Here is a 72,089-nt window from a genome sequence, read left to right on the forward strand (position 1 = left end):
TAAACTATCAATCAACACAAATAACAATTCCCCGGCAGCGGCGCCAAAAACTTGTTGTATGTTTTCCTAGAGCAATTATAATAAACCTTTTTAACAACTCTAGGTTAACTCGCAAGTGCACGAATCGCTAAGTAGCAAAGCTTACAAATACGAGGTCGATCCCACAGGGAATTGTACTAGCGTACGATTACTAACTCAATTAAATTCGATTAAATCAACTCTAACTCACACACGCAAATGGGGGGTTTTGATTGGTTTTTGAGACTAGAAAAACTAACAGATAAATGACAAAACTTTAAAATAACAACTGAATGAATTTGGATAAAACAATAATAAAGAAACACTAGGGGTCAGAATCCACCACTAGCATACCATTCACTCTACTATGGATATTAACAATCAATAAGTAAACATGTTGACAAAGTTCGTCTACTAAAAGGTTTGGCTAGTCACTTTTAGCAATTACTCCCCTTACTGTGCATAAACTAAGAGCTTCTTGGGCCTTCCTTAGCCAGTTAACTTGCATGTTCCCTAGTTCTAAGCTAAGGCAGCTGTTACCCATGCAAGAGTCGTTACGATCTGTGAGAGTGACAAACACATAGCGCATGGCTCCAAATTAATGTACTGTATGTCATCTATGATCTCTTTTCTCATGAATATTATCTTAGGATACCCACTTGTTGCCTATTGAAACTATCATCCTTTCGAGCTTATTTAGTTTCACAACATATATCTAAATGCATGCAACCTAAGGTGATCAGTCAAAGATGCGAAACAAATAGATTCAATTTAAACAGAGATCCAAGATTTGTCAACATATAAACAATCAAAATATTAATAATCCATAGTAAAAGTGAACAGCAATGCTAGGGCTTCATCCTAGCCCTAGCCCAATATTCAGCTACACATAATTAAATTCACAAATAAATAATGCATAATTAAAACAATTAAAATAAAAGAAAGGGAAAAAGAGATCAAGCCACGAATGATGGAGTGGAGGTGCGGCTGCAAGGTGATGGCGTGATGGGCTGCTGCTCGGCCTTGGGCTCCACGGCAAAGAGGTGAAGATGCTCGGCAAGTTGGCAGCAAGGTGGTGATGCGTGGCTAGCGTTGGTGATGGTGGCTGCGGCTTCACTTGATCCTCCTTCTTCAGTTCAGCACAAAATAAAAGAAAGCACACAAGAAAAGGTGGCTGCTAGGTTCGGCCTCAAAAGAAAAGAAGAAGAATAAAAAGGAAGGGAGAGAAGGTGGCTGCGGCACAAGAAAAACAGGGAAAGAGATGGTGGCTGCTAGGGTTTGCTTAAGAAAAATAAAAGAGAGAGAAGGAGGCTAGCTAGGGTTTCTGAAAATTAAAGAGGAGAGAAGAGAACTTCAGAACAGAACCCCTTTTCTGATTTTTAGAGATATATTTATAGAGGGAAGTGGGGCTGAGATTTCTCTTTCTCTTCAATGTGGGATAAGTGCATTCCTTGCACACCAAGGCTTATAATTTTCGGCCAAGCATGGGCCTTGGGCTGATTTGGGCTCTTTTTGGGCGTAACTCCTTTTTCAGCTCGCGGAACTGATGCGCTACCTCCACTAAAATGGCCATATCTTGAGCTAGAAAACTCGGAATCGAAATCCGTAAAATTCCCTGCGAAGCTAACATCCGTAGCTTTCCAACCATATATGGCATGACATCTGATTCGATCTGTAGAAATACAGAATCACTGTCGAAATTTAGTGTCTAGTTTCCAGGGTTTTGACTTTTTTCTTCAACTAGGACTCCTTGTGATCTTTGACTGAATCTTGTGAGATTTTTCTTGAGCATGAAGGATTCCTTTCTTTTGGGCCTTGGATCAGCTGAGTGGGTGCGAATTCCTTGGGCTTGCGGACTCTTGGATAACACAACTTGGGCTTCCACCATTTGGGCTAGCAATAGGCGTATGGCCTTGGTCCTTTGGGCTAGGGTTATGTGCATGGCCCATAGTGCATGGGCTGCATGGGTGGTCCATGTCATGAGATGATGTGGCACGGTTGACCATTGACTTTGACCTTTGACTTTGACCAAAAGTCAACCTTGACCAAAAAGATTCCCCAAAAGATTCTGTCTAAGATTCTTCAAAGATTCCTTCCAGATTCCAGATCCTTCTAGAAGATTCCCTCAAGATTCTTTTTCTCATTTTTTTTCATTTTTAGCTCAAAATAGCTTCATTTAGCTTCTTTCTCCATCATTGCTTCATTTAACCTGCAAAACACTAAAACAAACTAACAAGACCTAAAACATCGAGTTCTTGCACTCTAGGTTAGGGAATTAATATCATAAAATGATGCAAATTGGACACTCAACAATAGGCTCCCTTCTTAAATAGACTCCACATAAGTATAATACATACTCTTGAGATCAGCTAGGGCTTTAATAGGGTTATAATGAAGGCTTAGGCTAGGATAGGGTATTGAAATGAAAAGGAAACACAAAGGGCTAATTTCATGGAATTGCAAGCATCAATAGAACATTCTGAGGTACACTTTGCTTCTTTGCACTTCATAGCTTACTTTGAACTCTTTTTGCTCACTTTTTTTTTTTTTTTTTTTGAAACCGTCCCATTTCTTTCCTTTGATTTCTTTTCTTTTTCTTTTCTTTGGGTACGGCATACATACTTTTCTAACACATTTTTGTACAAGCTATGCATTTTCACTTCTTTTCCACCTCAATCAACATATAAACAACTTGCAATACCATAAAAAGGGTAAAACGGATGAAAGGGGTGGTACACCCCCAAACTTAGGGTTTGGTATGGGGTAACAAAGAAAACGGCTTAAAAGGCTCAAAATGGGTAACTAAGGATAAAACATGTAATGGGTAGGCTTTCAGGCTATGGGGTACACAAACAGGGCCTAAATTCATTTCTCAAGAGTTATGCAAATACGGCATGCTTTGCGTACACAAGAAAAGAGTTCTAGCTCATTGATTCAAGATTATGCATATTCCAAGCAAATGACCAAATGAAAGACAATGAGATCAAAACAACGACTTATATGACAATGATAGAATCAGAGTGGCGCGCAACACTCAAGAATTGAAGAACATGGCTCAAAAGCTCACTTAGGTCATACAAGTCTACTCTATTATGCATATAATCATTAGTAATGCTAATCACAACCTAAATTCATATCAACAAGGCCAAATGACATAGAATTGCAAGATATGTTATGGAACACTATTAGAATGAAAAGAACACCAAATATACACACAATACTAAAACATGCTCATAACAATCATGCACACTCAAATCAATTAGTTGGGGACTCAAAACGACCTAAAACACCCAAAATGACTCAAAAACTTTTTGTTTTTAAAACGATGTCGCACACTTCAAAAGAATCACATCCATCACTAAGGTGAATGAGATCTCATGAAAACGTGCATTTTGATGTGGGTTTTGACACCCTAAGTTTAAAAACAAAAGAAAAAGTTTTTTCCTAACCTAAAAAAAAACACCTAAAAACACTAAAAACGAAAATTTTTTTTCTTTTTTCTAAAAACACTCAAAAACACTTAAAACACTCTAAACACTTGTTCTAACCTAAAAAACACTAACAAATGACAATTGCCCTTCCCCCCACACTTAAATGATACATTGCCCTCAATGTATATGAAATAAATGCAAGAATGATCAAATTAAGCGAAACGGGAAATAGCAAACATCCAAAACCAAATAAACACACCAAAATGAAAAATTGTCTTATGAAGCGAAATAAAGAAACTGTTTACTTGCGTACGCAAGTGTGGACACTCCAAGGGTAGGCGCGGCCTCCTTGGTCCTCGATGACTCCTCCTCCATTATTCGAAACAAAAACTTGGGTTGCCTCCCAATAAGCGCTTGTTTTTCTGTCTTCAGCCTGACATTGCCATCTCCTTTACTTGCGTCCTTTCCTCTTCCTCTTTTTGCCATTGCTACTCTCGGCATTCCCTAGGAACGAACTGAAGAAGCTCTCCATCTCTGACTTCTCCTCGCCATAAAAAGTGATCTCCTCGTTTTCTGGCATCTCGGAAGTGAGCAAATACACCTCTTGCTTGGTGTAGTACCGAATCGTCATGGCGCTCTCCAATGCTTTGTACTCCATGTTAGAGGTGCACAAAAATGGTCTCCCAAGAATAATAGAGACGTCGCCCGGAATTGTCGGCACATCTAGCACTATGAAATCAGAGGGAATTAGTAATTTACGACATTTAACCAAAACATCCACAAGCATACCACAAGCTTTTTGGGCTGAAGAGTTGGCGAAGCGAATGTCCACATCAAATGGTTGCAAATCAGCCTCCTTAAATCCAAGCCTCTCGAACACAACCAGCGGCATAACATTGATAGCTGAGCCATTGTCAACTAAGGCATTGGCGATCTTATGCTCCCCTATGCTGCATGGTATGACCAACGAGCCCGGATCCTTCTTCTTGCTTGGAAAAGATGCAAAGAGATAACCACAAATCTCCCTAGGAACGTTGTGACTATGCCCTTGCTCCTCAACCTTCTTCTCAATAGACTTCAATTCCCTCATGGTTGCTGGAAATTTGGTGATGTCAATGTCCGGAATGAGGGGAATCACACGTGTATCAGCTTTCTCCTCTATCATTTCTGGATCCTCCCCTTCCTCACTATCACTGATCTCAATCACTTCCTTAGTTTTGACCACTCTAACTCTCTTTCTTGCAGTAGTCCTCAAAATAGCATTTACATGCTCTTCATTCTTCGGGTTGACGATGGGCTGAATTGGCAACTTTCCCTTCTCTCTCTGACCCAAAGTAGTGGCAATCTGACCCATTTAACTCTCCAAGTGTGCAATAGCCTTCGAATTGGCTTGCATCTGCTGCTCGGTACGGTTCATGAAGGCATTGGTGCTTTGGGCAAGGGAAGTGGTGCTTTGAGCAATCTGAGCAATCTTGTCCTCCAAACTAGACCTCTCGGCATTAGGGTGCACATACGGCTTGTTGGTGCTCCCACTAGCTTGCTGTCCATTGTTGTTGCTCCACCTGAAATTGGGGTTGTTCTTCCATCCAGGGTTGTAAGTGTTGGAATATGGGTCATACGGCACCCTAGGATAGCTCCCAACCTGGTTCACTTGTTCCACGTCACCCCCTTGTCCTTGCACACTCATCATCTTCTCTTGAGCCAAAGATAACTTCTGCACCATAGTCTTGATTTCCATAATCAGTCCCTCCATGGTGTTTGGCACATCAGCCACCTCATATAACCCTCTCTTTGGTCCTCCTCTTGCACGATTGGAATCCCATTGTTGAGAACTCAAAGAAAGCGACTCAAACAATTCTGTAGCCTCATCCTCCGTTTTGGACATGAATGCACCACCACATGCCGAATCCACCTTGGCTTGGTCTCTCTCCAACAATCCCTGATAAAAACAGCAAATCACATACCAAGGAGATAGGTTATGGTGTGGGCAGCTAGTAAGTAACTCATTGAATCTGTCCCAAGTCTCATGGAATGGCTCGTCCGCCTTCTGCACAAATCCAAGGATCTCCTTCCGAATCGAATTAGTCTTGGAAATGGAATAGAACTTGTTCAAAAACTTGCTCGAAAGATCATCCCATGTCGAAATGGAACCACTGGGCAACGAATACAACCACCTCTTTGCCTTGTCCTTAAGCGCAAAAGGGAACATCCTCAAACGGTATTGATCGGCGTTCAGGCCCCTCAATTGTGCGGCTTCACAAACCCCGGAAAACTCCTTCAAGAAATGGATCGGATCCTCCCCATTCAGCCCATGGTAGCTCGGCAACAAGTGAATCTGACCACTCTTGATTTCGAAATCAGTGGCTATGGTGGCATACCGAATGCACGATGGTTGAGTGGGCAGCGAAGGCGCTGAAAAGTGGCTCAGGGGCTGCGGCACTATCTCGTTTGCTTCAGCCATGTCGACACTCTCAGTCTCTTCACTACTCGAATCTGATGCACTAGGTTGCGGGCTGACTTGTGATGCACCTAAAGCTTCGTCCTTGAGCCTCTCCAACCTAGCAACAAGTTCAGGGTTCATAAAACACACCTAATCAAGAGAAAAACACACAATCAGTAGAAAGAATGCATATAAAGGCATGACATTTATTAAAAACTAAAAATTAGCAAAAACTGAAATCTAACTAATATAACCTAATTCTAATGACTAATTACACCAATTCATTGATATTAGACACCATTCCCCGGCAACGGCGCCAAAAACTTGTTGATGTGTTTTCTTAGAACAAAATAAACAATTACCTCATTCTAAGTTTACTCGCAAGTGCACGAATCGCATCAGTAGCAAAGCGTACAAGCACGAGGTCGATCCCACAGGGAATGGTTAATATATAACAAATCAGTGCAAATAATCACTAGAATAACTAAATGGGGGGTTTTGAAAGATGGAAACACACGCACACATCACCACACGCACACACACTTTATTCTATCTTGCAATGTTAATTTTCAGTTTCAAATCAGATAAGCATGCAATAACCATCCAAGGCTAATGACAGTTAATTTGAACACAACATATTAAAGTTTGACAGCTAAAAAGGTTTGGCTAGTTACTTTCTCGCCATTGTTCTCCTAATGCATAAACTAAGAGCTTCTTGGGCCTTCCTTAGCTAGTTAACCTACATGTTCCCTAGTTCAAGCTAGGGCAGCAGTTACCCATGCAGGAGTCATTAAGTTTTATGAGAATGTCAAACATGCACAACATATAAGCTTTGACTATTTCCTTATAGAGGTCGCCCAACCCCACTACCAAGAATAATCCCTTATTCCCTTGTTACTTGTGGTTTAGTGTCTTTGACTATTTCACAGCTAAACCTAACAGATAAACTAGATGCAATTACCCTAAGGTGGCCAGTTAAAGGATGCAAACAACTAGTGATGGGGGTTCTAATAGATAGTGGAAATTTAATATGCGCAAACATCAAACTAACAGACCAAGAGACGGATAAACGATTTGTTAAAGCATACGAATCCATTAATCAACCTACAACTAACATGCAAGATAAATAACTAACCTACATAATTAAATAAAACAAATAAAAGAAACAAAACAGCAACAAATAAATGAAATCCCAATTCATGCTTGCAAAAGGAAATCAGAAACGCGAATTAAACAAACTTAAGAACATAAACTAAACAACTAATTTAAAGTGCATAAATTAAATGAAATCAGAAACATAAAGTAACTGAAACAACTAAACAATTAAATTAGATTACATCAATTAAATTGCATAAACTTAAACAATTAACTAAAATCAGAACCAAAGCTATAAAAGAAATAAAAAGACAACTAAATAAAACCAGCAAATTAATTAAATAAAATCAGTAGCACAATCCAACAATAAGAATAGAAACTAGAAGGAAAAAGAAAACAAAAATCAGAGGTGCAACAAATGGGGCCTGCGGCAAGGAGAGAGGAAGAAGGAGGCACCTAGCACAAGCAATTGGCTCACGGCAAGGTGAGCTTGGGCTTGCGGCAGCAGGTGGTACTTCCCTCTCACTTGTCACGCCACCCTCTCTCTAAACCTCTCTCTGAATTCGGCTCACCTTACAAGAAAATAAAAGTCTGAAACTAAAACCCTAAAAGAGAAAAATAAAACTAGGAGGGAGAGTGATTTCGGCTGGAGGAGGAGAGAAAAAAAGTGTTCTCAAAAGTCTGAATGGAGGGGGTTTAAATAGGAGAAGCCTTCCTTGAGAGGCAAGGAAGAGGAAGTTGCGGCTGGCTAGGGTTTGCTCTCCTAGTTCCTTGCGGCATCAGCTAGGGCTGGCTGCACCTTGGGCTTGCGGCATGGGCTGCTCCCTTTGGGCTTAAGTGGCTCACGCCTAGCCTAGCTAGGGTCCCTCCTTGGCGCATGGGCTGGTAGTCTTGGGCTTTGGGCTTGCATGTTGGGCTTCCATGTTGGGCTTCAGTTGCTTGTACAAGATGGGCTAGGGTTTCACTCCATGGGCTTCCATCTTGGGCTTGTCACCTTGGGCTTGCGCATGGCCCCTTGTCTTGCTAGGGTTTGCATGGCATGCATGCGCATGCATGGCTGCCATCTACCCCCTTGCGTGTGGCTTTTGGGCCCATGCATGTGCATGCATGGCCCACTTGGTTCGGCATCCCTAGGGCCCATGGGCCCTACACTTTTGACTTCCCATTTTGCCCCTCATTTCCATTTGAATTCAAATTCATTTCTTCCCTCCATTCATTTCCATGGATGTCCACCACCTTCTGGAAGCTTCTGGAACCTTGAAAAACATTTCCTGGTGCAACTAGGATTTCTTGAAAATGAGAGATTCCTTATCCATTTCGACTTCTCGTAATGACCATATTGCCCCTGGGGTCTCCTAGTGTCACTAGGACTCCTTTCCCTAGTTGGGTTAGGTTTCCTAGTTCAACCAGGATTTCCTGTTTGAATCAGGATTTCACATTTTTGGCTCCGCAATGATGGTTCTGGACTTGATGTTTCCTAGTGTGGCTAGGAATTTTCATTTGACTAGGATTTCTGCACTTTTCCTGGTTTGACCAGAATTTCACTCGTTTTCCTGGTTTGACCAGGAAATGTCCCAAAATGGCTCCATTTGCTTCTTTTTCTCATTTTTGCTTCATTTGACCTGAAAACACAAAAACAAGACAAGAAACACAAAATAGCGAGTTCTAATACTCTAGGTTAAGGAATTAGTATCATAAAGTGATGCAAAATGCACACTCATCAGTTAGTATCATAAAGTGATGCAAATTGCACACTCATCACACCCCCAAACTTAGATTTTGCTAGTCCTCGAGCAAAAAGAACAAAGAAAAGACTGAATACAGACTTAAAACATCCCAACACATGAATTCATGAGTACAGCTATCAATAGGATAGTCAAGCAAGGTACATATAGAATTTATTCTTCAACTTATAATAATGCTTCAATTAACATACCTTACTCCTCCATTGAACATATAGACCATCTTTGACACAAACTCAAGTGTTAGACAAACAAGACTAAATCAGTATATACAAAATAGCATCAACACCAATTCTCACAATGACATACCCTCAATAATAAAGCGTTCAGAGATTGGGTTGGCATGTGCACTCAAGTATATGTGAGAGATAATATGTAACAAATATAAAATGCTCACATATTAATCATGAAAGAAAGGCACATTGAAACAAAAGCACTGATCTCAAAAGAGGGAATTAAAATACTTGGAATAGAATCAATAACCATAGGCTTCCCTTTCATCTAAACTCCACATAATGAACCACAATTCTCCCAAGATCAAGTAGGGCTTCCATAAGGGTTGTAATAGAGGCTTAGGTTAGGATATGGTATTGAAATGAAATGGATAACAAAGGGGTTAAGACTATGGGTTTGTATAGAGAAAAAAATGAAGGTATTCCTTGCATAATTTGCACTCATGACTCGAATTTGAACACCTTTCTACTTCAATCTTTTGAAATTGTCCCTTTTTTTGTTTTGTTTTGTTTTTTTTTTTTTTTTGTTTTGTTTTGTTTCTACTTCAATCTTTAAGCACAATTCATTTTCTTTTGTATCAAGCTATGCATAGACATTTCTTTTCAACCTCCTAATTCACCAACTCAATGCAAATTCATAGGTAAGGTAAACGGGTAGAGGAGTAAAACTCCCCAAACTTAGGGTTTGGTATAGGGGTAAACAAAGAAAAGGTCATTAGGCTCAAGATGATTTACTAGGGTTATAACACAAGGTAGGCTTTAGGCTAAGGGTTAAAAACAAACAAGGCCTAATATCATTTCCTAAAATTCATGTAGTTATACCCATGCTTTGTATAGAATAAGAAAGAAGTTCTAGTTTATTGATTTACAATTGTATTCCAAGTACTTAATAAAAAAAAGAGTAATGAGATCACAACGACTTTATATGACAAGAAAAGATTAGAGTAATATTAACACTCAAGAATTGAAGTACAGAGTTCAAAAGCTCACTTAAGTCATATAAGTCTACTTTATCTAGTATATGCATCTCTAGTCATGCAAGTCATCACTTAAGTTCATGAAAACAAGGTCCAAGTTTATAGAGTTGTAAAGCATGTTATAAAGCAATACTAGAAAAAGAAGAATACACGCTATAGACACAAAGCTACACATGCTTCCTGACAGCTATACACACTCATATCAATACGTTGGGGAGTCTAAAAGAAAGGACAAAATAGTTCAAAAAAATGTCGCACAACTTCCAAAGACTCAATTCCATCACTAAGGTGTAATGAATCTTTGGACAGATTGCATTTTGATACGGGATTTAACTCCCTAAGTTTAAAACAAAAATAAAAACCTAAGAACTAACGAGGAACACACTAACTATACAAAAATAAAAATGCGTTGCATTCCCCACCCCCAAACTTAAAATAAACATTGTCTTCAATGTTAAAAAGATGTGAATATGCAATGCACAAAAGCTAAAATAAAGAACACACAACTAAATAAACAAAGATAGGGCTTTAGGACTTCCCTAGCCACGCCGCGAAATGAAGCATCATCTTGACTCCACAACTATACTTTCGTCCTTCTTCCCTTTGAACACTTGGGTTGCCTCCCAAAAAGCGCTAAGTTTCATGTCTTTAGCCATACATGCCCAACTTCACTTAAAAGTCACAGTCTCCTCTTGTAGATTGAAGTCAGTCTCGATAAAGGGCTTAAGGCGATGACCATTGACTCTAAACACTGTTCTATCTTTAGGATACTTAATCTTGATACTGCCATATGGGAATACTTGGAGAACCTCAAAACGGCCGTGCCACCTAGAACGTAGCTTGCCAGGAAAGAGACACAATCGAGTATTGTAAACCAACACTTTCATACCAATGCAAAACTCCTTTGACACCGACTTCTTATCATGATAGAGCTTTGTCCTTTCGTTGTACAACTTAGCATTCTCATACGCGAAATGTCGCATTTCTTCCAATTCATTAAGTTACAATTTCCTTTGGTCCCCAGCTGATTTCAAATCATAATTGAACTTCTATATTACTCAATAGGCCTTGTGCTCAAGCTCAACCGGTAGATGACAAGCTTTCCCATACACTAAATGTGGTTTAATAGGTCTTGAACGGTAATCCTAATATAATAATGTGCTTCCCCATGTCTTTCTTGCCAACGGGGAGCAATTTTGTGCAATTTGGACGAAATTGGACCAAGTATGCACCGAAATGACGATTTCCTGCACTCTTAACACCAAATGTGGTTGAATAGGTCTAGAACACTAATCCTAATATGAGAATGTGCTTCCTCATTTCTTTCTTGCCAACTGGGAGTAATTTGGTACAATATGGACAAAATTAGACCAAGTGTTCACCGAAATGACGTTTTCATGCGTTTTTAACACCAAATGTGGTTACGTAGGTCTAGAACACTAATCCTAACAAGAGAAAGAGCTTCTCATTATCTTTCTTGCCAACCAAGCTTGTTTTGGTGCATTTGGACGAAATATGACCAAGTATGCACCGAAATGACGTTTTCGTGCGTTCTTAACACCCAATGTGGTTCAATTGGTCAAGAACGTTAATCATAACCTAAGAAAGTGCTTCCGCATGTCTTTCTTGCCAACCGGCCACATTTTGGTATAATATGGACGAAATTGAACCAAATATGCACCAAAATGATGTTTTCGTGCGCTCTTAAAAACAAATGTGGTTCAATAGATCTAGAACACCAATTCTAATATGAGATTGTGCTTCCCCATGTCTTTCTTGCCAACCGGGCACGTTTTGGTACAATTTGGACGAAATTGGACCAAGTATGTACCGAAATTACGTTTTCGTTCGTTCTTCACACCTAATGTGGTTCAATTGGTCTAGAATGCTAATCCTAACATTAGAAAGTGCTTGTCCATGTCTTTCTTGCCTACCAGTCACGTTTTGGTGCAATTTGGACGAAATTGGACCAAATATGCACTGAAATGACATTTTCATGCGTTTTTAACACCAAATGTGGTTCAATAAGTCTGGAACACTAATCCTAACAAGAGAAAGAGCTTCCCATTATCTTTCTTGCCAACCAAGCTTTTTTTGGTGCAATTTGGACGAAATAAGACCAAGTATGCACGAAAATGACGTTTTCGTGCGTTCTTAACACCCAATGTGGTTCAATTGGTCTAGAACGCTAATCCTAACATGAGAAAGTGCTTCTGCATGTCTTTCTTGCTAACCGAGCACGTTTTGGTATAATTTGGACAAAATTGAACCAAATATGGAACGAAATGACGTTTTGTGCATTCTTAAACGAAATGACATTTCAGTGCATTCTAAACATCAAATGTGGTTCAATAGGTCTATAACACTAATCCTAACATTAGAAAGTGCTTCCCCATGTCTTTCCTGCCTACCAATCACGTTTTGTTGCAATTTGGACGAAATTGGACCAAGTACGCACCGAAATGACGTTTTCGTGCGTTTTTAACACCAAATGTGCTTCAATAGGTCTAGAACACTAATCCTAACAAGAGAAAGAGCTTCCCATTATCTTGCTTGCCAACCGGGCACGTTTTGGTGCAATATAGACGAAATAAGACCAACTACGCACTGAAATGACGATTTCGTGTGTTCTTAACAACCAATGTGGTTCAATAGGTCTAAAACGCTAATCCTAACATGAGAAAGTGCCTTTGCATGTTATTCTTGCCAACCGGGCACGTTTTGGTAGAATTTGGACGAAATTGGACCAAGTATATACCGAAATGACGTTTTCGTGCGTTGTTAATACCAAATGTGGTTCAATAGGTCTAGAATCCTAATATGAGAATGTGCTTCCCCATTTCTTTCTTACCAACCGGGAGCAATTTAGGGCAATTTGGACGAAATTGGACCAAGTATGTACCGAAATGACATTTTTGTGCATTCTTAACACCTAATGTGGTTGAATTGGACTATAACACTAATGATAAGATGAGAAAGTGCTTCCCCATGTCTTTCTTGCCAACCGGGCACGTTTTGGTACAATTTGGACGAAATTGGACCAAGTATGTACCGAAATAACGTTTTTGTGCGTTCTTAACACCAAATGTGGCTCAATTAGTCTAGAATGTTAATCCTAACATGAGAACGTGCTTCCCCATGTCTTTCTTATCAACCGGGCACGTTTTGGTGCAATATGGACGAAATTGAACCAAGTATGTACCGAAATGATGGTTTCGGGCGTTCTTAACACCAAATGTGGTTCAATAGGTCTAGAACGCTAATCTTAACATGAGAAAGTGCTTCCCCATATCTTTCTTGCCAAACAGGCACATTCTGGTACAATTTGGACGAAATTGGACCATGTATGTACTGAAATGACGTTTTCGTGCGTTCTTAACGCCCAATGTGGTTCAATTGGTCTAGAACGCTAATCCTAACATGAGAAAATGTTTCTCAATGTCCTTCTTTCCAATGGACGAAATTGGACCAAGTATGTACCGAAATGACGATTTCTTGCATTCTTAACACCAAATGTGGATCAATAGGTTTACAACACTAATCCTAACATGAGAATGGGTTTCCGCATATCTTTCTTGCCAACCTGGCACGTTTTGGTACAATTTGGTCGAAATTTGAACAAGTATGTACTGAAATAACATTTTATTGCGTTCTTAACACCAAATGTGATTCAATACGTGTAACGCCCCGAACCTCGGGCCCATAAAAATACTGAACATCAAACTTTTAAACTTGTTTTCTCTTTTCTTTTGAGCCATGCATAACAACATAATAAATAAATACGTTTAACAAATCAGAGTGTGAGCCCAAAAACATTTATATAAAATCACTGTATAAAAACAAACACATAAATCAAAATGGGTCTCACTGCCTCGTCTTCTCCTTACTGCCTCATCAGCCTGCTTAACCTGCAAAACATTAACCACACTGCACCATATCCATGGTACACCAGCTCATTCAAACAAACAACTCGGTAAGCTCACTAGAGCTCGTATGAGTGAAATGACGTAATACTAATTATCCTCAATAATATGCTCAATTCCCATACTCAAAAATAATCCACAAGAATATTCATAACATCAAAGTAAACATAATTCCTCAAATTCACATCTTAAATCCCATCAATAAATAATAATCATTCCACAAATCAAATGCTTAGTCGTCAACTAATAACATCAACCTCAAATCATTTTTGTCTTAATTAATAACCTCAATGCATAATCATCCTTAATTCCATCCTCAAGATTCAAGCCTAGACTTTACCAAGTCCTAGCAAACAATGCACACAAGAAATCAAGCAACAATTAAACTAACTAATTTCACTCACAGTCTAACCACGCAAAAAGACCGAAATGCTCTTGGACGGCAACGCGCTCGGATGTCAAATCTGGCAACATGACGGCATCGGGAATAAGATTTCCTGAGTCCGCATAACTGTTAAGACCAGACAACCAAATTAAATACAAACAGAATTTACAATGGCCGTTTAAACGACCGAAACGGGCGGCCGCCACCACACACGGTGGCTGCCCAGCCCCCAAACAACACAGAAACGCCACAAAACTCACCACCGGACCAGGAGAAGCTTCTGGAGGTTCCAAAGAGTTATAACAATGAAGAAAACCGACCAAAACGCCGCCACACAAGGCGGAGCTACAGTAGCCATGGCTGCAAAATAGGAAAATCGGATTCGAATCACAAAAGGCTCAAACTAAGTACACAGACACGAAGGAGACGTCGAGAGGATCAACATTTATACCTGGGTCAACGGCCAATTATCGCTGGAAAACCTCGAAAATCACCGGAGAAGCCGCCGGACAAAATTCTTCGATCCGCCGCAGTATGAGGTCATCGGAGCATGGGGTAACCATGGGGAGGCTCGCCGTGATGAGAGGGAGAGGATCCAAGTGGCCCGGAGTCGCGTCGTGGCCGGAAAACGCAGATCGCCGGCAGGGAGGATCGGCCCTGTTTCGCATCGTTTCTCCATCGGGGGTGGTCGCCGGAGCAAGGGAGTGGCATGGCTGAACTCGTCGGGGCCTGAGGAAGAAAACCTAAGTGGTCGCCGCCCTCAAATCCGCCGAAGGCCCGATCGGCTTGAACTGGGTTCGATTTTTGGGGGGTTTCTGGGCTAAACGGTGCACAGAGGAAGAAGGAGGGAGCAGAGGCGAGCTCGGGGAGCCTTCGTCTGCCTCCATCCGCCACCGGATGCGCGCCCATGCACCGGTGATAGGGTGGCAGTGCTGAACGGGCGAGAGAGAGAGAGAGAGAGAGAGAGAGAGAGAGAGAGAGAGAGAGAGAGAGAGAGAGAGAGAGAGAGAGAGAGAGAGAGAGAGAGAGAGTGCGTTCTAAAATCTGAAATTTTGGGTTTTTAAACCACTTTCGTAAAAATTACAAGTTTGCCCTTTACTTCAAAAGCCCGTAACTTTCAAACCATAACTCCGATTGATGCGTGCTACGTGTCTACAAATTCGTGGACTCGAAACCTATCCAACGGACCCTAAGTCAAAATCAAAAGCCCGTTTATTTTAAAAGTCAACTTTGGGTCAAGCCCAAATTAAATCAAAAATTTAAAATTTAACCAAAACCCTTTTTATTTTCCAAATAAATCCCAAAATCCTTAAAATAAATATTCAAAATATTTAAAATAATTCTTTGAAAAATACGGGGTCTTACAATAGGTCCATAATGCAAATCCTCTCTTCCCCGATCGAGATATCCTCTCTTTCGCCCAAGAAATTAAGATCGGTTGAATTATCAAAAATTTGGAGCGTGAAGTGCAATTAGATCTATTTTTTAGGGAGGGTATACAGATTAATAATATCAATTAGAATAATTTATTGTTGGCTTGGTTAGACCAATAAAATGAAGTATCCAGGCTCCGTTTAGAAAAAAAAAACAATTGGTAATAAATATATTTATGATTACTACTTATATCATATTCTATTTCTTTATATATTTATAAATTAGAAGTTGTTAATCAATCAAGTAATATGATGAATGCGTTGAATATTTGTTGGAAGACATGAAATAAATTGAAAAAATAAAAAGGAAGTCGTAGCAAAAGAACGTGGTATTGGGGCATTTGTCCTATATGTGCAAATCCAAATCAGGCGGATCTTTACTCGGAGTAGAGCATAAACCTAAAAAAATTGAAGAAGCCCATTCAGGAACAAGAAAATTACATCGCGATTTAGATTGTATCTCGATGAAACAATACATCAATGAGAAGTTAGTTAGATAAGTTTAGTAATTTTTTTTTTATAGATAAACAAAACAGGCCAAAACTCATCTTTCTTGAAAAATTGAAAGAAAAGCCCCTTTTTAATTTTTTATAAGTTAAAAAAGCCTGTTTTGAAAAAAAAAGAAAGCTAGAATCTACACATTGATTCTTTCTTTTTTTCATGATTTTTGTTGAACCGTATGCATCAAAAGGTGCATGTACGGTTTCTATGAACTACAATTCTCCCAAGATCAAGTAGGGCTTTAATAAGGGTTGTAATGGAGGCTTAGGTTAGGATAGGGTATTGAAATGAAAGGGAGAACAAAGGGCTACAAACTATGGATTTGCACAAGGAAATCAATAGAGGCATTCTTTGCAAAATTTGTACTCATAGCTCAAATTCGAACACCTTTCCACTTCCATCTTTTGAAATCGTCCCTTCCCTTTGATTTTTGATTCTTGATTTTATTTTTTTTTTTTTGAAAGGGAACGACAAACACTCTTAAGCACAATTCATTTTCCTTTTACATCAAGCTACGCATAGACATTTCTTTTCAACCTCACATTTTCACCAACTCCATGCAAATTCATAGGTAAGGTAAACGGGTAGAGGAGTGAAACTCCCCCAAACTTAGGGTTTGGTATAGGGGTGAACAAAGAAAAGGTCATTAGGCTCAAAATGTTTGACTAGGGTTATAACATAGGGTAGGCTTTAGGCTATGGGTTAAAAACAAACAAGGCCTAATATCATCTCCTAAGATTTATGTAGTTATACTCATGCTTTGTATAGAATAAGAGAGAAGTTCTAGCTCTTTAATTCACAATTATATTCCAAGTACTTAATCAAAATAGAGAATAGTGAGATCGCAACGACTTTATATGACAAGAAAATATTAGAGTAACGTTAACACTCAAGAATTGAAGTACAGGGCTCCAAAGCTCACTTAGGTCATACAAGTCTACTCTATTAAGTATATGCATCTCTAAGCATGCAAGTCATCACTTAAGCTCATGAAAACAAGGCCACAAGTCCATAGAGTTGTAAAGCATGTTACGAAACAATACTAGATAAAGAAGAATACATACTATATATACAAGCTAGACATGCTCAAAATAACCATACATAATGAAATCAATTAGTTGGGGACTCAAGACTTAAAACAAACAAAAAGACTCAAAAACACTGTTGCATGCTTCTAAAGATTCGAATCCATCACTATGGTGAATGAAATCTTAAGAACAGATGCATTTTAATGTGGGTTTGATACCCTTAATTTACAACAAAAGTAAATATTTTTTTTTTTTACACACTAAAAACGAAAAAAGCGTTGCATTCCCCACCCCCAAACTTCAAAGAAACATTGTCCTCAATGTTTAAATGAATGACAAATGTAATGCACAATGTAATGAAAAGAGGAAGGAAAAACAACAAATAAAACAAAACTACTGAACTGAGCAAAGAGAGGGTGAAAACGTACCTTGGCTGATGTGAAAATGGCTTGCCCACGCATATGTACAAAATCACCTCCTCGTCGTCATCCATCCCTTGGGTTGCCTCCCAAGAAGCGCTAAGTTTCACGTCTTCAGCCAGACCTAGTCTTGTACTAGAAATCAATTTTCTCTTGGTTCAGCTCAAAATCAGGTTCAAGGAAAGGCTTCACACGATGACCGTTAACCTTAAATGTGTTCCCATTCTTCGGATTCTTGAGTTCAACTGTACCATAGGGAAACACTCGAACCACCTCATAAGGTCCGGTCCATCTCGAACGCAACTTGCCTGGGAAGAGACGTAATCTTGTATCATATAGCAACACCTTCCCGCCAACAAAGAATTCTCTTGGACGTAGCTTCTTATCATGGTACCTCTTGGTCCTTTCCTTGTACAACTTAGCATTCTCATATGCGAAATGTCGTATTTCTTCCAGCTCACTCAGTTGCAACTTTCTTTTCTCACCAGCGGCATGAATATCAAAATTGAACTTCTTAATTGCCCAATACGCCTTATGCTCCAGCTCAACTGGTAAATGACAAGCTTTCCCATAGATCAGTCGAAATGGAGACATTCCAATGGGCGTCTTGTACGCAGTGCGATAAGCCCATAATGCATCATTAAGCTTGGTAGACCAATCCTTCCTATTGGCGAGCACCGTTCTTTCCAAAATGAACTTGATCTCACGATTTGATATTTCTACTTGCCCACTTGTCTGCGGATGATAGGGAGTAGCCACTTTATGCCTTATTCCATATTTCTTCATCACGGCCTCAAACAGCTTATTGCAAAAATGCAACCCCCCATCACTAATGATTGCTCTTGGGGTACCAAATCGTGCAAAGATATTGGTCTTAAGGAAATTCAAGACCACTCGAGCATCATTAGTCCTACAAGCGACAGCTTCCACCCACTTAGACACATAATCAACTCCCACCAGAATGTACTCGTATCCAAAAGAAGATGGAAATGGTCCCATGAAATCTATACCCCAAACATCAAAGATTTCGACTTCCAACATGAAGTTCAGTGGCATCTGATCACGAGCAGAAATATTTCCCATCTTCTGACATCTGTAACATGTGAGATAAAACTGACGACAATCATGAAAAATAGTGGGCCAAAAGAAACCTGCTTGAAGAATCTTGTAAGCGGTCTTAGTTCCTCCACCATGGCCTCCACATTCTTTGGAATGGCACATCTCGATGACATTCCTCTACTCCATTTCCGGTACACATCGTCTTATCAATTGATCTGACCCATATTTGAACAAATAAGGATCATCCCACACATATTGTCTGACATCATGCAAAAACTTCTTCCTTTGGTAGTGTGTCAGATCATTGGGCAACACTCCACTTGCTAAATAATTAGCTATGTCAGCATACCATGGAGTAGTCAAGATGGCAAAAAGCTGCTCGTCCGGGAATGACTCTCGTAACGGTAGTGTGTCCTCTTCAGATTGTTCCTCATTGACGAGTCTACTCAAATGGTCTGCTACCACATTCTCACACCCTTTCTTATCCTTGATCTCAATATCAAATTCCTGTAGCAACAGAGTCCATCTAATCAACCTTGGCTTGGCATCTTTCTTATTCAGCAGATACTTGAGAGCGGCATGATCCGTGTAGATGGTGATCTTGGACCCAATCAAATAACTTCTAAATTTCTCCAAGGCAAAGATCACAGCGAGCAACTCCTTCTCTGTAGTAGAATAGTTCAACTGTGCATCATTCAGAGTCCTGCTTGCATAATAAATCACATGTGGCAGCTTATCGACTCTCTGACCCAAAACTGCTCCAACAGCATAGTCACTTGCATCACACATGAGCTCAAACGGCAGGTTCCAATCAGGTGGCATAATGATTGGAGCAGAAGTGAGTAGCTTCTTCAACTTGTTAAATGCAATCAAGCAATCCTCATTAAACTCGAAATTCACCTCCTTTTGCAATAAGGTGCACAAAGGCCTGGAGATCTTGGAAAAATCCTTGATGAACCTCCTATAAAACCCAGCATGGCCTAGAAAACTTCTTACTTCCTTAACACTCGATGGAGGCGGAAATCTCTGTATCACATCAATCTTGGCTTTATCAACTTGTATGCCTTCCTTTGAAATCACATGACCCAATACTATCCCTTGTTGAACCATGAAGTGACATTTCTCCCAATTAAGCACTAGATTGGCTTCTTGACATCTTTTCAGAACTAAAGACAGGTTATCCAGACATGCATCAAAAGACGAACCAAAAACAGAAAAATCATCCATAAATACCTCAATGATTCGTTCCACCATGTCAGAGAAAATAGACATCATGCATCTCTGAAATGTTGCAGGCGCATTGCACAATCCGAATGGCATCCTCCTATAAGCAAATGTACCAAATGGACATGTGAACGTGGTCTTCTCTTGATCCTCGGGTGCAATAGCAATCTGATTGTACCCACTGTACCCATCCAAAAAGCAATAGTGACTATGGCCAGCCAACCTTTCCAACATCTGGTCAATAAATGGCAAAGGAAAATGATCCTTCCTTGTTGCGGTGTTAAGCTTCCGATAGTCAATACAAACACGCCAACCGGTTTGCGTCCTCTGGGGTACCATCTCATTATGCTCATTCTTCACCACAGTAATACCACTTTTCTTCGACACCACTTGAACAGGACTAACCCACTTCGAATCACTGATAGGATAAATAATACCAACATCCAACAATTTGATTACCTCATTACGCACAACTTCCTTCAGAGTTGGATTCAGTCTTCTTTGGGCATCACGAGTAGGCCTAGATTCCTCCTCAAGTAAAATTCTATGCATACATACTGTGGGTGAGATTCCTTTGATATCGGCTATGGTCCATCCCAATGCCAACTGGTTTTCCTTCAGAACTTTCAAGAGTCTTTCTTCCTCGCCTGCACTCAAATTAGCTGCAATAATCACAGGCAAAGTATCATTTTCTCCCAAAAATGCATATTTCAAATGCTCTGGTAACGGTTTCAGCTCCAACTTAGGTGCTTGCTCAATAGATGGAAGTGTCTTCTGATTAGTGGGTACTAGCATTTCAAACTGGTTAAACCACTTATTCCTGAGAGGTCGGTTGCCCTCCAAACTTGTAGGAGTTGTTTCCACGTTTTCATCCAGCTCACTAGACTCGAGTGCTCCCAAAGCAACCTCCAATGTATCTTCTGCAAGATTAGTTTCGCCCACTTCCTCAACCAATGGGTCCAAACTATCAATCCTTAGGCAATCATCCTCCTCCTTTGGATACTTCATTGCACCAAAAACATCAAACTCAACCGTTTCACCAAGTACAGACATTGTCAACTTCCCATTACTCACATCAATCTTGGTGTTCGCTGTGGCCATGAACGGTCTTCCCAATATGATCGGTAGCTCATTCCCTCTAATTGGGGTATCCTCCATTTCAAGAATGATAAAATCAGCGGGCATAATCAAATCTGCAACCCGGACCAGCACATCTTCAACCACACCTTTTGGAACCTTTACTGAACGATCTGCCAATTGAAGAGTAACACTAGTAGGTTTAAGATCTCCTATGCTCAACTGTGCGAAAACTGAATTCGGCATCAAATTAATACTTGCTCCCAAATCCAGCAATGCCTTCTCAAACTTGTGATCCCCAACCAAACATGGAATCGTAAAACTGCCAGGGTCTTTCAACTTTGGTGGCAGCTTCCTCTGCAAAACCGCACTGACTTCTTCACTCAAACACACCTGCTCATGCTCTTTGAATTTCCTCTTGTGTGTGCACAATTCCTTCAAGAACTTGGCATACTTAGGAATCTGCTGAATAGCATCAAGCAAAGGAATGTTGATTTCCACTTTCTTAAACATCTCCAAAAATTTCCTTGGCTTGCTCATCCTTACTCTGCTTCCTTTGGCGTTGAGGGAAAGGTAATGGAGCTCTTGGAATAGGGGAAGTAATCTCGGCCTTCTTGTTAGCACGCGGAGCAATGTGCTTTTCTTGCTTCTTCCTTTCCTCCTCTTCCTCATCCTTAACCTTAACTTTATCCCTCTTGTACTGTTCCACTTGTTCAGGCTCTAATATCTCAACTTCATCCTCATTACCTGGATTATCCTCTTGAGTAATGCCCACTTTGTTGTCAATCACTTTCCCACTTCTCAAAGTAGTGATTGCTTCGGCCCTATCCTGAATTAGTGCACCCTTTACCACTTTGTCCAAGGTCAAAGTCACTTGTTCCAATTGGGCCTCCAAATTCGAGATAGCTTTAGCTATGACACTCAACTGCTCCTCAGTCTTATTCATAAATGTCTTAGTATCATTAGACATCGAAGTTGTACTCTGAGCTAATGCAGCCATCATGTCCTCCAAATAAGTACTTCGCTGCTTAACTGGGGACTGTACACTCGGTCTAGCTTGAACTCTTTCAACCTCGAAACATGACTCTCCATGTGATGGCCTAGCTTCCTGATTTGCCATCAGAACCTGCATCATCTGCTTAAGCTCAGACATCTCAGCTTCCATAGCTGATTTCTTTTCCACTCTTTTACGTCTATTCCACTGCTGTGAACTCAATGCCAATGTGTCAAAGAGTGTCCATGCTTCCTCAAAAGTCTTCTTTTTCAGTGCTCCTCCACATGTCATATCCACCATATTACGATCTTGATCCAACAGACCCTCATAAAAGTACTCAATCTGCATCCATGGGGCAAAATTATGGTGCGGACACGAAGTCAGAAGCTCTTGGTACCTTTCCCAACTCTCATGAAACACTTCGTCCTCTGATTGTGTAAACCCTAAGATCTGCTTCCTCATGATGGTAGTCTTACTAACTGGGTAGAACCTCAACAAAAACCTGGATGCCAATTCTTCCCATGTTCTAATAGAAGCGACCTGCAAGGAAAATAACCAATGTTTAGCTTTATCTTTAAGAGAGAATGGAAATAACCTTAACTTTCTTTGATCATCGCTCAACCCCCTCAACTTGCCAATCTCGCATATTGCATGAAATTCCTTGATATGCACGTAGGGATCCTCTCCTTCTGACCCATGAAATGATGGAAGAAGTTTGATTGTCCCACTTGAAAGTTCAAAATCAGCTTCCACTTGAGAGTAAACAATGCACGTAGTTTGAGCTAGAAGCGTTGGAGACGAATAATCACTCAAAGGTATTCTCATTTGAGATGCATTCGGCTGCAAGGTCTCCTCGACTTCCTCTTCTGATTTCTCCTTTTCGTATGCTTCTTCAGATTCACTTCCTTTCGGCGACACAAAAGTCGACCTCATCCTTAATGGTGTCCAATTGAGTCTCGGCCTTCCCTTGTACGCACTCAACACCTTTTGGCCTTCTACGCGTGAAAGAGGAGTGATCTTTGAATTTGATTCTTCCATTGTACCTTAGAAACAAGAAAAATCAGTGAGAACCAAGAATAAAAACAGAAAATAAAACCTAACTAAAATGACTTAACTAAAGATAATTAAACTAGCAATCAACACAAATAACAATTCCCCGGCAACGGCGCCAAAAACTTGTTGTATGTTTTCCTAGAGCAAATTAAATAACCTTTTCTGAGCTCTAGGTTAACTCGCAAGTGCACGAATCGCTAAGTAGCAAATCTTACAAATACGAGGTCGATCCCACAGGGAATTGTACTAGTGTACGATTACTAACTCAATTAAATTCAATTAACTCAACTCTAACTCACACACGCAAATGGGGGGTTTTGATTGGTTTTTAAGGCTAAACTAAACAAACAGAGAAATAACAAACTTTAAAATGACAACTGAAAGATTTCGGGTAAAACAATAATAAAGAAACACTAGGGGTCAGAATCCACCACTAGCATACCATTCACTCTACTATGGATATTAACAATCAATATATAAACATGTCAACAAAGTTCGTCTACTAAAAGGTTTGGCTAGTTACTTTTAGCAATTACTCCCCTTACTGTGCATAAACTAAGAGCTTCTTGGGCCTTCCTTAGCCAGTTAACTTGCATGTTCCCTAGTGCTAAGCTAAGGCAGCTGTTACCCATGCAAGAGTCATTACGATCTGTGAGAGTGACAAACACATAGCGCATAGCTCCAAATTAATGTACCCTATGTCCTCTATGATCCCTTTTCTCATGAATATTATCTTAGGATATCCACTTGTTGCCTATTGAAACTATCATCCTTTCGAGCTTATTTAGTTTCACACATATATCTAGATGCATGCAACCTAAGGTGATCAGTCAAAGATGCGAAACAAATAGATTCAATTTAAACAGAGATCCAAGATTTGTCAACATGTAAATAATTAAAAATCAATAATCCATAGTGAGAGTAAGCAGCATCGCTAGGGCTTCATCCTAGTCCTAGCCCAATATTCAGTTACACATAATTAAATCCATAAATAAATAATGCGTAATTAAAACAATTAAAATAAAAGAAAGGGACGAAGAAATCAAGCCACAGATTACGAGGTGGAGGCGGCTCCACCCTTGGACGGTGTGGCTGCAAGGTGGCGTGATGGCTGCTGCTCGGCAAAGTGGGGGCAGCAAGAAGGTGGCGTGGCTAGGTGGTGGTGGCTGCAGCGTGACTTTCTCCTCCTTCTTCAGTTCAGCCCAAAAATAAAAGAACACAAAGATAGGTGGCTGTAGCAGAAAAATAAAGAGAAGAGAAGGAGGTGACGGGGGCTGCGGCAAGAGAAAAGAAAGAGATGGTGGCTGCTAGGGTTTGCTTCAGAAAAATAAAAGGAAGAGAGAGAAAGGACAAGGGGTGTGCGGCAAGAAAGAGGGAGGCTAGCTAGGGTTTCTGAAAATTAAAGAGCAGAGCCCCCTCCTTGAGTTATAAAGATATATTTATAGAGGAGAGTGGGGCTGAGATTTCTCTTTCTCTTCAATGCGGGATAAGTGCATTCCTTGCACACCAAGACTTATAATTTTCGGCCAAGCATGGGCCTTGGGCTGATTTGGGCTCTTTTTGGGCGTAACTCCCTTTTCAGCTCGCGGAACTGCTGCGCTACCTCCACTAAAATGGCCATATCTTGAGCTAGAAAACTCGGAATTGAAATCCATAAAATTCCCTGCGAAGCTAACATCCGTATCTTTCCAACCATATATGGCATGCTACCTGATTCATTCTGGAGAATTACAGAATTGCTGTCGAAATTGGTGCTCTATTTTCCAGGGTTTTGACTTCTTTTTTCAGCTAGGAATCCTTGGATAAAATATCGAGTTCTTGCACTCTGAGTTAGGGAGTTAGTATCTTAAAATAGTGTAAAATGAGCACTCAACATTGGTCAAGGTTGACTTTTGGTCAAAGTCAAAGGTCAAAGGTCAAAGTCAATGGTCAACTGTGCCACATCATCACATGACATGGACTACACATGCAGCCCATGCACTATGGGCCATGAGCATAACCCTAGCCCAAAGGACCAAGGCCATGCGCCTATTGCAAGCCCAATTGGAGGAAGCCCAAGTTGTGTCATTCCAAGGTCCAAGAGCCCAAGTCATACAGCCATGCGCAAGCCATGCATCCCTAAAGCCCATCACGCCACTTGCTTGTTGCAGCCAGCCCATGTTCTTCTAAAGGAAACCCTAGCCCATCATCCCTACAAAGAGAAAGCCCAAGGAATCCTAGCTGAAAAAGAAGTCAAAACCCTGGAAAATAGAGTACCAATTTCGACAGCAATTCTGTAATTTTCCAGAATGAATCAGGTAGCATGCCATATATGGTTGGAGAGATACGGATGTTAGCTTCGCAGGGAATTTTATTGATTTCGATTCCGAGTTTTCTAGCTCAAGATATAGTCATTTTAGTGGAGGTAGTGCAGCAGTTCCGCGAGCTGAAAAGAGAGTTATGCCCAAAAAGAGCCCAAATCAGCCCAAGGCCCAAGCTTGGCCGAAAATTGTAAGTCTTGGTGTGCAAGGAATGCACTTATCCCACATTGAAGAGAAAGAGAAATCTCAGCCCCACTCTCCTCTATAAATACATCTTTATAACTCAAGGAGAGGGTTCTCCTCTCTGAAATTTCGGAAACCCTAGTTGTTCTCTCTCTCTCTCTTGTAGCCGCCAATACCCTAGCCTCCTTTCTCTCTCTTTCTTTTCTCACGCAGCCTGGGAACCCTAGCAGCCCCCATTATTTCTCTTCCCTTGCCGCAGCCACCATCATCTCTCTTTCTTTATTTTTCTGTTGAACTGAAAGAGAAGGAAGGAGTCTTGTCGCTGCCACCTTGTGCCGCCGCTGCTGCCACCTTCTAAGGATGTTCTCTTTCTTTTTCTTTTGGAATTCTAGTTTTTAATTGTTTTGTTTAATTAGTTTGCTTTCCAACATGGATTGAGAATTTATTTATATTATTCTGATTTTCTTTTCTATTTTAATTATGTAGGTTTATTTATTCTATCTTGCATGTTAGTTGTAGGTTGATTAATGGATTTGCATGTTTTAACAAATCGATTATCCGTCTCTTGGTCTGTTAGTTTGATGTTTGCATGTATTAAATTTCCATTATCTATTTGAACCCGTCACTAGTTGTTTGCATCCTTTGACTGGCCACCTTAGGGTAATTTTGCATCTAGTTTATTCGTTAGGTTTAGCTGTGAAATAATCAAAGACACTAAACCACAAGTAACAAGGGAATAAGGGATTATTCTTGGTAATGGGGTTGGGCGACCTCTATAAGGAGATAGTCAAAGCTTATATGTTGTGCATGTTTGACGTTCTCACGGATCTTAATGACTCTTACATGGGTAACAGCTGCCTTAGCTTGAACTAGGGAACATGTAAGTTAACTAATTAAGGAAGGCCCAAGAAGCTCTTAGTTTATGCTTTAGGAGAACAATTGCGAGAAAGTAACTAGCCAAACCTTTTTAGCAGTCAAACTTTAATACATTGTGTTCAAATTAATTGTCATTAGCCTTGGATGGTTATTGCATGCTTATCTGATTTGAAACTAAAAACTTAACATTGCAAGATAGAATAAAGGGTGTGTGCATGTGGTGAAGTGTGCGTGCGTTTTCATCTCTTCAAACCCCCCATTTAGATATTCTATTGATTATTTGAATTGATTTGTTGTTTATTAACCATTCCCTGTGGGATCGACCTCGTGCTTGTACGCTTTGCTACTGATGCGATTCGTGCACTTGCAAGTATACTTGGAATGAAATATATGTTTATTTTGTTTTAAGAAAACATTCAACAGCCAATAGGAAGGATTGGTCTACCAAGCTTAATGATGCATTATGGGCTTATCGCACTGCTTACAAGACGCCCATTGGAATGTCTCCGTTTCGACTAATCTATGGGAAAGCTTGTCATTTACCAGTTGAGCTTGAGCATTGTTGAGTGCTCATTTTACACTACTTTATGATACTAACTCCCTAACCCAGAGTGCAAGAACTCGATATTTTGTGTGTTGTTAGTTTGTTTTTGTTCTTATAGGATAAAATGAGCAAAAAAGAGAAAAGGAGACAAAAGAACCATTTTTAGACGTTTCCTAGTCAAACTAGGAAAACGAGTGAAATCCTGGTCAAGCCAGGAAAAGTGCAGAAATCCTAGTCAAATGAGGATTCCTAGTCACACTAGGAAACATTAAGTCCAGAACCATCATTGCGGAGCCAGAAATGAGAAATCCTGATTGAAACAGGAAATCCTGGTTGAACTAGGAAAGCTAACCCAACTAGGGAAAGGAGTCCTAATGACACTAGGAGACCCCAGGGGCAATATGGTCATTACGAGAAGTCGAAATGGATAATGAATCCTTCATTTACAAGAAATCCTAGTCACACTAGGAAATGTTGGTCAAAGTCAACTTTACAAAATCAAGGTTCCAGAAGCTTCTAGAAGGTGGTGGATATCCATGGGAATAAATGGAGGGAAGAAATGAATTCGAATTCAAATGGAGATGAGGGACAAAATGGGAAGTCAAAGTGAATGGTCAGGGGTCAACTATGAAAAGTCAACAAGTCAAATGGGCCATGGGCCTATACAATGCCGAATTCTGAAGGAGCCATGCATGCATGCATGCACCAGCCCAAGAGGAAGTCCATGCGCCAGCCCAAGCCTATCAGCCATGCGCAAAACCCTATGGGGCTGGTGTGTGTCACTTAAGCCCAAGCTAAAGCCCTTGCCGCAAGCCCAATGCTCTCCTAACCCTAGCTGCTGCCGCACTTTCTTGTCCTTGCCTCCCAAGGAATCCTAGCTGAAAAAAGAAATCAAAACCTTGGAAAATAGAGCACCAATTTCGACAGCAATTCTGTACTTCTCCAGAATGAATCAGGTAGCATGTCATATATGGTTGGAAAGATACGGATGTTAGCTTCGCAGGGAATTTTACGGATTTTGATTCCGAGTTTTCTAGCTCAAGATATGGCCATTTTAGTGGAGGTAGCGCAGCAGTTCCGCGAGCTGAAAAAGGAGTTACGCCCAAAAAGAGCTCAAATCAGCCCAAGGCCCATGCTTGGCCAAAAACTATAAGCCTTGGTGTGCAAGGAATGCACTTATCCCACATTGAAGAGAAAGAGAAATCTCAGCCCCACTCTCCTCTATAAATTCATCTTTATAACTCAAGGAGGGGGCTCTCTCCTCTTTAATTTTCAGAAACCCTAGTTAGCCTCCTTCTTCCTTGCCGCACACCCCTTGTCCTTTCTCTCTCTTCTTTTTATTTTTCTGACTTAAACCCTAGCAGCCACCATCTCTTTCTTTTCTTCTCTTGCCGCAGCCCCCATCACCTCCTTCTCTTCTCTTTATTTTTCTGCTACAGCCAACTATCTTGGTTTTCTTTTATTTTTGGTCTGAACTGAAGAAGGAGGAGGAAGTCACGCCGCAGCCACCTTCTTGCTGCCACCACTTTTCCGAGCACCCTAGCAGCCTTGCCGTGGAGCCAAGCCGAGCAGCAGCCATCACGCCACCTTGCAGCCACACTGTCCAAGGGTGGAGCCGCCTCCACCTCGTCATCCGTGGCTTGATTCTTCTTCCCTTTCTTTTATTTTAATTGTTTTAATTATGCTTTTTTTATTTATGGTTTTAATTATGTGTAACTGAATATTGGGCTAGGGCTAGGATGAAGCCCTAGCGATGCTGTTTACTCTCACTATGGATTATTGATTTTTAATTATCTACATGTTGACAAATCTTGGATCTCTGTTTAAATTGAATCTATTTGTTTCGCATCTTTGACTGATCACCTTAGGTTGCATGCATCTAGATATATGTTGTGAAACTAAATAAGCTCGAAAGGATGATAGTTTCAATAGGCAACAAGTGGATATCCTAAGATAATATTCATGAGAAAAGGGATCATAGAGGACATAGGGTACATTAATTTGGAGCTATGCGCTATGTGTTTGTCACTCTCACAGATTGTAATGACTCTTGCATGGGTAACAGCTGCCTTAGCTTAGCACTAGGGAACATGCAAGTTAACTGGCTAAGGAAGGCCCAAGAAGCTCTTAGTTTATGCACAGTAAGGGGAGTAATTGCTAAAAGTAACTAGCCAAACCTTTTAGTAGACGAACTTTGTTGACATGTTTATATATTGATTGTTAATATCCATAGTAGAGTGAATGGTATGCTAGTGGTGGATTCTGACCCCTAGTGTTTCTTTATTCTTGTTTTATCCAAATTCATTCAGTTGTTATTTTAAAGTTTTGTCATTTATCTGTTAGTTTGTCTAGTCTCAAAAACCAATCAAAACCCCCCATTTCCGTGTGTGAGTTAGAGTTGATTTAATCGAGTTTAATTAAGTTAGTGATCATAACACTAGTACAATTCCCTGTGGGATCGACCTCGTATTTGTAAGCTTTGCTACTCCGCGATTCGTGCACTTGCGAGTTAACCTAGAGCTCAGAAAAGGTTATTTAATTTGCTCTAGGAAAACATACAACAAGCATAAGGCATATTGGGCGATTAAGAAGTTCAATTTTGATATTCATGCTGCTGGTGAGAAAAGGAAGTTGCAACTTAGTGAGCTGGAGGAAATACGACATTTCGCATACGAGCATGCTAAGTTGTACAAGGAAAGGACCAAGAGGTACCATGATAAGAAGCTACGTCCAAGAGAATTCCTTGTTGGAGGGAAGGTGTTACTATATGATACAAGATTACATCTCTTCCCAGACAAGTTGCGTTCGAGATGGACCGGACCTTATGAGGTGATTAGAGTGTTTCCCTATGGTACAGTTGAACTCAAGAACCCGAAGAGTGGGAACATATTTTAAGGTTAATGGTCATCGTGTGAAGCCTTTCATTGAACCTGATTTTAAGCTGAACCAAGAAAAGATTGATTTCTAGTATGAGACTAGGTCTGGCTGAAGACGTGAAACTTAGCGCTTCTTGGGAGGCAACCCAGGGGATGGATGAGGATGAGGAGGTGATTTGGTACTTGTGCATGGGCGAGCCGTTTTCACACCAGCGAAGGTACGTTTTCACCCTCTTTTTGCTCATTTAAGTAGTTTTGTTTTATTTATTGTTTTTCCCTTCCTCTTTTCATTACATTGTGCATTACATTTGTCTTTCATTAGTGTCCATGCTTCCTCAAAAGTCTTCCTTTTCAGTGCTCCTCCATATATCATGTCCACCATATTTCGATCTTGATCCAACAAACCCTCATAAAAGTACTCAATTTGGATCCATGGGGCAAAATTATGGTGTGGACACGAAGTCAGAAGCTCTTGGTACCTTTCCCAACTCTCATGAAACACTTCGTCCTCTGATTGTGTAAACCCTAAGATCTGCTTCCTCATGATGGTAGTCTTACTAACTGGGTAGAATCTCAACAAAAACTTGGATGCCAATTCTTCCCATGTTCTAATAAAAGCGACCTACAAGGAAAACAACCAATGTTTAGCTTTATCTTTAAGAGAGAATGGAAATAACCTTAAATTTCTTTGATCATCGCTCAACCCCCTCAGCTTGCCAATCTCGCATATTGCATGAAATTCCTTAATATGCACGTAGGGATCCTCTCCTTCTAACCCATGAAATGATGGAAGAAGTTTGATTGTCACACTTGAAAGTTCAAAATGAGCTTCCACTTGAGAGTAAACAATGCACGTAGGTTGAGCTAGAAGCGTTGGAGACGAAAAATCACTCAAAGGTACTCTCATTTGAGATGCATTCGGCTGCAAGGTCTCCTCGACTTCCTCTTCTAATTTCTTCTCTTCGTATGCTTCTTCAGATTCACTTCCTCTTGGCGACACAAGAGTCGACCTCATCCTTAATGGTGTCCAATTGAGTCTCGGCCTGCCCTTGTACACACTCAACATCTTTTGGCCTTCTACACGTGAAAGAGGAGTGATCTTCGAATTTGATTATTCCATTGTAACTTAGAAACCAGAGAAATCAGTGAGAACAAAAAAAAAACAGAAAATAAAACCTAACTAAAATGACTTAACTAAAGTTAATTAAACTAGCAATCAACACAAATAACAATTCCCCGGCAACGGCGCCAAAAACTTGTTGTATGTTTTCCTAGAGCAAATTAAATAACCTTTTCTGAGCCCTAGGTTAACTCGCAAGTGCACGAATCACTAAGTAGCAAAGCTTACAAATACGAGGTCGATCCCACAGGGAATTGTACTAGTGTTATGATTACTAACTCAATTAAATTAAATTAACTCAACTCTAACTCGCACACGCAAATGGGGGGTTTTGATTGGTTTTTAAGGCTAGACTAAACAAACAGATGAATAACAAAACTTTAAAGTAAAAAACTGAATGATTTTGGATAAAACAATAATAAAGAAACACTAGGGGTCAGAATCCACCACTAGCATACCATTCACTTTACTATGGATATTAACAATCAATATATAAACATGCCGACAAAGTTTGTATACTAAAAGGTTTGGCTAGTTACTTTTAGCAATTACTCTACTTACTGTGAATAAACTAAGAGCTTCTTGGGCCTTCCTTAGCCAGTTAACTTGCATGTTCCCTAGTTCTAAGCTAAGACAGCTGTTACCCATGCAAGAGTCATTACAATCTGTGAGAGTGACAAACACATAGTGCATAGCTCCAAATTAATGTACCCTATGTCCTCTATGATCTCTTTTCTCATGAATATTATCTTAGGATACCCACTTGTTGCCTATTGAAATTATCATCCTTTCGAGCTTGTTTAGTTTCACAACATAAATCTAGATGCATGCAACCTAAGGTGATCAGTCAAAGATGGAAAACAAATAGAGTCAATTTAAACAGAGATCCAAGATTTGTCAACATATAAACAATTAAATTATTAATAATCCATAGTGAGAGTAAACAGCAACGCTAGGGCTTCATCCTAGCCCTAGCCCAATATTCAGCTACACATAATTAAAACCATAGTTAAATGATGCATAATTAACAATTAAACTAAAAGGAAAAGAGGAAGAAATCAAGCCACGAAAGATGGGGTGGAGGTGCGGCTGCAAGGTGGTGGCGTGATGGGCTGCTGCTCGGCCTTGGGCTCCACGGCAAGGTGGCTGAGGTGCTCGACAAGGTGGCAGCAAGAAGGTGGCACGCACGGCTGGGTTTTGGTGGCTGCTGCTTGGCTTCACTTCCTTCCTCTTCTTCAATTCGGCACACAATAAAGAAAATAAGAAAAGAAGGTGGCTGCTAGGGTTCGGCCAGAGGAGAAAAGAAGAAAAATAAAGAGAAGAGAGAGAGTGTGGCTGCAGCAAGAGAAGAGGGAGAGATGGGGACTGCGCTAGGGTTTCCGAAAATTAATAGAAAGAGAGAACAGCCCTCCAGAACCCTTTTTCTGATTTTTAAAGATATATTTATAGAGGTGAGTGGGGCTGCTATTCCTATTCCTCATCAATGTGGGATTGATGTAACTTGACCTAATGGACCAAGGCCTCATTCACTTAAGCCCAATACACATGACAGCAGCCCCTTGCACAATTCACTTAGGCCTATCTTCTTCACCCCATGCCGCAACTACTAGGCCCCTTATTCAAGTCCATGCGCCAGCCCCTAGGGTTTCACTTAAGCCCATGTCGCACCCTCCTTAGGGTTTCACGCCTGGCCCAAGTCCAATCCCTTGGCTGAAATTCATCTCATCCATTTGTGCTTTGGCCCAATGTCTTCCAGAAGCTTCTAGAACGTTTGACTTTTTGACTTTGACTTTTGGCTACTTCTCCTTGTCCACCTAGGAATCCTTATTGACTTAGGATTTCTATCTCACTTGGAATTTCACAATTACCGTTTTGCCCCTCATGACTCTTATCTGCATTAGGACTCCATTTCCTACTTGGATTAGGTTTCCTAGTTGAAACAGGATTTTCTGCTCCAACTAGGATTTCTCATTTCTGGCTTCGGATCGTCACGATTCCTTCTTATTTAAGCTTGATCTTTTCTTGTGAGACTAGGAATCCTAGTTTGACTGAGATTCAGCATTTCCTGGTGTGACCAGGATTTCTTCACTTTTCCTAGTTTGACTAGGAAACGTCCAAAAATGGCTCTTTCGGCTCCTTTTCTCTTCTTTGCTCATTTAATCCTATAAGAACAAAAACAAACTAACAACACACAAAATATCAAGTTCTTGCACTCTGAGTTAGGGAGTTAGTATCATAAAGTAGTGTTAAATGAGCACTCAACAGAACATGTAAGTTAACTGGCTAAGGGAAGCCTAAGAAGCTCTTAGTTATGCACAGTAAGGAGAGTAATTGCTAAAAGTAACTAGCCAAACCTTTTAGTAGACGAACTTTGTTGACATGTTTGCACATTGATTGTTAGTATCTATAGTAAGGTGAATAGTATGTTAGTGGTGGATTTTGACCCTTAGTGTTTCTTTATCATTGTTCTTATCTAAATTAATTCAGTTTGTTATTTTAAAGTTTTGTTACTTATTGGTTAGTTTAGCCTCAGTCTCAAAAACCCAATCAAAAACCCCCCCCCATTCGCGTATGTGAGTTAGAGTAGGTTTAATTGAATTTAATTAAGTTAGTAATCATAACACTAGTACAATTCCCTATGGGATCGACCTTGTATTTGTAAGCTTTGCTACTCCGCGATTCGTGCACTTGCTAGTTAACCTAGAGTTGCTAAAAAGGTTTAATATAATTTCTCTAGGTAAACATACAACATCTTGATCTCAAAATCAGTAGCTATTGTCGCATAACAGATGCATGACAGTTGTGTGGGCAGTGATGAGTGTTCATTTTACGCTATTTTATGATACTAACTCCCTATCCTAGAGTGTTAGAACTCGATCATTTTGTGTCTATTGTCTTGTTTTTGTGTTTTTAGGTCGAATGAAACATAAATAGAAAATAGGAGCAAATGGAGCCGTTTTGGAACATTTCCTGGTCAAACTAGGAAAATGGGTCAATTCCTAGTCGAACAAGGAAAAGAACTGAAATCCTAGTCAAATGAGGATTCCTAGTCACACTAGGAAACATCAAGTCCAGAACCATCATTGTCGAGCCAGAAAAGAGAAATCCTGATTGGAACATGAATTCCTGGTTGAACTAAGAAACCTAACCCTACTAGGGAAAGGAGTCCTATTGACACTAGGAGACTCCAGGGGCAATATGATCATTACGAGAAGTCAAAATGGATAAGGAATCTTTCATTTACAAGAAATCCTAATTGGACTAGGAAAGATTGGTCAATGTCAACTCAATCAAGTCAAGGTTCCAGAAGCTTCTAGAAGGTGGTGGACATCCATGGAATCAAATGGAGGGAAGAAATGAATTCGAATCCAAGAAGGAGAGAGGGGTAAAATTGGAAGTCAAAGTCAATGGTCAAGGGTCAACCATATCATGTCATGAAGTCAATTGGGCTTTGGGCCTAGGTGAAGTCGAAATCCACAAGAATGGTGAGGTGGCAGCCCAACACATTATTTGCATGCTTGCAGCACATTCAGCCCAAGTCATACAGCCATGCGCAAGCCATGCATTCCTAAAGCCCATCACGCCACTTGCTTGTTGCAGCCAGCCCATGTTCTTTTAAAGGAAACCCTAGCCTATCACGCCTACAAAGAGAAAGCCCAAGGAATCCTAGTTGAAAAAGAAGTCAAAACCCTGGAAAATAGAGCACCAATTTCGACAGCAATTCTGTAATTCCTAGAACGAATCAGGTAGCATACCATATATGGTTGGAAAGACACGGATGTTAGCTTCGCAGGGAATCTTACGGATTTCGATTCCGAGTTTTCTAACTCAAGATATGGTCATTTTAGTGGAGGTAGCGCAGCAGTTCCGCGAGCTGAAAACGGAGTTACGCCCAAAAAGAGCCCAAATCAACCCAAGGCCCATGTTTGGCCGAAAATTATAAGTCTTGGTGTGCAAGGAATGCACTTATCCCACATTGAAGAGAAAGAGAAATCTCAGCCCCACTCTCCTCTATAAATACATCTTTATAGCTCAAGGAGGGGGATCTCCTCTCTGAAATTTCAGAAACCCTAGCTGTTCTCTCTCTCTCTCTCTCTTTCTTGCCGCACACCCCTAGCCTCCTTTCTCTCTCTTTCTTTTCTCACGCAGCCTAGGAACCCTAGCAGCCATTATTTCTCTTTCCTTGCCGCAGCCACCATCATCTCTCTTTCTTTATTTTTCTGCTGAACCGAAGGAGAAGGAAGGAGTTGAGCCGCTGCCACCTTGTGCCGCTACTGCCACCTTGTGCCGCTGCTGCCACCTTGTGCCGCCGCTGCCACCTTGTGCCACCGCTGCTGCCACCTTGTGCCGCCGCCGCTGCCACTCTCTAAGGATGTTCTCTTTGTTTTTCTTTTGGAATTCTAGTTTTTAATTGTTTTGTTTAATTAGTTTGCTTTCCAACATGGATTGAGAATTTATTTATATTATTCTGATTTTGTTTTCTATTTTAATTATGTAAGTTATTTATTCTATCTTGCATGTTAGTTGTAGGTTGATTAATGGATTTGCAGGCTTTAACAAATCGTTTATCTGTCTCTTGGTCTGTTAGTTTGATGTTTGCATGTATTAAATTTCCATTATCTATTTGAACCCGTCACTAGTTGTTTGCATCCTTTTACTGGCCACCTTAGGGTAATTGCATCTAGTTTATTTGTTAGGTTTAGCTGTGAAATAGTCAAAGACACTAAACCACAAGTAACAAGGGAATAAGGGATTATTCTTGGTAGTGGGGTTGGGCGACCTCTATAAGGAAATAGTCAAAACTTATATGTTGTGCATGTTTGCCGTTCACATAAAACTTAATGACTCCTGCATGGGTAACAGCTGCCTTAGCTTGAACTAGGCAACATGTAGGTTAACTGGCTAAGGAAGGCCCAAGAAGCTCTTAGTTTATGCATTAGGAGAACCATTGCGAGAAAGTAACTAGCCAAACCTTTTTAGCTGTCAAACTTTAATATGTTTTGTTCAAATTAACTGTCATTAGCCTTGGATGGTTATTGCATGCTTATCTGATTTGAAACTGAAAACTTAACATTGCAAGATAGAATAAAGGGTGTGTGTGTGTGGTGATGTGTGCGTGTGTTTCCATCTTCCAAAACCCCCCATTTAGTTATTCGAGTGATTATTTGAATTGATTTGTTGTGTATTAACCATTCCCTGTGGGATCGACCTCGTGCTTGTACGCTTTGCTACTGATGCGATTCGTGCACTTGCGAGTATACTTGGAATGAAATAGATGTTTATTTTGTTCTAAGAAAACATTCAACAGGCAGCAAGGTGCGCAAAAGTGACTCAAGGGCTGTGGCACATTCTCATTTGCTTCAGCCATTACGTCGCTCCCAATGTCCTCCCTACTCGAATTAGATGCACTAGGGAGAGGGCTGATGTGTAAAGTTCCTAACGCTTCGTCTTTGAGCCTGTCTAACCTTGCAATAACTTCAGGGTTCCTAAAATAACACCTAATCAAGAGCAAACACAAAATCAGTAGAAAAAATGCTTATAAAAGGATGACATTTGTTAAAAACTAAAAACTAACCAAAAATAAAAATTGACTAATATAACCTAATTCTAATGACTAATTAAATCAATTCATTGATATTAGACACCATTCCAAGTATTCTTGTTGAGTGCTCATTTTACACTATTTTATGATACTAACTCCCTAACTCAGAGTGCAAGAACTCGATATTTTGTGTGTGTTAGTTTGTTTTTGTTTTTATAGGATAAAATGACCAAAGAAGAGAAAAAAAGCCAAAACAACCATTTTTAGACATTTCCTAGTCAAACTAGGAAAACAAGGATAGGGGCCGAAATCCTAGTCGAATGAGGATTCCTATTCACACTAGGAAACATTAAGTCCAGAACCATCCTTGCGGAGCCAGAAATGAGAAATCCTGATTGAAACAGGAAATCCTGGTTGAACTATGAAACCTAACCCAACTAGGGAAAGGAGTCCTAATGACACTAGGAGACCCCAGGGGCAATATGGTCATTACGAGAAGTCGAAATGGATAATGAATCCTTCATTTACAAGAAATCCTAGTCACACTAGGAAATGTTGGTCAAAGTCAACTTTACAAAATCAAGGTTCCAGAAGCTTCTAGAAGGTGGTGGACATCCATGGGAATAAATGGAGGGAAGAAATGAATTCGAATTCAAATGGAGATGAGGGACAAAACGGGAAGTCAAAGTGAATGGTCAAGGGTCAACTTGATGAGTGTGCATTTTGCATCACTTTATGATACTAATTCCTTAACCTAGAGTGTTAGAACTCGCTATTTTGTGTTTCTTGTCTTGTTTTTGTGTTTTCAGGTCAAATGAAGCAGAAATGAGAAAAAGAAGCAAATGGAGCCATTTTGGGACAATTCCTGGTCAAACCAGGAAAACGAGTGAAATCTTGGTCAAATCAGGAAAAGTGCAGAAATCCTAGTCAAATGAGGATTCCTAGTCACACTAGGAAACATCAAGTCCAGAACCATCATTGCGGAGCCAGAAATGTGAAATCCTGATTCAAACAGGAATTCCTGGTCGAACTAGGAAACCTAACCCAACTAGGGAAAGGAGTCCTAGTGACACTAGGAGACCCCAGGGGCAATATGGTCATTATGAGAAGTCGAAATGGATAAGGAATCTCTCATTTTCAAGAAATCCTAGTTGCATCAGGAAATGTTTTTCAAGGTTCCAGAAGCTTCCAGAAGGTGGTGGAAATCCATGGAAATGAATAGAGGGAAGAAATGAATTTGAATTCAAATGGAAATGAGGGGCAAAATGGGAAGTCAAAAGTGGAGGGCCCATGGGCCCTAGGGATGCCGAACCAAGTGGGCCATGCATGCACATGCATGGGCCCAAACCCTAGCAGCCCAAAAGCCACACGCAAGGAGGAAGATGGCAGCCCATGCATGCGCATGCATGCCATGCAAACCCTAGCAAGGAAGAGGCCATGCGCAAGCCCAAGGTGACAAGCCCAAGATGGAAGCCCATGGAGTGAAACCCTAGCCCATCTTGTGCAAGCTACTGAAGCCCAACATGGAAGCCCAACATGCAAGCCCAAAGCCCAAGACTACCAGCCCATCACGCCAAGGCCTAGTCCAGCTGGACCTAGCTGAAGCCGCAAGGCACTAGGAGAGAAACCCTAGCCAGCCGCAACTAGCTTTCCTTGGCTCTCAAGGAAAGCTTCTCCTATTTAAACCCCCTCTTATTCAGACTTGAGGCATTCATTCATTCTCTCCTCCTCCAGCCGAATTCTCTCTTCTCTCTCTTAGTTTTATTTTGCTGTTTTAGGGTTTTTTGTTTCAGACTTTATTTTCTTGTAAGGTGAGCCAAATTCAGAGAGAGGTCTAGGGAGAGGGTGGCGTGACATTGAGAGGGGAGGATCACCTGCTGCCGCAAGCCCAAGCTCACCTTGCCGTGAGCCAATTGCTTGTGCTGGTGCTTCCTTCTTCTCCCTCCTTGCCGCAGCCCCCATGCACTTACACCTCTGATTTTTGTTTTCTTTTTCCTTCTAATTTCAGATTTGATGTTGGATATTGGTTTCTGATTCTATTTAATTTAAGTTTCTGAATTTAATTAGTTTATAGTTTGGGTTCTGATTTTAGTTAGTTGTTATTTAATCTTGCAATCTGATTTTGTTTATTTATCTCTTTATTGCTTTTAATTCATGTTGCTGATTTCCATTTGTTTATGCTTTTAGTTTCTTTAATTTTGCGTTTCTGATTTCATTTAATTGATGCACTTTAGAGTAGTTGTTTAGTTTATGCTTCTAGGTTCATTTAAGTTGCGTTTCTGATTTCCTTTTGCAATCATGAATTGGGACTTTGTTTACTTGCTGCTGTTTTATTTCTTTTATTTGTTTTATTTAATTATGTAGGTTAGTTATTCTATCTTGCATGTTAGTCGTAGGTTGATTAATGGATTCGTATGCTTTAACAAATCGTTTATCCGTCTCTTGGTCTGTTAGTTTGATGTTTGCACATATTAAATTTCCACTATCTATTAAAACCCCCGTCACTAGTTGTTTGCATCCTTTGACTGGCCACCTTAGGGTAATTGCATCTAGTTTATCCGTTAGGTTTAGCTGTGAAATAGTCAAAGACACTAAACCACAAGTAACAAGGGAATAAGGGATTATTCTTGGTAGTGGGGTTGGGCGACCTCTATAAGGAAATAGTCAAAGCTTATATGTTGTGCATGTTTGACGTTCTCATAAAACTTAATGACTCCTGCATGGGTAACAGCTGCCCTAGCTTGAACTAGGGAACATGTAGGTTAACTAGCTAAGGAAGGCCCAAGAAGCTCTTAGTTTATGCATTAGGAGAACAATGGCGAGAAAGTAACTAGCCAAACCTTTTTAGCTGTCAAACTTTAATATGTTGTGTTCAAATTAACTGTCATTAGCCTTGGATGGTTATTGCATGCTTATCTGATTTGAGACCGAAAACTTGACATTGCAAGATAGAATAAGGTGTGTGTGCGTGTGGTGATGTGTGCGTGTGTTTCCATCTTTCAAAACCCCCCATTAGTTATTCTATTGATTATTTGCACTGATTTGTTGTATATTAACCATTCCCTGTGGGATCGACCTCGTGCTTGTACGCTTTGCTACTAATGTGATTCGTGCACTTGCGAGTAAACTTAGAATGAAGTAATTGTTTATTTTATTCTAAGAAAACATATCAACACAACTATGAAAAGTCAACAAGTCAAATGGGCCATGGGCCTATACAATGCCGAATTCTGAAGGAGCCATGCATGCATCCATGCGCCAGCCCAAGCCTATCAGCCATGCGCAAAACCCTAGGGGGCTGGTGTGTGTCACTTAAGCCCAAGCTAAAGCCCTTGCCGCAAGCCCAATGCTCTCCTAACCCTAGCTGCTGCCGCACTTTCTTGTCCTTGCCTCCCAAGGAATCCTAGCTGAAAAAAGAAGTCAAAACCCTGGAAAATAGAGCACCAATTTCGACAGCAATTCTGTACTTCTCCAGAATGAATCAGGTAGCATGTCATATATGGTTGGAAAGATACGGATGTTAGCTTCGCAGGGAATTTTACGGATTTTGATTCCGAGTTTTCTAGCTCAAGATATGGCCATTTTAGTGGAGGTAGCGCAGCAGTTCCGCGAGCTGAAAAAGGAGTTACGCCCAAAAAGAGCTCAAATCAGCCCAAGGCCCATGCTTGGCCGAAAATTATAAGCCTTGGTGTGCAAGGAATGCACTTATCCCACATTGAAGAGAAAGAGAAATCTCAGCCCCACTCTCCTCTATAAATACATCTTTATAACTCAAGGAGGGGGTTCTCTCCTCTTGAATTTTGAGAAACCCTAGCTAGCCTCCTTCTTTCTGGCCGCACACCCTTCTCTTCTCTCGCTCTTTTTCTTTTATTTCTCTGAAGCAAACCCTAGCAGCCACCATCTTTTTCTTTTCTCTTGCCGCAGCCCCCATCACCTCCTTCTCTTCTCTTTATTTTTCTGCTACAGCAACCTATATTTGTGTTCTTTTATTTTTGAGCTGAACTGAAGAAGGAGGAGGAAGTCACGCCGCTGCCACCACCACCTAGCCGCGCCACCTTCTTGCTGCCACCACTTTGCCGAGCACCCCAGCAGCCTTGCCGTGGAGCCCAAGCCGAGCAGCAGCCATCACGCCACCTTGCAGCCACACCGTCCAAGGGTGGAGCCGCCTCCACCTCGTCATCCGTGGCTTGATTTCTTCTTCCCATTCTTTTATTTTAATTGTTTTAATTATGCTTTATTTATTTATGGTTTTAATTATGTGTAACTGAATATTGGGCTAGGGCTAGGATGAAGCCCTAGCAATGCTGTTTACTCTCACTATGGATTATTGATTTTTAATTATTTACATGTTGACAAATCTTGGATCTCTGTTTAAATTGAATCTATTTGTTTCGCATCTTTGACTGATCACCTTAGGTTGCATGCATCTAGATATATGTTGTGAAACTAAATAAGCTCGAAAGGATGATAGTTTCAATAGGCAACAAGTGGATATCCTAAGATAATATTCATGAGAAAAGGGATCATAGAGGACATAGGGTACATTAATTTAGAGCTATGCGCTATGTGTTTGTCACTCTCACAGATCGTAATGACTCTTGCATAGGTAACAGCTGCCTTAGCTTAGCACAAGGGAACATGCAAGTTAACTGGCTAAGGAAGGCCCAAGAAGCTCTTAGTTTATGCACAGTAAGGGGAGTAATTGCTAAAAGTAACTAGCCAAACCTTTTAGTAGACGAACTTTGTTGACATTTTATATATTGATTGTTAATATCCATAGTAGAGTGAATGGTATGCTAGTGGTGGATTCTGACCCCTAGTGTTTCTTTATTATTGTTTTATCCAAATTCATTCAGTTGTTATTTTAAAGTTTTGTCATTTATCTGTTAGTTTGTCTAGTCTCAAAAACCAATCAAAACCCCCCATTTGCGTGTGTGAGTTAGAGTTGATTTAATCGAGTTTAATTAAGTTAGTGATCATAACACTAGTACAATTCCCTGTGGGATCGACCTCGTATTTGTAAGCTTTGCTACTCCGCGATTCGTGCACTTGCGAGTTAACCTAGAGCTCAGAAAAGGTTATTTAATTTGCTCTAGCAAAACATACAACAAGTTTTTGGCGCCGTTGCCGGGGAATTGTTATTTGTGTTGATTGCTAGTTTAATTAACTCTAGTTAAGTCATTTTAGTTAGGTTTTATTTTCTGTTTTTATTTTTTGGTTCTCACTGATTTCTCTTGTTTCTAAGGTACAATGGAAGAATCAAATTCGAAGATCACTCCTCTTTCACGCGTAGAAGGCCAAAAGGTGTTGAGTGCCTACAAGGGAAGGCCGAGACTCAATTGGACACCATTAAGGATGAGGTCGACTCTTGTGTCGCCGAGAGGGAGTGAATCTGAAGGATCATACGAAGAGGAGAAATCAGAAGAGGAAGTCGAGGAGACCTTGCAGCCGAATGCATCTCAAATGAGAATACCTTTGAGTGATTATTCGTCTCCAACGCTTCTAGCTCAACCTACGTGCATTGTTTACTCTCAAGTGGAAGCTGATTTTGAACTTTCAAGTGGGACAATCAAACTTCTTCCATCATTTCATGGGTTAGAAGGAGAGGATCCCTACGTGCATATCAAGGAATTTCATGCAATATGCGAGATTGGCAAGCTGAGGGGGTTGAGCGATGATCAAAGAAAGTTAAGGTTATTTCCATTCTCTCTTAAAGATAAAGCTAAACATTGGTTGTTTTCCTTGCAGGTCGCTTCTATTAGAACATGGGAAGAATTGGCATCCAAGTTTTTGTTGAGGTTCTACCCAGTTAGTAAGACTACCATCATGAGGAAGCAGATCTTAGGGTTTACACAATCAGAGGACGAAGTGTTTCATGAGAGTTGGGAAAGGTACCAAGAGCTTCTGACTTCGTGTCCGCACCATAATTTTGCCCCATGGATGCAGATTGAGTACTTTTATGAGGGTTTGTTGGATCAAGATCGTAATATGGTGGACATGACATGTGGAGGAGCACTGAAAAAGAAGACTTTTGAGGAAGCATGGACACTCTTTGACACATTGGCATTGAGTTCACAGCAGTGGAATAGACGGAAAAGAGTGGAAAAGAAATCAGCTATGGAAGCTGAGATGTCTGATCTTAAGCAGATGATGCAGGTTCTGATGGCAAATCAGGAAGCTAGGCCATCACAAGGAGAGGCATGTTTCGAGGTTGAAAGAGTTCAAGCTGGACCGAGTGTACAGTCCCCTGTTGAGCAGCGAAGTACTTATTTGGAGGACATGATTGCTACATTAGCTCAGAGTACAACTTCGATGTCTAATGATACTAAGACGTTTATGAATAAGACTGAGGAGCAGTTGAGTGTCACAGCTAAAGCTATCTCGAATTTGGAAGCCCAATTGGAACAAGTGACTTTGACCTTGGACAAAGTGGTAAAGGGTGCACCAATTCAGGATAAGGCCGAAGCAATCACTACTTTGAGAAGTGGGAAAGTGATTGACAACAAAGTGGACATTACTCAAGAGGATAATCCAAGTAATGAGGATGAAGTTGAGATGCTAGATCCTGAACAAGTGGAAAAGTACAAGAGGGATAAAGTTAAGGTTAAGGATGAGGAAGAGGAGGAAAGAAAGAAGCAAGAAAAGCACATTGCTACGCGTGCTAGCAAGAAGGCCGAGATTACTTCCTCTATTCCAAGAGCTCTGTTGCCTTTCCCTCAACGTCAAAAGAAGCAGAGTAAGGATGAGCAAGCCAAGGAAATTTTGGAGATGTTTAAGAAAGTGGAAATCAACATTCCTTTGCTTGATGCTATTCAGCAGATTCCTAAGTATCCTAAATTTTTGAAGGAATTATGCACACACAAGAGGAAATTCAAAGAGCATGAGCAGGTGTGTCTGAGTGAAGAAGTCAGTGCGGTTTTGCAAAGGAAGCTGCCACCAAAGTTGAAAGACCCTGGCAGTTTTACGATTCCATGTTTGGTTGGGGATCACAAGTTTGAGAAGGCATTGCTGGATTTGGGAGCAAGTATTAATTTGATGCCTTATTCAGTTTTCGCACAGTTGGGCATAGGAGACCTTAAACCTACTAGTGTTACTCTTCAATTGGCAGATCGTTCAATAAAGGTTCCGAAAGGTGTGGTTGAAGATGTGCTGGTTCGGGTAGCAGATTTGATCATGCCCGCTGATTTTATCATTCTTGAAATGGAGGATACCCCAATTAGAGGGAATGAGCTACCGATCATATTGGGAAGACCGTTCATGGCCACAGCGAACACCAAGATTGATGTGAGTAATGGGAAGTTGACAATGTCTGTACTTGGTGAAACAGTTGAGTTTGATGTTTTCGGTGCAATGAAGTATCCAAAGGAGGAGGATGATTGCTTAAGGATTGATAGTTTGGACCCATTGATTGAGGAAATGTGCGAAACTAGTCTTGCAGAAGATACATTGGAGGTTGCTTTGGGAGCACCAGAGACCAGTGAGTTGGATGAAAACATGGAAACAACTCCTACACGTTTGGAAGGCAACCGACCTCTCAGAAATAAGTGGTTCAACCAGTTTGAAATGTTAGTACCCACTAATCATAAGACGCTTCCTTCTATTGAGCAAGCTCCTAAGTTGGAGCTGAAACCGTTACCAGAGCATTTGAAATATGCATTTTTGGGAGAAAATGAGACTTTGCCTGTGATTATTGCAGCTAATTTGAGTGCAGGCGAGGAAGAAAGACTCTTGAGAGTTCTGAAGGAAAATCGGTTGGCATTGGGATGGACCATAGCCGATATCAAGGGAATCTCACCCACAGTATGTATGCATAGAATTTTACTTGAGAAGGAATCTAGGCCTACTCGTGATGCCCAAAGAAGACTGAATCCAACTCTGAAGGAAGTTGTGCGTAATGAGGTAATTAAATTGTTGGATGTTGGTATTATTTATCTTATCAGTGACTCGAAGTGGGTTAGTCCTGTTCAAGTGGTGCCGAAGAAAAGTGGTATTACTGTGGTGAAGAATGAGCATAATGAGTTGGTTCCCCAAAGGACGCAAACCGGTTGGCGTGTCTGTATTGACTATCGGAAGCTTAACACCGCGACAAGGAAGGATCATTTCCCTTTGCCATTTATCGACCAGATGTTGGAAAGGTTGGCCGGCCATAGTCACTATTGCTTTTTGGATGGGTATAGTGGGTACAATCAGATTGCTATTGCACCCGAAGATCAAGAGAAGACCACGTTCACATGTCCATTTGGTACATTTGCTTATAGGAGGATGCCATTCGGATTGTGCAATGCGCCTGCAACGTTTCAGAGATGCATGATGTCTATTTTCTCTGATATGGTGGAACGAATCATTGAGGTATTTATGGATGATTTTTCTGTTTTTGGTTCGTCTTTTGATGCATGTCTGGATAACTTGTCTTTAGTTCTGAAAAGATGTCAAGAAGCCAATCTAGTGCTTAATTGGGAGAAATGTCACTTCATGGTTCAACAAGGGATAGTATTGGGTCATGTGATTTCAAAAGAGGGCATACAAGTTGATAAAGCCAAGATTGATGTGATACAGAGATTGCCACCTGCATCGAGTGTTAAGGAAGTAAGAAGTTTCCTAGGCCATGCTGGGTTTTATAGGAGGTTCATTAAGGACTTTTCTAAGATTTCTAGGCCTTTGTGCACCTTATTGCAAAAAGAGGTGAATTTCGAGTTTAATGAGGATTGCTTGGTTGCATTTAACAAGTTGAAGAAGCTACTCACTTCTGCCCCAATCATTATGCCACCCGATTGGAACTTGCCGTTTGAGCTTATGTGTGATGCAAGTGACTATGCTGTTGGAGCTGTTTTGGGTCAGAGAGTTGATAAGCTACCGCATGTGATTTACTATGCAAGTAGGACTCTAAATGATGCTCAATTGAATTATTCTACTACAGAGAAGCAGTTGCTTGCTGTGATCTTTGCCTTTGAGAAATTTAGAAGTTATTTGATTGGGTATAAGATCACCATCTACAAGGATCATGCCGCTCTCAAGTATCTGCTGAATAAGAAAGACGCCAAGCCGAGGTTGATTAGATGGACTCTGTTGCTACAGGAATTTGATATTGAGATCAAGGATAAGAAAGGTTGTGAGAATGTGGTAGCAGACCATTTGAGTAGACTCGTCAATGAGGAACAGTCTGAAGAGGACACACTACCGTTACGAGAGTCATTCCCGGACGAGCAGCTTTTCGCCATTTTGACTACTCCATGGTATGCTGACATAGCGAATTATTTAGCAAGTGGAGTGTTGCCCAATGATCTGACACACTACCAAAGGAAGAAGTTTTTGCATGATGTCAGACAATATGTGTGGGATGATCCTTATTTGTTCAAATATGGGTCAGATCAGTTGATAAGACGATGTGTACCGGAAATAGAGCAGAGGAATATCATTGAGATGTGCTATTCTAAAGAATGTGGAGGCCATGGTGGAGGAACTAAGACCGCTTACAAGATTCTTCAAGCAGGTTTCTTTTGGCCCACTATCTTTCATGATTGTCATCAGTTTTATCTCACATGTGACAGATGTCAGAAGATGGGAAATATTTCTGCTCGCGATCAGATGCCGCTGAACTTCATGTTGGAAGTCGAAATCTTTGATGTTTGGGGTATAGATTTCATGGGACCATTTCCATCTTCTTTTGGATACGAGTACATTCTGGTGGGAGTTGATTATGTGTCTAAGTGGGTGGAAGCTGTCGCTTGTAGGACTAATGATGCTCGAGTGGTCTTGAATTTCCTTAAGACCAATATCTTTGCACGATTTGGTACCCCAAGAGCAATCATTAGTGATGGGGGGTCGCATTTTTGCAATAAGCTGTTTGAGGCCGTGATGAAGAAGTATGGAATAAGGCATAAAGTGGCCACTCCCTATCATCCGCAGACAAGTGGATAAGTGGAAATTTCGAATCGTGAGATCAAGTTCATTTTGGAAAGAACAGTGCTCGCCAATAGGAAGGATTGGTCTACCAAGCTTAATGATGCATTATGGGCTTATCGCACTGCTTACAAGACGCCCATTGGAATGTCTCCATTTCGACTGATCTATGGGAAAGCTTGTCATTTACCAGTTGAGCTGGAGCATAAGGCATATTGGGCGATTAAGAAGTTCAATTTTTATATTCATACCGCTGGTGAAAAAAGGAAGTTGCAACTTAGTGAGCTGGAAGAAATACGACATTTCGCATATGAGAATTCTAAGTTGTACAAGGAAAGGACCAAGCGGTACCACGATAAGAAGCTACGTCTAAGAGAATTCCTTGTTGGCGGGAAGGTGTTGTTATATGATACAAGATTACGTCTCTTCCCAGGCAAGTTGCGTTCGAGATGGACTGGACCTTATGAGGTGGTTCGAGTGTTTCCCTATGGTACAGTTGAACTCAAGAATCCGAAGAATGGGAACATATTTAAGGTCAATGGTCATCGTGTGAAACCTTTCCTTGAACCTGATTTTGAGCTGAACCAAGAAAAAATTGATTTCTAGTACAAGACTAGGTCTGGCTGAAGACGTGAAACTTAGCGCTTCTTGGGAGGCAACCCAAGGGATGGATGACGATGAGGAGGTGATTTTGTACATATGCGTGGGCGAGCCATTTTCACATCAGCCAAGGTACGTTTTCACCCTCTCTTTGCTCAGTTCAGTAGTTTTGTTTTATTTGTTGTTTTTTCCTTCCTCTTTTCATTACATTATGCATTACATTTGTCATTCATTTAAACATTGAGGACAATGTTTCTTTTAAGTTTGGGGGTGGGGAATGCAACGCATTTTTAGTTTTAGTGTGTAGTTTTTAGTTAAAAAATAATAATAATAATAATTTAACTTTTGTTATAAATTAAGGGTATCAAACCCACATTAAAATGCATCTGTTCTTAAGATTTCATTCACCGTAGTGATGGATTCGAATCTTTAGAAGCATGCAACAGTGTTTTTGAGTCTTTTTGTTTGTTTTTAAGTCTTGAGTCCTCAACTAATTGATTTCATTATGTATGGTTATTTTGAGCATGTCTAGCTTGTATATATAGTATGTATTCTTCTTTATCTAGTATTGTTTCGTAACATGCTTTACAACTCTATGGACTTGTGGCCTTGTTTTCATGAACTTAAGTGATGACTTGCATGTCTAGAAATGCATATACTTAATAGAGTAGACTTGTATGACCTAAGTGAGCTTTTGAGCCCTGTACTTCAATTCTTGAGTGTTAACATTACTCTAAAATTTTCGTGTCATATAAAGTCGTTGTGATCTCATTATTCTTTCTTTTGATTAAGTACTTGGAATATAATTGTGAATCAATAAGCTAGAACTTCTCTCTTATTCTATTCAAAGCATGGATATAACTACATTAATCTTAGGAAATGATAGTAGGCCTTGTTTGTTTTAACCCATAACCTAAGGCCTACCCTGTTTTATAACCCTAGTCAAACATTTTGAGCCTAATGACCTTTTCTTTGATTACCCTTGTACCAAACCCTAAGTTTGGGGGAGTTTCACTCCTCTACCTTTTACCTTACTGATGGATTTGCATTGAGCTAATGAAGCTGTGAGGTTGAAAAGAAATGTGTGTGCATAGCTTGGAAGAGAAGGAATTGTGCTTAAGATTGTGTCGTTCCCTAAAAAAAAAAAAAAAAAAAAAAAAGTGTGTTTAAAGGAACAGACGATTTCAAAGGTTGAAAAAGAAAAGTTTCGAATTCAAGGCTATGAGTGCAAATTATGCAAGGAACGCCTCTACTGTTGTTTTGTGCAAATCCATAGTCTGTAGCCCTTTGTTATCCGTTTTATTTCAATACCTTATCCTAACCTAAGCCTCCATTACAACCCTTATTAAAGCCCTACTTGATCTTGGGTGAATTGTAGTTCATTATGTGGAGTCTAGATAAAAGAGAAGCTTATGGTTATTGATTCTGTTTCAAGTATTTTAAATCCTTTTCTTGAGATCAGTGTTTTTGTTCATGGTGCCTGTCTTTCATGATTAATATGTGAGCTTTTTGCATTTGTTTATCATATCATCTCTCACGTATACTTGAGTGCACATATCAACCCAATTTCTGAGCGTTTTACTGTTGAGAGCATGCCCTGGTGAGAATTGGAGTTGATGCTATTTTGGATATGCTGATTTAGTCTTGTTTGTCTAAACACTCGAGTTTGCGTTAAGGATGGTCTATATTTTTCATGGAGGAGTAAGGTATGTTAATTGAAATATTATTAGAGGTCGAAGAATGAATTTTATACGTATCTTGCTTGGTTATGCTATTTATGGCTGTGCTTATGAAATCATGTGTTGGGATGTTTTGAGTCTGTCTTGAGTCTTTTCTTTGTTCTTTTTGCTCGAGGACTAGCAAAATCTAAGTTTGGGGGTGTGTTGAGTGCTCATTTTACACTATTTTATGATACTAACTCCCTAACTCAGAGTGCAAGAACTCGATATTTTGTGTGTGTTAGTTTGTTTTTGTTTTTATAGGATAAAATGAGCAAAGAAGAGAAAAGAAGTCAAAAGGACCATTTTTATACATTTCCTAGTCAAACTAGGAAAACAAGAGAAATCCTGGTCAAACCAGGATAGGGGCCGAAATCCTAGTTGAATGAGGATTCCTATTCACACTAGGAAACATTAAGTCCAGAACCATCATTGCGGAGCCAGAAATGAGAAATCCTGATTGAAACAGGAAATCCTGGTTGAACTAGGAAACCTAACCCAACTAGGGAAAGGAGTCCTAATGACACTAGGAGACCCCAGGGGCAATATGGTCATTACGAGAAGTCGAAATGGATAATGAATCCTTCATTTACAAGAAATCCTAGTCACACTAGGAAATGTTGGTCAAAGTCAACTTTACAAAATCAAGGTTCCAGAAGCTTTTAGAAGGTGGTGGACATCCATGGGAATAAATGGAGGGAAGAAATGAATTCGAATTCAAATGGAGATGAGGGACAAAATGGGAAGTCAAAGTGAATGGTCAAGGGTCAACTATGAAAAGTCAACAAGTCAAATGGGCCATGGGCCTATACAATACCGAATTCTGAAGGAGCCATGCATGCATCCATGCGCCAGCCCAAGCCTATCAGCCATGCGCAAAACCCTAGGGGGTTGGTGTGTGTCACTTAAGCCCAAGCTAAAGCCCTTGCCGCAAGCCCAATGCTCTCCTAACCCTAGCTGCTGCCGCACTTTCTTGTCCTTGCCTCCCAAGGAATCCTAGCTGAAAAAAGAAGTCAAAACCCTGGAAAATAGAGCACCAATTTCGACAGCAATTCTGTACTTCTCCAGAATGAATCAGGTAGCATGCCATATATGGTTGGAAAGATACGGATGTTAGCTTCGCAGGGAATCTTACGGATTTTGATTCCGAGTTTTCTAGCTCAAGATATGGCCATTTTAGTGGAGGTAGCGCAGCAGTTCCGCGAGCTGAAAAAGGAGTTACGCCCAAAAAGAGCTCAAATCAGCCCAAGGCCCATGCTTGGCCGAAAATTATAAGCCTTGGTGTGCAAGGAATGCACTTATCCCACATTGAAGAGAAAGAGAAATCTCAGCCCCACTCTCCTCTATAAATACATCTTTATAACTCAAGGAGGGGGTTCTCTCCTCTTGAATTTTGAGAAACCCTAGCTAGCCTCCTTCTTTCTGGCCGCACACCCTTCTCTTCTCTCGCTCTTTTTCTTTTATTTCTCTGAAGCAAACCCTAGCAGCAACCATCTTTTTCTTTTCTCTTGCCGCAGCCCCCATCACCTCCTTCTCTTCTCTTTATTTTTCTGCTACAGCAACCTATATTTGTGTTCTTTTATTTTTGAGCTGAACTGAAGAAGGAGGAGGAAGTCACCCCGCAGCCACCACCACCTAGCCGCGCCACCTTCTTGCTGCCACCACTTTGCCGAGCACCCCAGCAGTCTTGCCGTGGAGCCCAAGCCGAGCAGCAGCCATCACGCCACCTTGCAGCCACACCGTCCAAGGGTGGAGCCGCCTCCACCTCGTCATCCGTGGCTTGATTTCTTCTTCCCATTCTTTATTTTAATTGTTTTAATTATGCTTTATTTATTTATGGTTTTAATTATGTGTAACTGAATATTGGGCTAGGGCTAGGATGAAGCCCTAGCGAAGCTGTTTACTCTCACTATGGATTATTGATTTTTAATTATTTACATGTTGACAAATCTTGGATCTCTGTTTAAATTGAATCTATTTGTTTCGCATCTTTGACTGATCACCTTAGGTTGCATACATCTAGATATATGTTGTGAAACTAAATAAGCTCGAAAGGATGATAGTTTCAATAGGCAACAAGTGGATATCCTAAGATAATATTCATGAGAAAAGGGATCATAGAGGACATAGGGTACATTAATTTGGAGCTATGCGCTATGTGTTTGTCACTCTCACAGATCGTAATGACTCTTGCATGGGTAACAGCTGCCTTAGCTTAGCACTAGGGAACATGCAAGTTAACTGGCTAAGGAAGGCCCAAGAAGTTCTTAGTTTATGCACAGTAAGGGGAGTAATTGCTAAAAGTAACTAGCCAAACCTTTTAGTAGACGAACTTTGTTGACATGTTTATATATTGATTGTTAATATCCATAGTAGAGTGAATGGTATGCTAGTGGTGGATTCTGACCCCTAGTGTTTTTTTATTATTGTTTTATCCAAATTCATTCAGTTGTTATTTTAAAGTTTTGTCATTTATCTGTTAGTTTGTCTAGTCTCAAAAACCAATCAAAACCCCTCATTTGCGTGTGTGAGTTAGAGTTGATTTAATCGAGTTTAATTAAGTTAGTGATCATAACACTAGTACAATTCCCTGTGGGATCGACCTCGTATTTGTAAGCTTTGCTACTCCGTGATTCGTGCACTTGCGAGTTAACCTAGAGCTCAGAAAAGGTTATTTAATTTGCTCTAGGAAAACATACAACAATTCTCGCAATGACTTATTGATTGTCTAACCTTGCAATAACTTATTATTGATTGTTTTCTTAGAACAAAATAAAAACTTATCTCATTCTAAGTATACTCGCAAGTGCACGAATCGCATTAGTAGCAAAGCGTAGAAGCATGAGGTCGATCCCATAGGGAATGGTTAATATACAACAAATCAGTTCAATTAATCAATAGAATAACTAAACAGGGGGTTTTGAAAAGATGGAACTCACGCACACATCACCACATGCACACACCCAATATCCTATCTTGCAATGTTAAGCTTTCAGCCATCAAATCAAATATGCATACTCTAACCATCCATGGCTAATGACAAATCAATTCAAACACAATATATTAAAGTTTGACTGCTAAAAAGATTTGATTAGTAACTTTCTCACAATTGTTCTCCTATGGCATAAATTAAGAGTTTCTTAGGCCTCCCTTAACCAGTTAACTTACATGTTCCCTAAGTGGACTTAAGGCAACTGTTATCCATGCAAGAATCATTAAGATCTATGAGAACGTCAAACATGCACAACATGCAAGCTTTAATTATTTCCTTGTAGAGGTCCTACAAAACCATTACCAAGAATAATCCGTTATTCCCTTGTTATTTGTGATTTAGTGTCTTTGATTAGTTCACAGCTAAACCTAACAAATAGACTAGATGCAATTATCCTAAGGTGATCAGTCAAAGGACGCATACAAAATAGTGAACGGATTCAAATAGATAATGAGAATTTGATACATGCAAATATCAAATTAATTCATCAAGAGACGGATAAACGATTTGTTAAAGCATGGCATATTCAATAATCAGCCTACAACTAACATGCAAAATAGAATAATAAACTACATAATTAAAATATAAAACAAAATCTGAATAATATAAATAAATTCCCAATCCATAATGAAAATCAAATCAGAGACACAAAACTAGAAGAAAATAAGAATTCTAGAAGAAAATTTAAAGAACATCAATGGAGGGGATGCGGCAAGAAGAGGAGAAGAAGGGAAACCTCACACAAGCAGGTGGACTCACGGCTAGGGTGAGCTAGGGCTTGCGGCAAAGGCTCCCTCTCTCTCTTGCTTGTCACACCAACCTCCTCTCTCTCTCTAGCTTTCGGACTCTCTCTCTCTCTCTGAAATTCTCAAAGTGTAAAATATGGGAACCCTCAATTATGAGAGAATAGGATATATATATATATAGAGTTGAGGGAGAAATCCTTGTGAGGCAAGGCTTTAGGGTGTGCGGCAAGGCTAGGGTTAGGAAACCTTGGGCTGTGCGGCATGGGCTTGTGCATTTGGCTTAAGTGACTCACGCATGGCCCTAGGGTTTCAGTCACACATGTGCGCATGGGCTGCCACATGGACTTGGTGTGATGGGCTTCTTGGGCTGCTAGGGTTGACGCATGCATGCATGGCTGCCACCTCATGATTTCGGCATTTACATAGGCCCATGACCCATTTGACTTGATGACATGTCATAGTTGACCCTTGACCATTGACTTTGACTTCCAATTTCGCCTCTCATTTCCCTTTGGATTCGAATTCATTTCTTCACTCCATTTGATTCCATGGATGTCCACCACTGATGAGTGTTCATTTTACGTTATTTTATGATACTAAATCCCTAACTTAGAGTGTTAGAACTCGATACTTTTGTGTCTGTTGTCTTGTTTTTGTGTTTTTAGGTCTAATGAAGCATAAATAGGAAATAGGAGCAAATGCAGCCGTTTTGGGACATTTCCTGGTCAAACAAGGAAACGAGCAGAAATCCTAGTCAAATGAGGATTCCTAGTCGTACAAGGAAACATCAAGCCTAGAACCATCATTGTCAAGCCAGAAATGAGAAACCCTAATTGGAGTAGGAATTCCTGGTTGAACTAGGAAACATAACCCTACTAGGGAAAGGAGTCCTAATGAGACTAGGAGTCACTAGGGACAATATGGTCATTATGAGAAGTTGAAATGGACAAGGAATCCTAGTGGGACTAGGAAAGGTTGGTCAAAGGCAACTCAATCAAGTCAAGGTTCCAGAAGCTTCTAGAAGGTATTGGACATCCATAGAATCAAATGGGGTGAAGAAATGAATTTGAATCCAAGAAGGAGAGAGGGGCGAAATTGGAAGTCAAAATCAATGGTCAAGGGTCAATTATGCCATGTCATGAAGTCAATTGGGCTTTGGGCCTAGGTGAAGTTGAAATGAGAAGGATGGTGAGGTGGCAGCCCATCACGCCACTTGCATGCATCCCATACACCCATCACGCCACTTGCAACCCATTCCAAGCAGCTATGCGCCAACCCTAGAGCCCAAGTCATGCAGCCCACATACGCAAGCTTTAAGGAAACCCTAGCCCACAATGAGGAAGCCCATGTGCCTATTCCTTGCCCTAGAAGACTTTCCTTATTCTGAAATCCAAATTTGGAAGGAAGATATTTGGAAGATTCGGTCAAAGATCACAAGGAGTCTTTATCTTGCAAGGAAGTCAAAACCCTGAAATCTGAACATCAAATTTCGACAGCAACTCTGTAATTCTCCAGAACGAATCAGGTAGCATGCCATATATAGTTGGAAAGATACGGATGTTAGCTTTGCAGGGAATTTTACGGATTTCGATTATGAGTTTTCTAGGTCAAGATATGGCCATTTTAGTGGAGGTAGCACAGCAGTTCCGCGAGCTGAAAAGGGAGTTACGCCCAAAAAGAGCCCAAATAAGCCCAAGGCCCACTTTTGGCCGAAAATTAGAAGTCTTAAGGAAAACCCTAGCTGTTCTCTCTCTCTCTCTCTTGTAGCGCCAATACCCTAGTTCCTTCTCTCTCTTTCTTCTTTTCTTTTCACGCAGCCACCAGCCACTCTATTTCTTTCTTTCTAGTTTGTGCCGAACCCTATGAGGAAGGAGGAGTGCCACCTTGTGCTGCTACCGCTGCCACCCTCTAAGGATGTTCTCTTATTTTTGTTTTGGAATTCTTATTTCTTTTGTTTGATTCTAGTTAATTAGTTTAATTAATTTGATTTCAAACATGGATTGGGAATTTATTTATATTATTCAAATTTTCTTTTCTATTTTAATATGTAGTTTATTATTCTATCTTGCATGTTAGTTGTAGGCTGATTATTGAATATGCCATGCTTTAACAAATCGTTTATCCGTCTCTTGATAAATTAATTTGATGTTTGCATGTATCAAATTCTCATTATCTATTTGATTCCATTCACTATTTGTATGCGTCCATTGACTGATCACCTTAGGATAATTGCATCTAGTCTATTTGTTAGGTTTAGCTGTGGACTAATCAAAGACACTAAATCACAAGTAACAAAGGAATAAGGGATTATTCTTGGTGTTGAGTGCTCATTTTACACTATTTTATGATACTAACTCCCTAACTCAGAGTGCAAGAACTTGATATTTTGTGTGTTGTTAGTTTGTTTTTGTTTTTATAGGATAAAATGAGCAAAGAAGAGAAAAGGAGCCAAAAGAGCCATTTTTAGACGTTTCCTAGTCAAACTAGGAAAAGTGGAGAAATCCTGATCACACCAGGAAATGTTGAATCTCAATCAAACTAGGATTCCTAGTCTCACAAGGAAAGATCAAGCTTGAAAAAGAAGGAATCATGACGATCCAAAGCCAGAAATGAGAAATCCTAGTTGGAGCAGGAAATCATGTTTCAACTAGGAAACCTAATCCGAGTAGGAAATGGAGTCCTAATGAAGATAGGAGTCATGAGGGGTAAAATGGTAATTGTGAAATTCCAAGTGAGATAGAAATCCTAAGTCAACAAGGATTCCTAGGTGGACAAGGAGAAGTGGTCAAAAGTCAAAGTCAACAAGTCAAAGGTCATAGAAGCTTCTGGAAGACATTGGGCTACAAATGGATGAGATGAATTTCAGCCAAGGAATTGGGCTTGGGCCAGGCGTGAAACCCTAAGGAGGGTGCGGCATGGGCTTAAGTGAAACCCTAGGGGCTAGCGCATGGACTTAAGTGATGGGCCATGCAATTGGCGCATGGGCTGAAGGAGAAAAACCTAAGTGACTTGCGCAAGGGGCTGCTGTTATGTGTATTGGGCTTAAGTGAGTATGGCCTTGGTCCATTAGGTCAAGTTACATCAATCCCACATTGGAGAGGAATAGAAAATGCAGCCTCACTCACCTCTATAAATATATCTTTAAAAATCAGAAAAAGGGTTCTGAAGTGGTGCTCTCTTCTTTTAATTTTCGGAAACCCTAGCAGCCCCCATCACCTTTCTCTTGCCGCACACCCTAGCAGCCACCTCCAGCAGCCATCTTCTATTCTTATTTTCTTTTATGTTGGTGTCGACTTGAAGAGGAGGAAGGAGTCAAAGCTGCAGCCACTTCCACCAGCCAGACCATCAGCACCTTGCTGCCACCTTGCTGAGCACTTCAGCCATCTTGCCGCGGAACCCAAGGCCGAGCAGCAGCCATCACGCCACTCTTGCAGCCGCACCATCTCATGCTGCCATCTCACCTCCACCTTGCTGCCTCGGCTTGATTCCTCCTTCCCTTCCTTATATTTTATTGTTTTAATTATGGATCGTTTATTTGTGGATCTAATTATGCATAGCTAAATATTGGGCTAGGGCTAGGATGAAGCCCTAGCGATGCTGTTTTCTTTCACTATGGATTATTGATATTTTAATTATTTACATGTTGACAAATCTTGGATCTCTGTTTAAATTGACTCTATTTGTTTCGCATCTTTGACTGATCACCTTAGGTTGCATGCATCTAGATTTATGTTGTGAAACTAAACAAGCTCGAAAGAATGATAGTTTCAATAGCCAACAAGTTGGTATCCTAAGATAATATTCATGAGAAAAGAGATCATAGAGGAAATAGGGTACATTAATTTGGAGCTATGGGCTATGTGTTTGTCACTCTCACAGATTGTAATGACTCTTGCATGGGTAACAACTGCCTTAGCTTAGAACTAGGGAACATGCAAGTTAACTGGCTAAGGAAGGCCCAAGAAGCTCTTAGTTTATGCACAATAAGGAGAGTAATTGCTAAAAGTAACTAGCCAAACCTTTTAGTAGACAAACTTTGTCGGCATGTTTATATATTGATTGTTAATATCCATTGTAAAGTGAATGGTATGCTAGTGGTGGATTCTGACCCCTAGTGTTTCTTTATTATTGTTTTATCCAAATTCATTCAGTTTGTTATTTTAAAAAGTTTTGTTATTCATCTATTAGTTTAGTCTAGCCTTAAAAACCAATCAAAACCCCCCATTTGCGTGTGTGAGTTAGAGTTGAGTTAATTGAGTTAGTAATCATAACACTAGTACAATTCCCTGTGGGATCGACCTTGTATTTGTAAACTTTGCTACTTAGCGATTGGTGCACTTGCGAGTTAACCTAGGGCTCAGAAAAGGTTATTTAATTTGCTCTAGGAAAACATACAACAAGTTTTTGGCGCTGTTGCCGGGGAATTGTTATTTGTGTTGATTGCTAGTTTAATTAACTTTAGTTAAGTCATTTTAGTTAGGTTTTATTTTTCTGTTTTTATTTTTGGTTCTTGCTGATTTCTCTTGTTTCTAAGGTACGATGGAAGAATTAAATTCGAAGATCACTCCTCTTTCACGTACAGAAGGCCAAAAGGTGTTGAGTGCGTACAAGGGCAGGCCGAGACTCAATGGGACACCATTAAGGATGAGGTTGACTCTTGTGTCGCCGAGAGGAAGTGAATCTGAAGAAGCATACGAATGTTGAATGTTTTCTTAGAACAAAATAAACAATTATCTCATTCTAAGTTTACTCGCAAGTGCACGAATCGCATTAGTAGCAAAGCGTACAAGTACGAGGTCGATCCCACAGGGAATGGTTAATAAACAACAAATCAGTGCAATTAATCACTAGAATAACTAAATGGGGGGTTTTGGAAAGATGGAACACACGCACACATCACCACACGCACACACACTTTATTCTATCTTGCAATGTTAAGTTTTCAGTTTCAAATCAGATAAACATGCAATAACCATCCAAGGCTAATGACAGTTAATTTGAACACAACATATTAAAGTTTGACAGCTAAAAAGGTTTGGCTAGTTACTTTCTCGCCATTGTTCTCCTAATGCATAAACTAAGAGCTTCTTGGGCCTTCCTTAGCTAGTTAACCTACATGTTCCCTAGTTCAAGCTAAGGCAGCTGTTACCCATGCAGGAGTCATTAAGTTTTATGAGAACGTCAAACATGCACAACATATAAGCTTTGACTATTTCCTTATAGAGGTCGCCCAACCCCACTACCAAGAATAATCCCTTATTCCCTTGTTACTTGTGCTTTAGTGTCTTTGATTATTTCACAGCTAAACCTAACAGATAAACTAGATGCAATTACCCTAAGGTGGCCAGTCAAAGGATGCAAACAACTAGTGACGGGGGTTCTAATAGATAGTGGAAATTTAATACGCGCAAACATCAAACTAACAGACCAAGAGACGGATAAACGATTTGTTAGAACATGCAAATCCATTAATCAACCTACAACTAACATGCAAGATAGAATAACTAACCTACATAATTAAATTAAATAAATAAAAACAAAACAGCAACCAATAAATAAAATCTCATTTCATGCTTGCTAACGGAAATCAGAAACGCAAACTAAACAAACTTAAAAACATAAACTAAACAACTAAATCAAATTGCATAAATTAAATGAAATCAGAACCATGCACTAAAAGAAATAAAGAGACAAACTAAATAAATCCAGCAAATTAATTAAATAGATTCAGAGGCACAATCCAACAATAAAAGAGGAAACTAGAACAAAAATCAAAAGAAGCAAGGGGAAGGGGCTGCGGCAAGACAAGGAAGAGAAGGCACCTTGCACAAGCAATTGGCTCACGGCTATGGTGAGCTAGGGCTTGCGGCTTAGGGGTGTCCTTCCTTGCAGCCACGCCACTTCTCTCTCTCTCTTTACCTTCGGCTAGCTCTCCCTAAAACAAAACTAAATTCTGAAATTAAAAACCTAGAACAGAAAAATAAAACTAGGAGAAGAGAAGAATTTCGGCTGGAGTGTAGGTGAATAAAGTGATGCTAGGGTTCTGAATGAAGGGGGTTTATATAGAGGAGCATTCCTTGAGAGGCAAGGAGGATAAAGCTTGCGGCTGCTAGGGTTTCCCTTTCCTAGTTGCTTGCGGCTTCAGCTAGGGCTAGCTGAACTAGGGCCTTGCGTGTTGGGCTTCTTCCTTTGGGCTTAAGTTGCTCACGCCTAGCCTAGCTAGGGTCCCTCCTTTGCGCATGGGCTGGTAGTCCTGGGCTTTGGGATTGCATGTTGGGCTTCCATGTTGGGCTTCAGTTGCTTGCACAAGATGGGCTAGGGTTTCACTCAATGGGCTTCCCTCTTGGGCTTGTCACCTTGGGCTTGCGCATGGCCCCTTGTCTGCTAGGGTTTGCATGGCATGCATGCGCATGAATGGGCTGCCATCTTCCTCCTTGCGCATGGCCTTTGGGCTGCTAGGGTTTGGGCCCATGCATGTGCATGCATGGCCCATCTTGGTTCGGCATCCCTAGGGCCCATGGGCCCTCCACTTTTGACTTCCCATTTTGCCCCTCATTTCCATTTGAATTCAAATTCATTTCTTCCCTCCATTCATTTCCATGGATGTCCACCACCTTCTGGAAGCTTCTGGAACCTTGAAAAACATTTCCTGGTGCAACTAGGATTCCTTGAAAATGAGAGATTCCTTATCCATTTCGACTTCTCGTAATGACCATATTGCCCCTGAGGTCTCCTAGTGTCACTAGGACTCCTTTCCCTAGTTGGGTTAGGTTTCCTAGTTCAACCAGGATTTCCTGTTCGAATCAGGATTTCACATTTCTGGCTCCGCAATGATGGTTCTGGACTTGATGTTTCCTAGTGTGACTAGGAATCCTCATTCGACTAGGATTTCTGCACTTTTCCTGGTTTGACCAGGATTTCACTCGTTTTCCTGGTTTGACCAGGAAATGTCCCAAAATGGCTCCATTTGCTTCTTTTTCTCATTTCTGCTTCATTTGACCTGAAAACACAAAAACAAGACAAGAAACACAAAATAGCGAGTTCTAACACTCTAGGTTAAGGAATTAGTATCATAAAGTGATGCAAAATGCACACTCATCAACGAAGAAGAGAAATCATAAAAGGAAGTCGAGGAGACCGTCCAGCCGAATGCATCTCAAATGAGAGTACCTTTGAGTGATTATTCGTCTCCAACGCTTCTAGCTCAACCTACGTGCATTGTTTACTCTCAAGTGAAAGCTGATTTGGAACTTTCAAGTCGGACAATCAAACTTCTTCCAATATTTCATGGTTTAGAAGGAAAGGATCCCTACGTGCATATTAAGGAATTTCATGCGATATGCGAGATTGGCAAGCTGAGGGGGTTGAGCGATGATCAAAGGAAGTTAAGGTTATTTCCATTCTCTCTTAAAGATAAAGCTAAACATTGGTTGTTTTCCTTGCAGGTCGCTTCTATTAAAACATGGGAAGAACTGGCATCCAAGTTTCTGTTGAGGTTCTATCCAGTTAGCAAGACTACCATTGTGAGGAAGCAGATCTTAGAGTTTACACAATCAGAGGACGAAGTGTTTCATGAGAGTTGGGAAAGGTACCAAGTGCTTCTGACTTCTTGTCCACACCATAATTTTGCCCCATGGATGCAGATTGAGTACTTTATGAGGGTTTGTTGGATAAAGATCGTAATATGGTGGACATGACATATGGAGGAGCACTGAAAAAGAAGACTTTTGAGGAAGCATGGACACTCTTTGACATATTGGCGTTGAGTTCACAGCAGTGGAATAGACGGAAAATAGTGGAAAAGAAATCGGCTATGGAAGCTGAGATGTCTGAACTTAAACAAATGATGCAGGTTCTGATGGCAAATCAAGAAGCTAGGTCATCACAAGGAGAGTCATGTTTCGAGGTTGAAAAAGTTCAAGCTAGACCGAGTGTACAGTCCCCTGTTGAGCAGTGAAGTACCTATTTGGAGGATATGATTGCCGCATTAGCTCAGAGTACAACGTCGATGTCTAATAATACCAAGTCGTTTATGGATAAGACTGAAGAGCAGTTGAATGTTACAGCTAAGGCTATTTCGAATTTGGAAGCCCAATTGGAACAAGTGACTTTAACCTTGGACAAAGTGGTAAAAGGTGCACCAATTCAGGATAAAGCCGAAGCAATCACTACTTTGAGAAGTGGGAAAGTGATTGACAACAAAGTGGGCACTACTCAAGATGATAATCCAGGCAATGAGGATGAAGTTGAGATATTAGAGCCTGAACAAGTGGAAAAGTACAAGAGGGATAAAGTTAAGGTCAAGGATGAGGAAGAGGAGGAAAGAAAGAAACAAGAAAAGCACATTGCTACCCGTGCTAGCAAGAAGGCTGTGATTGATTCCTTTATTCCAAGAGCTCTGTTGAGTGCTCATTTTACACTACTTTATGATACTAACTCCCTAACTCAGAGTGCAAGAACTCGATATTTTGTGTGTTGTTAGTTTGTTTTGGTTCCTATAGGATAAAATGAGCAAAGAAGAGAAAAGGAGCCGAAAGAGCCATTTTTTAGACGTTTCCTGATCAAACTAGAAAAAGTGGAGAAATCCTGATCACACCAGGAAATGTTGAATCTCAGTCAAACTAGGATTCCTAGTCTCACAAGGAAAGATCAAGCTTGAATAAGAAGGAATCATGATGATCCGAAGCCAGAAATGAGAAATCCTAGTTGGAGCAGGAAATCCTGTTTCAACTAGGAAACCTAATCCAAGTAGGAAATGGAGTCCTAATGAAGATAGGAATCATGAGGGGCAAAATGGTAATTGTGAAATTCCAAGTGAGATAGAAATCCTAAGTCAACAAGGATTCCTAAGTGGACAAGGAGAAGTGGTCAAAAGTCAAAGTCAGCAAGTCAAAGGTTCTAGAAGCTTCTGGAAGACATTGGGCAAAAGCACAAATGGATGAGATGAATTTCAGCCAAGGGATTGGGCTTGGGCCAGGCGTGAAACCCTAAGGAGGGTGCGGCATGGGCTTAAGTGAAACCCTAAGGAGGGTGCGACATGGGCTTAACTTTGTCGGCATGTTTATATATTGATTGTTGATATCCATAGTAGAGTGAATGGTATGCTAGCGCTGGATTCTGACCCCTAGTGTTTCTTTATTATTGTTTCATCCAAAATCATTCAGTTTGTTATTTTAAAGTTTTGTAATTTATCTGTTAGTTTAGTCTAGCCTTAAAAACCAATCAAAACCCCCCATTTGCGTGTGTGAGTTAGAGTTGAGTTAATTGAATTTAATTGAGTTAGTAATCATACACTAGTACGATTCCCTGTGGGATCGACCTCGTATTTGTAAGCTTTGCTACTTAGCGATTCATGCACTTTCGAGTTAACCTAGAGCTCAGAAAAGGTTATTTAATTTGCTCTAGGAAAACATACAACAAGCTCCATTGCCTTTCCCTCAACGTCAAAGGTAGCAGAGTAAGGATGAGCAAGCTAAGGAAATTTTGGAGATGTTTAAGATAGTGGAAATCAACATTGCTTTGCTTGATGCTATTCAGCAGATTCCTAAGTATGCCAAGTTTTTGAAAGAGTTGTGCACACACAAGAGGAAATTCGAAGAACATTAGCAGGTGTGTCTGAGTGAAGAAGTCAGTGCTGTTTTGCAGAGGAAGCTGCCACCAAAGTTGAAAGACCCTGGCAGTTTTATGATTCCATGTTTGGTTGGGGATCATAAGTTTGAGAAGGCATTGCTGGATTTGGGAGCAAGTATTAATTTGATGCCGTATTCAGTTTTCGCACAGTTGGGCATAGGAGATCTTAAACCTACTAGTGTTACTCTTCAATTGGCAGATCGTTCAATATAGGTTCCAAAAGGTGTGGTTGAAGATGTGCTGGTTCGGGTTGCAGATTTGATCATGCCTGCTGATTTTATCATTCTCGAAATAGAGGATACCCCAATTAGAGGGAATGAGCTACCGATCATATTGGGAAGACCGTTCATGGCCACAGCAAACACCAAGATTGATGTGAGTAATGGGAAGTTGAAAATGTCTGTACTTGGTGAAACAGTTGAATTTGATGTTTTCGGTGCAATGAAGTATCCAAAGGAAGAGGATGATTGGTTGAGGATTGATAGTTTGGACCCATTGGTTGAGGAAGTATGCGAAAGTAGCCTTGCAGAAGATACATTGGAGGTTGTTTTGGGAACACCAGAGTCCAGTGAATTAGATGAAAACGTGGAAGCAACTCCTACACGTTTGGAAGGCGCCCGACCTCTCAGAAATAAGTTGTTCAACCAGTTTGAAATGTTAGTATCCACTAATCATAAGACGCTTCCTTCTATTGAGCAAGCACCGAAGTTGGAGCTGAAACCGTTACCAGAGCACTTAAAATATGCATTTTTGGGAGAAAATGAGACCTTGCCTGTGATCCTTGCAACTAATTTGAGTGCAAGCGAGGAAGAAAGACTCTTGAGAGTTCTGAAGGAAAATCGGTTGGCATTGGGATGGACCATAGCCGATATCAAGGGGATCTCACCCACAGTGTGTATGCATAGAATTTTACTTGAGGAGGAATCTAGGCCTACTGGTGATGCCCAAAGAAGACTGAATCCAACTCTGAAGGAAGTTGTGCGTAATGAGGTAATCAAATTGTTGGATGTTGGTATTATTTATCCTATCAGTGATTCAAAGTGGGTTAGTCCTGTTCAAGTGGTGCCAAAGAAAAGTGGTATTACTGTGGTGAAGAATAAGCATAATGAGTTGGTTCCCCAAAGGACGAAAACCGGTTGGCGTGTTTGCATTGATTATCGGAAGCTTAACCCCGCAACAAGGAAGGATCATTTTCCTTTGCCATTTATTGACCATATGTTGGAGAGGTTGGCTGGCCATAGTCACTATTGCTTTTTGGATGGTTATAGTGGGTACAATCAGATTGCTATTGCGCCCGAGGATCAAGAAAAGACCACGTTCACATGTCCATTTGGTACATTTGCATATAGGAGGATGCCATTCGGATTGTGCAATGCACCTGCAACATTTCAGAGATGCATGATGTCTATTTTCTCTGATATGGTGGAACGAATCATTGAGGTATTTATGGATGATTTTTCTGTTTTTGGTTCGTCTTTTGATGCATGTCTGGATAACTTGTCTTTAGTTCTGAAAAGATGTCAAGAAGCCAATCTAGTGCTTAATTGGGAGAAATGTCACTTCATGGTTCAACAAGGGATAGTATTGGGTCATGTGATTTCAAAGGAGGGCATACAAGTTGATAAGGCAAAGATTGATGTGATACAAAGATTGCCGCCTCCGTCGAGTGTTAAAGAAATAAGAAGCTTTCTAGGCCATGCTGGGTTTTATAGGAGGTTCATTAAGGACTTTTCTAAGATTTCTAGGCCTTTGTGCACCTTATTGCAAAAAGAAGTAAATTTCGAGTTTAATGAGGATTGCTTGGTTGCTTTTAACAAGTTGAAGAAGCTGCTCACATCCGCTCCGATCATTATGCCACCTGATTAGAACTTGTCGTTTGAGCTTATGTGTGATGCAAGTGACTATTCTGCTGGAGCTGTTTTGGGTCAGAGAGTTGATAAGCTGCCGCAAGTAATTTATTATGCAAGTAGGACTCTGAATGATGCACAATTGAATTATTCTACTACAGAGAAGGAGTTGCTTGCTGTGATTTTTGCCTTGGAGAAATTTAGAACTTATTTGATTGGGTCTAAGATCACTATTTACACGGATCATGCCGCTCTCAAGTATTTGCTGAATAAGAAAGATGCCAAGCCGAGGTTGATTAGATGGACTCTGTTGCTACAGGAATTTGATATTGAGATCAAAGATAAGAAGGGTTGTGAAAATGTGGTAGCAGACCATTTGAGTAGACTCGTCAATGAGGAACAATCTGAAGAGGACACACTACCGTTACGAGAATCGTTCCCGGACGAGCAGCTTTTTGCCATCTTGACTACTCCATGGTATGCTGACATAGCAAATTATTTAGCAAATGGAGTGTTGCCCAATGATCTGACTGATGAGTGTGCATTTTGCATCACTTTATGATACTAATTCCTTAACCTAGAGTGTTAGAACTCGTTATTTTGTGTTTCTTGTCTTGTTTTTGTGTTTTCAGGTCAAATGAAGCAGAAATGAGAAAAAGAAGCAAATGGAGCCATTTTGGGACATTTCCTGGTCAAACCAGGAAAACGAGTGAAATCCTGGTCAAACTAGGAAAAGTGCAGAAATCCTAGTCGAATGAGGATTCCTAGTCACACTAGGAAACATCAAGTCCAGAACCATCATTGCGGAGCCAGAAATGTGAAATCCTGATTCGAACAGGAATTCCTGGTCGAACTAGGAAACCTAACCCAACTAGGGAAAGGAGTCCTGGTGACACTAGGAGACCCCAGGGGCAATATGGTCATTACGAGAAGTCGAAATGGATAAGGAATCTCTCATTTTCAAGAAATCCTAGTTGCACCAGGAAATGTTTTTCAAGGTTCCAGAAGCTTCCAGAAAGTGGTGGACATCCATGGAAATGAATGGAGGGAAGAAATGAATTTGAATTCAAATGGAAATGAGGGGCAAAATGGGAAGTCAAAAGTGGAGGGCCCATGGGCCCTAGGGATGCCGAACCAAGTGGGCCATGCATGCACATGCATGGGCCCAAACCCTAGCAGCCCAAAAGCCACACGCAAGGAGGTAGATGGCAGCCATGCATGCGCATGCATGCCATGCAAACCCTAGCAAGACAAGGGGCCATGCGCAAGCCCAAGGTGACAAGCCCAAGGTGGAAGCCCATGAAGTGAAACCCTAGCCCATCTTGTGCAAGCAACTGAAGCCCAACATGGAAGCCCAAGACTACCAGCCCATGCGCCAAGGAGGGACCCTAGCTAGGCTAGGCGTGAGCCACTTAAGCCCAAAGGGAGCAGCCCATGCCCTAGCTGATGCCGCAAGGAACTAGGAGAGCAAACCCTAGCCAGCCGCAACTTCCTCTTCCTTGCCTCTCAAGGAAGGCTTCTCCTATATAAATCCCTCTCATTCAGACTTTTGAGATGACTTTTTCTCCTCCTACTCCAGCCGAAACCTCTCCCCCTCTTAGTTTTATTTTTCTGTTTTAGGGTTTTATTTTCAGCTTTTATTTCTCTTGTAAGGTGAGCCAAATTCAGAGAGAGACTTAGAGAGAGGGTGGCGTGACAAGTGAGAGGGAAGGACCACCTGCTGCCGCAAGCCCAAGCTCACCTTGCCGTGAGCCAATTGCTTGTGTTAGGTGCCTCCTTCTTCCTCTCTCCTTGCCGCAGCCCCCATGTGCTTGCACCTCTGATTTTTGTTTTCTTTTTCATTCTAGTTTCAGATTTAATGTTGGATATTGGTTTCTGAATTTATTTAATTTAAGTTTCTGAATTTAATTAGTTTATAGCTTTGGTTCTGATTTTAGTTAGTTGTTATTTAATCTTTGCAATCTGATTTTATTTAGTTATCTCTTTATTGCTTTCAATTCATGTTGCTGAGTTCCATTTGTTTATGCTTTTAATTTCTTTAATTTTGCGTTTCTGATTTCCGTTAACAAGCATGAATTGGGATTTTATTTATTTGTTAGTTTCTGTTTTTATTTGTTTTATTTAATTATGTAGGTTAGTTATTCTATCTTGCATGTTAGTCGTAGGTCGATTAATGGATTCGTATGCTTTAACAAATCGTTTATCCGTCTCTTGGTCTGTTAGTTTGATGTTTGCGCATATTAAATTTCCACTATCTATTAGAACCCCCGTCACTAGTTGTTTGCATCCTTTGACTGGCCACCTTAGGGTAATTGCATCTAGTTTATCTGTTAGGTTTAGCTGTGAAATAGTCAAAGACACTAAACCACAAGTAATAAGGGTATAAGGGATTATTCTTGGTAGTGGGGTTGGGCGACCTCTATAAGGAAATAGTCAAAGCTTATATGTTGTGCATGTTTGACGTTCTCATAAAACTTAATGACTCCTGCATGGGTAACAGCTGCCTTAGCTTGAACTAGGGAACATGTAGGTTAACTAGCTAAGGAAGGCCCAAGAAGCTCTTAGTTTATGCATTAGGAGAACAATGGCGAGAAAGTAACTAGCCAAACCTTTTTAGCTGTCAAACTTTAATATGTTGTGTTCAAATTAACTGTCATTAGCCTTGGATGGTTATTGCATGCTTATCTGATTTGAAACTGAAAATTAACATTGCAAGATAGAATAAAGTGTGTGTGCGTGTGGTGATGTGTGCGTGTGTTTCCATCTTTCAAAACCCCCCATTTAGTTATTCTAGTGATTATTTGCACTGATTTGTTGTATATTAACCATTCCCTGTGGGATCGACCTCGTGCTTGTACGCTTTGCTACTGATGCGATTCGTGCACTTGCGAGTAAACTTAGAATGAGGTAATTGTTTATTTTGTTCTAAGAAAACACATCAACAAGTTTTTGGCGCCGTTGCCGGGGAATGGTGTCTAATATCAATGAATTGGTGTAATTAGTCATTAGAATTAGGTTATATTAGTTAGATTTCAGTTTTTGCTAATTTTTAGTTTTTAATAAATGCCATGCCTTTATATGCATTCTTTCTACTGATTGTGTGTTTTTCTCTTGATTAGGTGTGTTTTATGAACCCTGAACTTGTTGCTAGGTTGGAGAGGCTCAAGGACGAAGCTTTAGGTGCATCACAAGTCAGCCCGCAACCTAGTGCATCAGATTCGAGTAGTGAAGAGACTGAGAGTGTCGACATGGCTGAAGCAAACGAGATAGTGCCGCAGCCCCTGAGCCACTTTTCAGCGCCTTCGCTGCCCACTCAACCATCGTGCATTCGGTATGCCACCATAGCCACTGATTTCGAAATCAAGAGTGGTCAGATTCACTTGTTGCCGAGCTACCATGGGCTGAATGGGGAGGATCCGATCCATTTCTTGAAGGAGTTTTCCGGGGTTTGTGAAGCCGCACAGTTGAGGGGCCTGAATGCTGATCAGTACCGTTTGAGGATGTTCCCTTTTGCGCTTAAGGACAAGGCAAAGAGGTGGTTGTATTCGCTGCCCAGTGGTTCCATTTCGACATGGGATGATCTTTCGAGCAAGTTTTTGAACAAGTTCTATTCCATTTCCAAGACTAATTCGATTTTGAAGGAGATCCTTGGATTTGTGCAGAAGGCGGACGAGCCATTCCATGAGACTTGGGACAGATTCAATGAATTACTTACTAGCTGCCCACACCATAACTTATCTCCTTGGTATGTGATTTGCTGTTTTTATCAGGGATTATTGGAGAGAGACCAAGCCAAGGTGGATTCGGCATGTGGTGGTGCATTCATGTCCAAAACGGAGGATGAGGCTACAGAAGTGTTTGAGTCGCTTTCTTTTAGTTCTCAACAATGGGATTCCAATCGTGCAAAAGGAGGACCAAAGAGAGGGTTGTATGAGGTAGCTGATGTGCCGAACACCATGGAGAGACAGATTATGGAAATCAAGACTATGGTGCAGAAGTTATCTTTGGCTCAAGAGAAGATGATGAGTGCGCAAGGACAAGGGGGTGACGTGGAACAAGTAAACCAGGTTGGGAGCTATCCTAGGCTGCCGTATGACCCGTATTCCAACACTTACAACCCTGGATGGAAGAACAACCCGAATTTCAGGTGGAGCAACAACAATGGACAGCAAGCTAGTGGGAGCACCAACAAGCCGTATGTGCACCCTAATGCCGAGAGGTCTAGTTTGGAGGACAAGATTGCTCAGATTGCTCAAAGCACCACTTCCCTTGCCCAAAGCTCCAATGCCTTCATGAACCGTACCGAGCAGCAGATGCAAGCCAATTCGAAGGCCATTGCACACTTGGAGAGTCAAATGGGTCAGATTGCCACTACTTTGGGTCAGAGAGAGAAGGGGAAGTTGCCAAGTCAGCCCATTGTCAACCCGAAGAATGAGGAGCATGTAAATGCTATTTTGAGGACTACTGCAAGAAAGAGAGTTAGAGTGGTCAAAACTAAGGAAGTGATTGAGATCAGTGATAGTGAGGAAGAGGAGGATCCAGAAATGATAGAGGAGAAAGCTGATACACGTGTGATTCCCCTCATTCCGGACATTGACATCACCAAATTTCCAGCAACCATGAGGGAATTGAAGTCTATTGAGAAGAAGGTTGAGGAGCAAGGGCATAGTCACAACGTTCATAGGGAGATTTGTGGTTATCTCTTTGCGTCTTTTCCAAGCAAGAAGAAGGATCCGGGCTCGTTGGTCATACCATGCAGCATAGGGGAGCATAAGATCACCAATGCCTTAGTTGACAATGGCTCAGCTATCAATGTTATGCCGCTGGTAGTGTTCGAGAAGCTTGGATTTAAGGAGGCTGATTTGCAACCATTTGATGTGGACATTCGCTTCGCCAACTCTTCAGCCCAAAAAGCTTGTGGTATGCTTGTGGATGTTTTGGTTAAATGTCGTAAATTACTAATCCCCTCTGATTTCATAGTGCTAGATGTGCCGACAATTCCGGGCGATGTCTCTATTATTCTTGGGAGACCATTTTTGTGCACCGCTAACATGGAGTACAAAGCATTGGAGAGCGCCATGACGATTCGGTACTACACCAAGCGAGAGCTGTATGTGCTCACTTCCGAGATGCCAGAAAATGAGAAGATCACTTTTTATGGAGAGGAGAAGTCCGAGATGGAGAGCTTCTTCAGTTCGTTCCTAGGGAATGCCGAGAGTAGCAATGGCAAAAAGAGGAAGAGGAAAGGACGCAAGTAAAGGAGATGGCAATGTCAGGCTGAAGACAGAAAAACAAGCGCTTATTGGGAGGCAACCCAAGTTTTTGTTTCGAATAATGGAGGAGGAGTCATTGAGGACCAAGGAGGCCACGCCTACCCTTGGAGTGTCCACGCTTGCGTACGCAAGTAAACAGTTTCTTTATTTCGCTTCATAAGACAATTTCTCGTTTTGGTGTGTTTATTTGATTTTGGATGTTTGCAGTTTCCCGTTTCGCTTAATTTGATCATTCTTGCATTTATTTCATATACATTGAGGGCAATGTATCATTTAAGTGTGGGGGGAAGGGCAAATGTCATTTGTTAGTGTTTTTAGGTTAGAACTAGTGTTTAGAGTGTTTTAAGTGTTTTTGAGTGTTTTTAGAAAAAAAAGAAAAAAAAAATTTTCGTTTTTAGTGTTTTTAGGTGTTTTTAGGTTAGCAAAAAACTTTTTCTTTTGTTTTTAAACTTAGGGTGTCAAAACCCACATCAAAATGCACGTTTTCATGAGATCTCATTCACCTTATATAATTAGTGATGGATGTGATTCTTTTTGAAGTGTGCGACATTGTTTTAAAAACAAAAAGTTTTTGAGTCATTTGGTTGTTTCAGGTCGTTTTGAGTCCCCAACTAATTGATTTGAGAGTGCATGATTGTTATGAGCATGTTTTAGTATTGTGTGTATATTTGGTGTTCTTTTCATTCTAATAGTGTTCCATAACATATCTTGCAATTCTATGTCATTTGGCCTTGTTGATATGAATTTAGGTTGTGATTAGCATTACTAATGATTATATGCATAATAGAGTAGACTTGCATGACCTAAGTGAGCTTTTGACCCCTGTTCTTCAATTCTTGAGTGTTGCGCGCCACTCTGATTCTATCATTGTCATATAAGTTGATGTTTTGATCTCATTGTCTTTCATTTGGTCATTTGCTTGGAATATGCATAATCTTGAATCAATGAACTAGAACTCTTTTCTTGTGTACACAAAGCATGCCGTATTTGCATAACTCTTGAGAAATGAATTTAGGCCCTGTTTGTGTACACCGTAGCCTGAAAGCCTACCCATTACATGTTTTATCCTTAGTTACCCATTTTGAGCCTTTTAAGCCGTTTTCTTTGTTACCCCATACCAAACCCTAAGTTTGGGGGTGTACCACCCCTTTCATCCGTTTTACCCTTTTTATGGTATTGCAAGTTGTTTATATGTTGATTGAGGTGAAAAAGAAGTGAAAATGCATAGCTTATACAAAAATGTGTCAGAAAAGTATGTATACCGTGCCCAAAGAAAAGAAAAAGAAAAGAAATCAAAGAAAAGAGATGGGACGGTTTCAAAAGAAAAAGAAAAAAAAAAAAAAAAAAAAGAGCAAAAAGTGTTCAAAGTAAGCTATGAAGTGCAAAGAAGCAAAATGTACCTCAGAATGTCTATTGATGCTTGCAATTCCATGAAATTAGCCTTTGTGTTTCCTTTTCATTTCAATACCCTATCCTAGCCTAAGCCTTCATTATAACCCTATTAAAGCCCTAGCTGATCTCAAGAGTGTGTATTATACTTATGTGGAGTCTATTTAAGAAGAGAGCCTATGGCTATTGATTCTATTTCAAGCATTTGTATTCCTTTCATGAGATCAGTATTTCTTTCTAAAATGTGCCTTTGTTTCATGTACATATGTGAGCTAATTGATTTTGTTACATGTTTCCTCTCACATATACTTTTGAGTGCACATATCAACCCAATTCTTGAGTGTTTATCATTGAGAGTATGCCATAGTGAGGATTGGAGTTGAATCTATTATGTATGTATTGATTTAGTTGTGTTTGTCTAATACTTGGATTTGTGTCAAGGATGGCCTATATGACAATAGAGGAGCGAGGTATGTTATTTGAAATGTTATTAGAATTTGAAGAATACAATTTATATGCCTTGCTTTCTTATGTGATTAATGGTTGTGCGCATGAATTCAGTTGTTGGGATGTTGGAGTCAGTCTTGAGTCTTTTCTTTCCTTTATTTGCTCGAGGACTAGCAAAATCTAAGTTTGGGGGTGTGATGAGTGTGCATTTTGCATCACTTTATGATACTAATTCCTTAACCTAGAGTGTTAGAACTCGCTATTTTGTGTTTCTTGTCTTATTTTTGTGTTTTCAGGTCAAATGAAGCAGAAATGAGAAAAAGAAGCAAATGGAGCCATTTTGGGACATTTCCTGGTCAAACCAGGAAAACGAGTGAAATCCTGGTCAAACCAGGAAAAGTTCAGAAATCCTAGTCGAATGAGGATTCCTAGTCACACTAGGAAACATCAAGTCCAGAACCATCATTGCGGAGCCAGAAATGTGAAATCCTGATTCGAACAGGAATTTCTGGTCGAACTAGGAAACCTAACCCAACTAGGGAAAGGAGTCCTGGTGACACTAGGAGACCCCAGGGGCAATATGGTCATTACGAGAAGTCGAAATGGATAAGGAATCTCTCATTTTCAAGAAATCCTAGTTGCACCAGGAAATGTTTTTCAAGGTTCCAGAAGCTTCCAGAAGGTGGTGGACATCCATGGAAATGAATGGAGGGAAGAAATGAATTTGAATTCAAATGGAAATGTGGGGCAAAATGGGAAGTCAAAAGTGGAGGGCCCATGGGCCCTAGGGATGCCGAACCAAGTGGGCCATGCATGCACATGCATGGGCCCAAACCCTAGCAGCCCAAAAGCCACACGCAAGGAGGTAGATGGCAGCCATGCATGCGCATGCATGCCATGCAAACCCTAGCAAGACAAGGGGCCATGCGCAAGCCCAAGGTGACAAGCCCAAGGTGGAAGCCCATGAAGTGAAACCCTAGCCCATCTTGTGCAAGCAACTGAAGCCCAACATGGAAGCCCAAGACTACCAGCCCATGCGCCAAGGAGGGACCCTAGCTAGGCTAGGCGTGAGCC

At 40.6% G+C, this 72,089-nt stretch overlaps 1 pseudogene; it reads left to right on the forward strand.

Annotated features, from left to right (window-relative positions):
- Window positions 1–41,828: 41,828 nt before the first annotated feature.
- On the forward strand, window positions 41,829–60,386 carry LOC147292878 (uncharacterized; annotated as a pseudogene).
- The last annotated feature ends 11,703 nt before the right edge of the window (window positions 60,387–72,089 follow it).

The sequence above is a fragment of the Dryas octopetala genome, chromosome 2, assembly GCF_963921425.1.
Source record: "Dryas octopetala chromosome 2, drDryOcto1.1, whole genome shotgun sequence".
Taxonomy (NCBI): domain Eukaryota; kingdom Viridiplantae; phylum Streptophyta; class Magnoliopsida; order Rosales; family Rosaceae; genus Dryas; species Dryas octopetala.